Raw genomic sequence first — 71,712 nt, 5'->3', positions numbered from 1 at the left:
TGGAGCGTTGCTGAAACCTCAGAGCAGCTTATCTTCCCCCCACCCCTCCCTGCTCCCTCTGCGATCCCCACCTCCACACGGCTAATAAAGGCTGCAGGCTCGCATCTCGGCTGCTCCTCCTCCAGTAATCAGTGGCGCTGAGGGAGAAGGAAAAGAGGGCTTTAAATAAAGGATGCACTGTCACCACGTTTAGCCCCGGTCTTGGCCTCCACGCTGACCTCCACGCACAAGTTTGAAATGATGACAGGCCTGAGTGCTGAGGGGAAAAGAGGCACGTCCCATCAGGTCACTCACTGTAATGGAGGAGTGACAGTATGAGAGGTTTGAGTTTAGGGGGACATCAAGTGAGCAATCCGAGGTGTTCAATCAGCCACCTGTCTACTGTTTAGCCATTCTCTATTCAATTCTCACTGGACAGAAATGATCATTAATGCCAAAATCGTGTGACAGATTGCAGTGGTTTTCACATGAGATACAGTGGGTAAAGTGTTTGTTCCATTGCCAGCAGTGAAGTTATCATGGAGGATCAGTGTGAACCTAAGGGTTCAGAATTTGGGACAGTTCAGGAAAGCCCATCAGTGTTGTTATTGCTAGAATTCTATTTTTTAATATACAGGGAAATTATTTATTTATTTTTTTCTAACCTTTTCCTGAATATCTGCCTGTAAGGATTACCAGGGGTAAGAATCTAGTTGAATATGTATGTAAAATAATATGTAATGTTAACAGAACGTGGGGAAGTTGTAGGTCATTGATTAAGACATTGGACTGACCAGAAGGTCATGAATTTTGGTCCCAACACCTCCATACTACCCTTGAGCAAGGACCTTAGCTGTATTAATGAAACAATTGTGAGCATTCTTCTAGCAATAAAAAATTGGTAATATATCAAAAATAAAAGTGCCTACTTTGTACTTTCACTTTCACAAAAAAAATAAATAAAATACAGAAGTATTTTCCTTCAAATGTACTTAAGTATCCAAATTACTATGATTTATTAGGGCTATAATGTTCCTTTTATAATCTTTGTCACTAGACTCTTTGGTCTTTGTGAAAAGACTGTAATGTTACTATTAGCACACCAATCTCTTGATAGAATGATATTAATGAAACAAACACTGATTAATTTCTATTTAAATGATCATGAGTCCAAACCCTTCTTTTCAACCACTTCAAAAATATCGCACAAATGAAGTTATAGGTGCTGTGGCAAGCCGGGAGTTTCTTCAAATGTTAAATTCTTTTTAATGATTTTTATTTCACTGACCCACGCATCACACTGAAATCACGACTTTTTCTAACTCGTAGTGCTCCTGTTTTAATACCATCATTCAGGCACACCGATCAGTACTGCGCCATGACTGGTTCGGATTGATCACTAACAATTGTTTACATACCAGGTGTCCCATCTTAATCATTTGGATGGGTAAGCACAAAGGAGATGTTTTGCTCCCTTTATAAAATTCAGTGCATTCACATGACACTAACGAGTCGAGGTTTCGGCATTTCTCACTTCACCCCCAGCGCGCGTGTGGCGAGTCTTCCGAGTGGAAGAGTCTTTAATAGAAACATCACAACACTCTCTCCTTCTGATCACAGACAGTCATGTAGTTGCGCTGTGTTCATAATTTCTCTAATCAGGTGGACGAGGAAGCTCACAGGGTTAATTGGGAGCACAAGTTGATCTGCATGTGTGTGTGAAATAAGATTAATGGCTTTTAATGCTGAAGTATGTGTGACTAGGGTGCACTGATTCATGTTTTATGTGATATAAGCTGTAGATGTGGAGGATGTTTCAAAATGCAAGTTGAACAGATTTTAGCTCACGTTTTGTTTCTTTAGTTATTTGGTAATTTTACTACTTGGATTTGTTTTTGGTGGCCTTTTCACTACTTAGAGAGCAGCTCAGTTGTAAGCAAGTGACCAGCGCTGAGTGAGAGGGAGGGAATATTACACAAACTGCAGCTACTGAGTCCACTCGACGAAGGCCTCCCGCTGGGCAGGAAATGTAGGGGAACTGCCTAAGCATCGAGCCCCCATCAGCTCCCTGCTGTTCAACGGCTTTACACCAATTCCTTATGATGGTGTTTATTGTTTCACCCGCACGCCTCTCCCTCCTTCGCTCGGTTTCAAACACACTTCAAGCTCTGGGAGCAAAGAGAGCAAAAGAGAGTGAAACGCATACGAGAAGAAGCAGTGGGGAAAAACAAACACGGACGGGCCACTCCGATCACACAGAGGAGAGTCCCGAGAAATGACTGTGCTCGTAAGAGAGTAAACAATCGAGAGATGAAAGCTGTAATGAACTAACAGACAGAGTGCATTTAAGGGGCCCTTGCGTTCATGTCGTCCCCGAGCTCTCAGACGTGCCATATATCAACATTTGTCACCTTTTAAAAAAAAAATTTATGTATTGGATTAATCTAATAAATGTTTTTTCATCAAGCGCTAGGCAGGAAAGCGCTTTTTCACGTGGTCTAAAAAAAAAAAAAAAGCAGCACTCCCATAAGGAGAAAGGAGAAATAATAAAATAAAGAAGAAGCGAGGGAACGGGAAGCGATGATTTAACAGCCTGAGACAAGTCAGAGTCTGAAAGTTTAGAGTGTTTGAAGGTAGTGACCTGTGAGGGCGTAGCTGGTGGAGGATGCATAGCGAGGGCCCGAGGGCTGGCCTTTAAGCCTGGGTGAACAAGGCCTTACTTCAACATCTAACGCCTCTCTACACTCAGCCCTCCTCTCTACACTCAATGACTATTGACAAGTGCCGAGCTCAGCCCCTCCAGCCAGTCACGTAAAGTGCTCACCTAACATTTATCAACGCACAAACAACATATACGCACCGTCACAGCACGTCCCCCAAGTTAACCAAAGCACCTCAACCAGCCACTCCATCCCACACACACGCATATGAACACACTCACACATACTCACACGCTTCTTTTTTTTCTTTTCATTTGTTGTCATGCGCTCAGCGATTTGTTGTTGATTTGCTGCCGATGCACAATTAGGCCTTTGCTAAAGTTTAATCTCGAGATAAGTGCTGCATTCATGCAGACGGTGGATCGGATCATATTGGGGGGCATCCGAAATGGTCGCAAAACGCTGCTCTTGCTCTTGTCAAAGACTTTTCACTCAGGTTTTTGAGTGAATTTCAAAGTAAAGTGTATGTAACCCGTCATTATTCTGCACTCACGGAGTGGGGTGTAAGTGGATGAAAATTGATCCGGCAAATTGAAAGGGGGTTAAGTGTTTTTGCCCTATCAACTCCAGACGAAATGACTGTTTTATAAAACGCTCATTTCTCCCCCATTAGCAGATGAGGCCTCCGCAGTGTTATTTGAGGGGTACATTGTAGCACGCTCAGGCAGAAGACGCTCCGGCGGCGATAATGGTCTGCGACCAGACGAGAGAAAGGAGATTTTAACTCTACAGATTACAACATTTAAAGCCATCACGGCAGGTTTCTAATCAAGGTGTAGGGTGAGGTGGTGTGAAAGGGCCCATGCATGTCTCAAATGTTTTGTTAGAAAACGGCCCCTTTGGGGCGAAGGCTTTTTGTGTTCATACTCAATGTTAAGTGTTAATGTGATGGTAAACTAATGTGATGGTAAACCCCCCCCCCCAGACATTCACACATTTTTCAGTTAATCCCTGTATGCTATGTTACAGGAGGTATACTATGGAGTAGAGGAGATTCAATGCCCGCCTCTGGTTATTGCAGTGATGCCCTTTTTGCCCAGAGGAGCAGCAGTGGAACTTCATGTCATTGCTGTGCAGGACAAGCCTACAGAAAGGACTTCCTGCCAGATGACCTCTGAGATCCCAGGAGGTACGATCCATAGGCAGGTGCTGATATCCAGTACCTGCCATTACGCCACTCTGTCCATGAGTGTGTCCCTGCGTGAGTCAACACCACAGTGCATGGGCACGGAGGGCATCCTGGGGGCAGTGAGCAACTCCTTCCAGCAAGCTCTAGAGCAGATGGAAGAGACTCTGTTTCCTTTATGCACTAGGATCTTCTACAAGGACAGCAGTAAATTAGCCACTGAACTCTCTGCAGGTAAGCATACCCCCTCTATAGACCATATATCTGTAATGACAAATATGCAGCCAAGTTTGGATAGCACATGCTTTTTAAACAAGAGCACCTCGTTTTTACATTGTGTTGCACATAAATCAATCAGTCTTCCATAGTCATAAGCGAGAGGCATCTTTATAGTCCTGAAACTCCAGACACATCCATTCAGGTCATAGATGTAACTTTAAGACCTAATTTAAGTATCGAAGTTGCATTTATTTGTGTATGAACATTATATGTTTTATATTTATTTATTTATTTATTTATTTATTTGATTCAATATAAATGCTGGATCAAGTGCTATTAGGTAAGCTGCTGAATAACACTGAGCATATTCATAACATAAACCAAGCGCGCAGTGAAAGCAATTCACATACAGTTAAATGTACATTGTACGGGTTGTACAAAAGTTATGTCTAAGGTCTTATGTTAAAACAACCCACATTTTGTTTTGTGCCTTTGTTCATCCTCTTCCGTTTAAGAGAAACACAGGATGTTTCTTTAGAATAAATGCTTTCTCACGTCCCGAAAGAGCTCTTGTGTTCCCTAGAAAAGAACAACGACGACATTCATCAACTTGGCACACTTGCAGTATTCTCTCTTTGAAACAATCAATTAGTGTTTTGAACGCAAGCCAAGGCTGAGATTTTACTGTCACTTTTAGGCCTTACTGTGACTTATTATTATGGGAAATAAAATTATGGCCAAAGATGATGAATAGAAAAGGGAACAGACTGAGTGTGTTCACTCTGGGAAATCTTTTATCCCCCAGATGCATGTGATTGTGGTGGTGTTATATAACAAGCTAGAAGACACACATTCACTGGCAACCCTAATAGAAACAACATGTGCAATAATGCAAATAATCAATCAGCCATTATGTACTAATGCAAGCCAGGAGCTTTAGGTTGTTCATTCACGTTTGTTAGGAATCTTATCCTAGGCATTTATGTGTTGCTGCCTCGTGATTGGCTGATTGGAAACTTGCTTTAAAGGGCAAGTGTGCAGGTGTTCCTAATAAAGTAGCTGGTAATTGTACATCGACCAGACATAACTTTATTGCCACCTGTCTAATATTTTGTTGATCACGCTTTCAATGCCAAAACAGTCCTGACCTGTCGAGCATTAACAATTTGAGCTACAGGAGCTCGTCTGTTGTATCGGACCACACAGGCCAGCCTTCGCTTCCCACGTGCTTTAAAGAGCCTCAGCGGACCATGACCCTGTCACCCGTTCACGACTGTTCCTCCCGCGGAGTACTTTTGATAGATACTGACCACTGCAGATCAGCAACATCCCACAAGAGCTACAGTTTTGAAGATGTTTTGACCCAGTTGTCTAGCCATCACAATTATAGTCCTTGCATTATGGAAACTCGCACAAATCCTTACACGTGCCCATTTTTCCCACCCACCAACAGGTGCCATGATGAACAGATAATTAGCATAATTCACTTCACTTTTCTTAATGTTATAATTTCACAATAGGACACAGATTTTACTAAACACCTTTTGTTCATTCAGATGGACATGTAAAGATGGTCGACAATGATGTCATCAGAGAACAGTTGTGCCATGGTCACACCACATCACATGGCACTGTTTTATTTATTTGTTTGTTTTTAGCTTGATTTTCATCACTCATTTTGTACAGTCAGGTCACCTTGACTTATCAGCATTGGACAGGTATATGACCTGGATGACTGGAAAGATTCCTATACATTTTTATTGGCAGTGACCTTCATCATCATGTTTATACATGATATTGCACTCCAGGAAATGTTTAAATGCATCTATTAAACCTGTCATTGAAGTGGAATCACTTCCTTTGCCATGGTAGACACTCATGCCCTAAAAGAGTGCCACAGGCCCGCTTCACGGGTCAGAGCTCCCGCGTGGGAAATAAATGTGTCTTTTAGCCTGTGATGCAGGATGGAAGGCTTTGTGTGATATATCAAAAGTATGCTAGTAACCAAAGTGGAAGCCTGAACATCGGTATCAGGACACACTGGTAACAGGATACTAATTTCCTGATTACAGATCATAAAGCATGCTGTCATTATGCCTGTAATGCTTTTCATTACTTTTGTAAGGTTTTATAGTCCAGACGCAGAGACCCAGTTAAGTACTTTAGCAGGTTGAGTACTGGGTTGAGCCTGTAAGCATATAAAAAAAACTTGGCTGTGAACCAGCTTGGCGTCTGCTTATCCAATTGCGTGCATTTGTATGAATTATTTAGGTGAAGGTAAATCCTCAGACTAGAGTTGAGCTACAGAGACATTATTTACCATATTTGGTCTGACTAGTAAGAAAAAAGTATTTTTTTTTAAAAAGCTGACCATAAAACCAGACTGGACAAAGAAGCACATGTCCATGTTAAAATGAAAGCAGATGTGTCTCATCTGTTCAGAGTCAAGTGTGCTAGTGGCGACAGGAAGCAAAAGTACAACACAAAACTTCACCCCTACTTAAAATGTTATTAATTCATAGCCATTAACAATACATTAATGGTTGGGAATTAAAAGGTAACCGTTGTCATCATTTATTGATGTTAGTTGCTTGTGCACCTTTGTTAGCTTAAAATTTGATGGAACTGCACTTTAACAGATCTGACTGGCCGTAAAGAGAGAAGGATTTGGAGGACATCAGAAACTGTTAGAATAGATGTGATCTATACATGTGTCTTTCTTACATTAAATACGTTTTTAAATTAGTTTGGCTATTTTGATCAAAGACACAGTAAAATATATATGCCCTTTTACATATCTTGATTTTCTGCATCCACGTTCGATGGACGTCTTCCTGAAGCAGTTTTGATAAAGTAGAGCAGTTGAGTTAAGCCCATGCTTTAAATTTGCTCCAGCTCTCACAGCTTGGCCTTGCAGCTACAATGATCACCCGATTCAGCCTAAACTATTTTCATGAGCTGATGCTTGCTAATTGCACAACCATTTACCACTTAATTTGAAAGCGTTTGAAGTGCACTGTAGCACATCTAAACCCCACTAGAAGCCCTTTAGGTCCACTGGAGCTGGCATTTTTTTGCACAAAGAAGACTCTCTATGTCTCCTATTTCTGTGTTTTTTTATTTTATTTTAATAAACACATTTTTACTGAAGATCAATGTTGCATTTTTTACAATATGATTTTCATTTATTGTTGTTATTGAGGTTGCATTTATTGGTGTAAAACGAAAAAAAGATGCTGTGATTTAAGAGAGTTCTTGTCAGGTTGTTTTGTGTCCCACAGAAGGAGCCTGAGGCTGCTATTCCTCCGCTAATGTGGTGGCTGTGCTGATGCGTGTAATGGCTCTGGAGAGGGTAATTAAGGGCTAAAGGAGACGACTGGGATCCCAGTGCACTGAACGGAATGAACTCTTGCATTTGTGCCAACTGATACAAGTTAAAGTGATGGTTTTTTTTTTTTTTTTTTGCCGCACATCACATTGTTCCACTAAACGGCTAATTTTAGTCGAAGGGGGTAAAAGGGGGCTCTTTTGTGGACATCAGTTTTGTGTGTGATGTCCCTGGTTTATGGTGCAATCTACAGTCGATCTCGCAAGGAATCAACTTCCCGGGGTGTACCGCATGCTTAGATAAGAAAGTACTTTTTTTCTGCTCCAACGTGGACAAAAAAGAAAATTCCCCCAGTCGCCTGTATTGTTTTTAATCACAGCGCATATGAGTTAATTACCCAGTGTGGGCTCTTTGAGTCTTTGCTTGACACACCGCTTTTGTTCTTAATGAAAGAGCAGAATGCTTATCAAGTGGTGTTGAAAAGAGCTTTCACCTTTCTGTTCCCATTTCCCTTTCAATATTCTCCATTTGTCACAGGACCTCTGATTGTCTGGGTCGTTATTCACATCATTGTGTCATTCAGCTATTTAACTTAAGTATACTTCATAAATATGTATTGCCGTCCTGTCGTTTCGTGCAAAGAGGTCACTCAGAACTCCAGTTTGTAATCAGACTGAAGGTGTAAATACCTAGTGGATGATGGTGAGGTGGGAGACGGATGTACTTTCAGTCAGCCAGGCCATACATTTTTCTAGGACATAAAACAACAAACAAAAAGAAGTCAAGAATTTTATCTAATGAACTTTGACAGCCTGATAGCTTACAGCCATCCAGCATACACTCCATGTATGTAAATTTTTTCAACTGTGTTTGATACAGCAGATGTGTTCCCATCGTCGTTGCCACGTCATTAACCAGAGTTGCCAGGTTTCAGCAAAATTTCCGTCCCATTTACATCTCAGAAACCACACAAAGCACCTGAAACGATCAGAAAATCCGGAATTGGAAAACAGAGACCTTCTTCCAAGAGCTTTATATCAGAAACCGTTTAATTGTGCTGCACAAATGTACATTCAGTCCATAACTGCCCTTAATTTTGAATCTTTGCTATAACCCAAGATCTGTGCAGATTTGTAACTGAGTCCAGTTTGTATCTTAGCTGTCCTGTCCTCTCCTGTCCTGTCCTGTCCTGTCAACCCAGCAGTATTTCTGCCACACTGAGCTTCTATTAGCACTTTTATTCTAGCCGTTTGCACTTTTAGACCTCTTGGTGCTATAATAACTGTGGAGCTAAATGAAGCAGTGTCCACACCGTCCTACAAATATGCAGAAAAGCGAGCAAATCAATGGAGCATCGACTTTTATCGTTCTGGTAACAGCGTTTTTATTTTTATTTTTTTTAAATCAGTCAAAAGCGGTATTTAGTACTTCGGCAGAATTTACGATGTATGGAGTTGTGAATGAGGACTTTGACATTAACAGCTGATATATATGGTATATATTGTGGCTCAGTCCCACCTTTCCCTATAGATGTTCCACACTACTTAAAAAAAAACGGAAGGTGCAGTGAATACAGATTATGCTATAAACCTGAAGAAGATCTACACTTATCTGAGGTGTTTGTGGAAAGAGAAATAGATGGAGGGGACGTTGTGTGTGGAGTCACTAGGAATCGGATCATTCTTGGACTGTTGTGGGCTCCTCGGTTGAAGGGTTGCCGGTGGAGGACAGCCTTAATGGGAGAACTATTGTTTGACCATGCCTGCCCCAGAGGTGAGTGTAATTTGTATGAGCATTTTGGATTGACATGCTGAATTTTTGTGGTGTTGCAGGGCTGCAGGGTTGCTTCAAGAGCAGACTGGGTGTGAAAAGCCCAGCTTTGGTACTGGTTCCTGTGCTGGAGCTGCCGGACTGCACTCTCCTTCACCTCTCCTGTTGGCTCAGCAAGTAGTGGAGGATGAGGACCATACACAAAGACCTCAGACTGAAAGGGTGGTATTTGGCCAGCATTCAGCAGTAAACAGCCGGACTTATCATCTTTAAGTCATTTAACAGTCCATCTGGCAAGTTGATCTGCTAGATCCAGAATTTGTCTCGTCACCCAGACTTATTGCTGATAGGCCATTTCACATGAATTACAAACTGACTAAACAACAATCTATGCACCAACACACACATTGCTTGAACAGTAGAGTACTGTATTGTATGTATCCTAGATCTCACAGTGAAACTGGTAAGTAGGTCATGTGACTGCACAGCAAAACTTACCTTCTGCCCTAGTCATATCTCTCCAACGGAGTATCGTAGACTCTGCTCTGCTGACACCATTGGTGGGAATAGATAGTTTGTTTTTATAGAGAATTCTATTTATAATTATAAATACAGAAACTAAACCCAGTTTGTTGTCATGAATCAATAATTGAATTTTAATAAAGTTTTCAATTTTTATGAACCGTTTACACACACACACACACAAAATCTGGAAAAAAGAAAACTGGAATCTGGTGTTGGTGTTAATATCATTCTTGTGAGAGTAAGAAATCAACAGAAAAACTATATTTGTGTGACATGGAACTGGGAAATTCCCTCATATTTCCTAATTTATATATTAATGAACAGTTTCTAAACTAAACTTTATATCGGTTTTAAATGACCACTATATGGACACCTGACATAAGTGGGTTGGGGTGGAAGATGATTTGTGGTCTGCGATAGTATCCTATTAAGCACAGATGATTGTGAATGCTGACAGCCCTCCAGGCCTCCTCACCTCACCTACATCAGTACCTGACTTTCCTAACACCCTTATGTTTGAATCTCCACAAACACACTCCAAAATCTAGTGGAAGATCTTAAAAGAGTGGAGGTTATAAGAGCCCATGGAGACTACATGTGGAATGGGATGGTAAAAAGCACGTGTATCTTACAGTCAGGTGTCCCCAAATCTGTGTCCAAGTAGTGTCTGAGTATCTCAATATAAAACACAAAGCAAATTAAAGTCTGATTTCCCCCAAAAGTAAAAAGAAAAAACAAGAATATCGAATGTAAAGATTTGGTTTATTCTGTGGTGCAGAAGCATCGCAGACGTTTGGACAGATGGTATATGATTGCTGGGTTGGTTAGGCTAATCCTATGGCAAGCAGCTATCCAACATCTTGTACAAAGTGTGACACTCACCGTGTAAGGAAACCACACTTCGATTTAGGTTTTAGAAATCTTTTGGCAGATAGACAGTTCTTACCACTAATTAAATTAGTTCATTTAAAACCTTAGACAACATGATGTTTGGAGGAAAACTGATTAGACAAGATTAAGGCATTCAAATAAAGTAAAAAAAAAAAAAGCAAAACTATGGTGTTGTATTAGCGGAATATATTTATGGGTTTGTGAAGTTACTCCAAACCTTTAACTAATGACTGAGAATTCTGTGTTCAGTAGCATCTATGTACGTGTATGTGTGTTGAGTTGTAATGGGTTGTTCCTGTAATCTAGTGTGTATTGTGCTAAAGCCCAGCAGCAGCTGTCACTGCCATGAGGGGGGTCATTGTTAGGACTTTGTTGCCAATTGTATCTCTCTCTCTCTCTCTCTCTCTCTCTCTCTCTCTCTCTCTCTCTCGTTCTGCCTGGCACTATTTGTGAACGAGGGAATTGTTTGTTTTATCTACCTCACGTAAGAAATGTGTTATTATTCTGCAACACGTAATCAGAGGCAAGCAACCAAAGATGTTAAAATCTCTTTATGGCCTTATTGATTCTGAAGGTGCGATTAATAGCAGAGGGTTGCAGCCCGAGCTCTTCTCCGCTCACTTCTGTTTGTGTGTTGAACCAGAGCTATTATCAATTTCTCCTGAAGTGCATTTCTTTCTCACAAAAATCCGAAAAATGCATTGATGTGCTCAATTGGTCAGCTATTCTTCTTGCCTAAGATGACCGCGTGCGAGCGTCTATTGATCTTTCTTATATGTTTTCCGTTTAAGTTGACAATAGAGTCGTTGTTAACAGCCGAGCAGGTGAAATAATCGGGCAGGAGAACCACCGATGGTTCATTGCGCTACATAAAATCATGCTAACATGCTGTTATTTAGAGCCAGATGGGATTTTTGCGGGCTCTCGAGCGACTTATTTGTTTTGTATTTTCTTTTTATTTATTTATTTATTTATTTATTTATTTATTTATTTATTTATTTATTTATTACTTTTCATTGGAGAAATTTTTGGTCTAAATAGGAAGTCATGTCTAATTTGTATGATGGGATCTATATGGCGTATATATACCATCAAGACCGTTTCCTACGTCTGCATGGTACACTATATTGCCAAACGTTTGCTGACAACTGGTACGGCATGTGCTTAATGAGCATAGCGTTCCACATTTGGTCCTAATTTGCTATTAAAATTCCCTCCATTCTTCTGGGAAGATTTTCCACAAAATTTTCGAGTGTGCGTCTGAAGATTTGTGCTCATTCAGACTTAAGTATTTTAGTAAAATCAGGTACTTCTGTAGGTGAGGTGAGGGAGCCTAGGGTGCAGTTAGCGTTCCAAAATATCCCGAAGGTGTTCAATAGGGTTGAGGTTAAAACCAATAACAAGATATCTTCTACTCGAAACCTATGAAAAGCTTATTATTATGGAGCTGGCCTTGTGCACAGGGGTATTGTCATGCTGGAACAGGTTTGGGTCTGCGATTTCAAGTTAATTGGAAAATCTTATGCGACCCAATCCAAAGACATACTTTACAAATGTCTGCCTTCAACTTTGTGTTAACAGTTTGGGAAAGAACCACATATGGCTGGAAAAGTCAGGTGTTCTAATACTTTTGTCCAGATAGTGTATATAGACAGGTGCACAGGTTGTACATTTGGCATAGATGCTGTAATGTGCAGCTCTAAAAGTGTTCATGATGTGGCACATTTAGTGTCAACAGTACCGTATTCATAGTCCAGTGCCACCCAAAACTACAATAACCGGTTGTCACTCAATGAGAAAAAAAGTGAAGATGGCACATCTGCTGGCTCATTCCCAACATTCTGTCAGCACATCATCTGCCTGCACATGAGATTAGTGCTGTTCTGTGCCACTGATTTTTTTTTTCTTTTTTTGTCAATTGTAAATGTATTTGTTTTACAATTTTTTTTTATTACTTTACTCACTGTAAATAAAATGTTACTATATTATACAGTAGAAATAAATATGTAGGACGATTAAACACAATCAAATATTCAGTAGTCCTTATTTGTTAATGGAAACGATTCAGCAATTATGCATGAGGCATACACACACTTACCTTCAAATGATTTTGGAATGAAGTAATTCCCTAACATTTGATAGATGGGCGTTATAATAGAGGTTGTCTCTTGAGATCGGTGCATTAAGTGGAGTGTGGTGCCCTCGTGTGGCTGTGATAGAAATTAGTACTCCGAAAAATGACGGTATTTGTTATTGTAGAAACACAGTACATTGAGAGCTTCTGCCTGGTGTTGAGTCTTGCACGTTTACTGTAAGTGTTTGTTCCAAATAATTTAGATATTTGAGAATAAGATATTGTTTCTCTACTGTCCAGGGCAGGGTTTATTTGGACAAACTTTAAGTCTCCGACATTCAGAATAAGGGACGATGTGCATAATGACTGAAGGTCGACCGATAATGGATTTTACCGATTCCGATAGTTAGTTTCGATCATACTTACCGATAACCGATTAATCAAATGATAGTTTTTAAAATGGATACTGAATAAAAAAAACCAAATTCTTATTTTTTCGGCTTCTCCCATTAGGGGTCGCCACAGCGGATCATCCGTCTCCATACCCCCCTGTCCTGTACATCTGCCTTTTTCACCAACTACCTGCATATCTCCTTCACCACATCCATAAACGTTCTCTTTGGCCTTCCTTTTTTCCTCCCTCCTGGTGGCTCCATCCTCAGCATTCTCCTACCGATATATGAATATATTCATTAATTAATATAATTAGGAAATTATAAATATAATATCACGCTCTCCATACAGCACGCACGCAGTCTCGTGTAAAAACGAGCAGCACGTGGTGTCAGTTATTCGCCTCTAGATTCGCCTCTAGCTCTCGTAATGACAGCGGACCAGAAACTGGAAAAACTATCGGTATGGATTTTTGCCAATAGCCGATAGTTCCTGCGATCAACTAACGGTGCTGATAAATCGGCAAACCGGATTAATCGGTTGATCTCTAATTTATATATATATATATATCTGCTCTCTACTGCAAATATTTGTATACCATTTACTTAAGCCATGATAAAAGGACTTGTTATTTGGCCTTTGGTGAGATGCATGTGGATCTGTTCTTATGGCCAAGATAACATTGCTGGTTGTGGTTCTACTTGACAGAACTGGACAGCCTTCTCGTTCAGGATCCTTTGGTCCATGACCGGTGTCACCACCTGTTTATATCCTCTGCAGAATATTCCTGCTTTTACTGGATTCAGAAACTAGGCCACAAAGCTGTACTTTGACCTCAAGATGGTCAGCTCGATATCCAGTTTTGTGTTCTCTGGTTGTCTGAGCACCCTGGCAGCTTCCTCCCCACGTAGATCTGCTGTCCCATATGGACACATGGATTTGGTATCTGCAAATAGGCCTTTTGTGTCTAGGGTGTTTTGTTTGCTAGAGCAAATCTCTGATCTGAGGACCGTCATCATAATTTTCTCATGTATGTATAGTTTATGTGCACTCAATGTGCATTTTATTAGGAACATTATAGTAATACTGGATGGGTCTCAAAACAACTTTAATTCATTATGGCTTGGATACCACAAGATGTTGGAAATATTTTGAGATTCTGGTTTATCTTTACACGATTGCATATGAGATTTCAAAAGTGATCCCAAAGGTGTTTAATTGGATTCAAACCCAATGGCAAGAAAGTCTAATAAATAATATATCACTAAACCCATTGTCATGTCCATGAAACCAGTTTGAATTGACTTTTGCTTTGTGGCACATTGTATCATCATTCTGGAAATAGACATTAGAACGTAATATATTGTTGCTATGATCAGCAACTAGAGCTTTTACTGTACCTGGAAATCATACTGGAGTACAAGTATCGATACTTTTACTGCAAAACTTACTCCAAGTTAAAATACATAGAGTATCTGATTTAACTAAAAATAGGCTCAAAGATGTACTAATCCTGTACACCAGGGCACATATTAGTGAAAATCCAAAAACAGTTGATTTGTGAGGTTTTGTTGCTTAAATTAGAAATCTAATTTTACACCTCAACCCTGCATTAACCAAAGATCAACACAACAGCAACCTTTTCAACAGCAATGTCACCTCTTCTGCAGAATAAATAAGCCACGTCAAATAAAGCTGCTGTGCAAAAATGTAATTGGTAATGGTCATTGTCGATTAAAATGTAGTGGAGTAAAAAAAAATCTAAATATTAAATGATAAATGTATTTGAGTAGAAAGTAAACATTGTTTATATCTTTTGATAATCAGTAAAACTAGAAAGTAGGCAAATTTAACATACTGTAAAGACAGTGACTAAGTACATTTACGCAAATTCGAGGCGGTATCAAAACTTTCCAGTCTACTTTTTGTAACACTCCAGCAGATGGCAGCACAAGGCTGTATGCACAGTCACAGGGAACACCAACTTTTTTAAGTCACTGTGCCAAAAAACATCATCCTGTGTACATCGGGAGCTGTGCAACTGATGCTATTCTGACTACGTGTGCACTTTAGCTTCTCGCCGGAAACAACGTGATCTCACTTCCTTACCCACCCTACTCACCCGATTTGACTCCTGTGGACTTTGCCCCCTTTCCGAAGATGAAGATCCAGCTCAAAGTTCAAACATGAATTGCAGAAGGTGCTTGATGTGCTTTGAAAAGAGTACTTCCAGGACAAATGCCAGAAGTGGCAGGAATGCTGGGAGCACTGTATTGCTGGGACTATTTTGAAGGTAATAGTGTGTAAATGTAGATAAATAAAGTATCCTCTTATAAACAGAGCCAGTCTCGAACTTTTTGATTCCACCGCATACTTTACACCACTGCCAGCAACAGAACATTATAGGGTGATACATTCAAGCAGTGACTTGTATAAACATCCCCAATATGTGCTGAGAAAACATACCCACACAATTACACCTCCTCCACCAGGATTGATTGTAGATACAAGCCAAGTCGGAGCCATGAATTAATTCTGCTAGCACTAAATTCCAACCATAGCATCTGTGTGCCCCAGCAGAAATCAATATTTATCAGACTAGGCTACTTTTTTCCAGATTTCAACTGTCTTGTTTTGGTAAACCTGTGCCCTCTGCAGCCTCGGCTTTCTGTTTTCAGCCGACAGACTTGGAACCTTGGGTTTTTCTGTTGTTCTAGCCTTGAGGTTTGATGTGTCGTGCATTGAGCTTCTCAGCACAGTTGTACAGAGTGATTATATGAGTTACCGTAGCCTTTCTGTCAACTCAAACCAGTCTTTTCCATGCACCTCTCTTATCAACAAGCCGCTTCTGTCCACAGATCTGCTGCTCACCGGATGTTTTGTTTATTTATTCATATTTTTGTGTGTGTGTGTTTGTTTACTGCATCATTCTGAATTAGCTATAGACTGCTGTGTGTCAAAATCCCAGGAGATCCGGAGTTATAAAAATACTCAAACCAGGCTGTCTGGCACCGGTATCCAGAATATTTTGAAGTCTCTATCAATAAGTATATTGTGATGCTTGTTTATTAGGGCACAGACTAAGAATGCCATCGGCCTCTGTCGGAAGCAAAAAATAGTTAGAATACCAGTTTTTTTTTATAGTGGAGAAGTGCTAATTTAAGTACTGTTGGAAGAGCTAGGCCAGTGTTTGAAGACAACAGAGTTGAGAATTTTTCAGCATGTCTTCCTTGTATGCTGAGAAATAATGGGACCAGTCGCTCTGTGGTAGAGGATTGAAGGGAGTGTGGTGCCGTTCGGGGTGAGATAAGTGCTGAGAGGTAAAGGCTACAGGAAGCCAATGGAAAGAACATAGCGTGGGGTGTTGGGATGGTCTGATAGCTAATTGGCTTATTAGATCATTCCATGATAATTATCTATGGTCAGGCTCAATATATGTATAGGCCTTTAGGTTGGAGTTCTGTAAATAGTGTTCACATTATTGACTTGACCCAGTTTATTCTTATTTTCTAGTAAAGACTACTTTATAGCAGTGGTTCTCAAACTGTTTTCTGCCATTCACCAGTTAAGAGCTTTGGAGGGGTGTATTTTCAAGCCCCACCTAACCTCCATCACCCTATGAAATGTAAAAAAAAATACTTCGTTTAAAAATGTCAATTTCAATTTGTTGAAATATCAAGTTCTAAATCAAAAACATCAAATGGCATCAAATTCAAAAATAGAGAATATAAAAGTGTAGTTGTGTTAGCTACCCTAACTGGTGTTGTTTTAATTGACTTGCATTGCTGACCTAATTGTTTGTTTGTGATTGCTTTGAGTGTATGAAGGTTACTTTTTTAATAGTGAAAATCATAAATGAAGATTAATGAAGAACACTGAAAAAGAATTATATACAAGAATAAAGAATTATATAAATTCTGCAGTTCATTGAGCTCCACCTGTCATCTCTTTATCCCCCGCTAGTGGGCGATATAGTATTTCAGGGGAACAAAATGTACACTGCCTGTCCAAAAAAAGGTGACCATCTGGATTTAACTAAACAAATGGGTAAGAGCCTCCCATCTGATAATTACTGCATGAATGATTATGTTTCAGCTGGCAACAAGTTATTTAACCCAAACTGATGCAGAGAGCAGCTTCTCATTTCTTAAACAACCATGTCGGAAGCCACATTCTCGTCATGGAAAAGTTGTTAATCAGAAGGGTCAAATTATTGCCATGCATCAAGCAAATAAAACATCTAAGATGATTGCTGAAACTACTAAAACTGAGTTAAGAACTGTCTAATGCATTAAAAACTGGAAGGATAGTGGGGAACCATCAGCTTCGAGGAAGAAATGTGGTCAGAAACAAATCTTGAATCATCGTGATCATCGATCACTTAAAGGATTGGTGAAATCAAATCGTACAAAAAAAAAAACAACAGCAGAATTTACGGCTGTTTTATAGTGAAAGTAAGAGCATTGTCTGATGAGATGTGGTCTGATGAGTCCAGATTTACCCTGTTCCAGAGTGATGGTACTGTACAAGCCTGTGGGGGCAGTGCTATGATCTGGGGTTGCTGCAGTTGGTCAGGTCTCAGTTCAGCATCATTATGTGACAAAAGAATGAATGAAGAATGAAGTCAGCTAATTACCTGAATATACTGAATGACCTGATTATTACATCAGTGAATTTTTTTTCTTCCCTGATGGCACAGGCATATTCCAAGATGACAATGCCAGGATTCATCTAGCTCAAATTGTGAAGGAGTGGTTCAGGGAGCATGCTACTCCAGTCCAGACCATAACCCCATTGAAAATCTTTGGGATGTGCAGGAGACGACTTTGCGCAGCATTCCGACTCTGAGAAATTACTGCAACTCTGGACAGGAACAAAAGGTTGTGACATTGCAGAAGATTATTGAAAATGTGCCACGGAGAACGCATGCCATATTCAAAGCTAAAGGCGGTCCAACAAAATATTAGTGTGTGACTTTTTTATGGATGGGCAGTGTATGTTCGTTAGGAAAGGTTGTACAACTAAGTAATGTTCTAATTGATTAGATGGATGGATGGATGGATGGATGGATGGATGGATGGATGGATGGATGGATGGATGGATGGATAGATAGATAGATAGATAGATAGATAGATAGATAGATAGATAGATAGATAGATAGATAGATAGATAGATAGATAGATAGATAGATAGATAGATAGATCATTTCTTTTGATTTATACCATAGAAATGTATTCCTATATTGAATATTAAAAAGCCTTGCCTGTCAGGTCTGTACATTTCCGGTCAGTGCAAACTGCTCTGGCATAAAACCAGGTGGCGCATAAACAGTAGCCCACGTGCCGATATTATTCCGGTAGTAAATGCGGTATTTGACCAGCAGATGTCGCCAGTGTGCTGTACAGGGCTAGGAACAACATCAATCTAAACGGAAAGAAGAAGTACAGCGGAAACTGTTTTTCATTTTGAAAAAATAGTAATTAAGAGTTAATGTTTCCTTACACGCACAATTAAAACGACATATGAGGATTATTATTATTATTATTGTTGTTGTTTTTATCTATATGTTGCAGTATAAAAGTGTTATGAAGAATGAATCATTTTAGTGATTCGGTTCTTTAAATCTTTTTTTAGTAATTTAGTTCAATTTCGTTTCGCCTTCATTGCACGTATGGGAGTCATGTGACAAAAGAGCGAAAGATTTGGACTGGAAGAGTTAAGAGGTAAATTACTCAGTTCTATTTTTCTAGATGGACGAATTATTGTTTGAGATTACTTGTTCTTCTGAGTCACATTAAAGACTCGTTCAAAATGAACCGATCGTTCATGAACGAAACATCACTACGATATAGTGTGACTTTTATTTTGATGACACGCTCGAACGTGCCGCGCGAAGCCATAGTTGTATGCTTACGCATGTTAGCACTCGAGCTAAAAACGTATGAATGACGTCTCGGTGAAGCGGGTTTCAGGAGACCAACAGTGCAATCGAACTCAATTTTACGTTAAGGGAAAAAAAGTTCGCATTTAAAGGTAATTGTATTTGATACTTGTTGTACTTATTCGATTTGAGTGAGTCAGTTTCCGCTTTACAGAGTTCGCGGAGCGCGTTAGCGGGTGTCTGTTGTTCCGGTGTGCGCGCGGACTGAGTGATCTTTTGGCTGTGTATGAACTGAGTGAATGTGTTCAGGTTGGTAGATTGACGGAGGGAGAGAAGGAGAGGGTGATGATGGAGAAGGACGCGCGGGTGAAGAAGATTGCGGCGCCTTCAGTGGAGCAGATCAACGCCGAATACGTTACACAGGTGAGCAGAGCAGCTACATTTCATCTGACAGAGACCATCAACAAGTGTGTGTGTGTGTGTGTGTGTGTGTGTGTGTGTGTGTATACACAAACCTTCAAAATAGTGTGGAGGTGGTACAGTGCATTAGTGGTAATTGGCATTGGAGTTCAATTCATATTTATTTTTCTATAGAAATGATCTCAGAGGAGCTTTACACAGATCGAGATTATGAAGTTGGTAGGGTGCCTAAACATTTGTTCCTTGTAATTGTAAGTTGATCCATAATAAGTGAGCCAGTGGCGTCTGCTGCAAAGAAAAACTCCCAAAGACAGTATAAGGAAGAAAACTTCGGAGGAACTCAAAAGGGAACCCGTCCTCATCTGGTTGGCACCAAATGTCCATTCATCACAGTTCCATCATTGTTGAGGTGCACTGTTCTGTGCTTAAAGGCAGAACTGTTCATGCACATGTGGTCCTGAGCCACTGTATTAGACTGCTGATCTAATACAATTAATTGCAGTCCAAAACCATCCTCAAAGTTCTTCAGTTGGAACTTCATGGCTCTTTAGACTGTTCATATGGAACCATCCTCAGCTGCACAGAGTCGTCTCCAATTAAAGAGAACTCCAGTCAGAGGTAGGGCCTCAGGATGAATCGGGTGGATCAGAAGAGAAGACAGTGACAGTAACACTGGTCCCTGGTATATCCACAGAGAGAGAGAGAGAGAGAGAGAGAGAGAGGGAGGAACGACAGCGAGAAAGAAAGAAGCAGATAAGATTAAAAGTGAATTCAAATTCAAGCCACACCAAGCTTCCACTCCTAGGCCCCTGAGCAAGGCCCCTAACCCCATAGCTGCATGAATAAGTTAAACGTAAGTCGCTTTGGATCAGGTAAATGTTGTAAACGTAAATTTAAAAGAGCCCAAATACAGCAAGTTTATTAACCATCAGAGAGATGCCACCTGATCACTTTATGACTTTCATCTGCATTTCACACCAAAACTTTTGGAATATACTGTAGGCTGCTGTTCATTCGTTGTATGTGTCTTAAACAAATCCATCTGAAGACTGAATAAATCTGTAGATAGCAGAGGTTAGAAATGATCTAGTAAGCAGTAGTACAGCAATGCATCTGTTCCCTTTCCCGATTCCCTTTCACTTACATTTACATTTGCTGCATTTAGCAGACGCCCTTATTCAGAGCGAGGTACAGAAGTGATTTTGAGTCTCTAGCAATGAATAAATCTACACTGGTACGCAAGATTACAAACTTGCGTGTAAACATTTTAAATCACACGCTTACAGCGCCAGGATTGTGTCAGCATCTGCTGCTGAACCGAGGAAAGGTTGTATAGCTGTCACTTTTACTGGTAAACCAGTGTGGTTCAGAATTGATATTTGTTCTTCGAGCAGTTACATGCTGATACCCAACAGTAAAGATTGCAGCAAACATGATGAACTGCCAAACCCAGGTTGAAAATATTGCTTTTCCTAAGCGAGACTCTTATTTATTAAATTAAATGCACACAATATGGACAAAAGTATTAGAACGCCATATGTGTTTCTTTTCCAAACAGTAACCACAGATTCGTAAAGGACGTCTTTAGCATTAAAGTAGCATTACATTTTTCCCTTCACTTAAACTTGGAAACCCAAACATGTTCCAGCATGACAATGCCCCTGTGCACAAAGCGAGCTCCATGAACATATGGTTTACATGGTTTGGAGTGAAAGATCTTGAGTTACCTGCTGTAGAGCTCAGACCTCTACAACACTGAACATCTTTAGTATGAATTGGAACTCTGACTGTACCCCAGGCTTTCTTCACCCTACATCAGTGCCTTACTTTATTAACGGACTTGTGTCTAAATGAGCACAAATCTCCAGAACACCACTCCAAAATCTACTGGAACATCTCCCCAGACAAGTGGAGATTATTATAACGTTATAAACGGGGACTAAATGCAGAGGGAAATGTAAAAAACCAAAAGCAAAAGCACTCAGTGTCGACAAACTTTAGTCCATATAGAGTTCGGCACAGAATCTTTTAAATATTTTGCTATATATAGAAGGATCCTCTCTTAATATGCACTACACCTGGAACTGTGACCACACAGCACTGAAGCTCATGGATTTCAACAGAGCACCTGTAGAGCTTCATGGATAAAGTTCCAGTGTTAGCAGCAGTCTATGAGCTGATCTAAACGAGTCCAAGGATTTTATTTCGTTTTAAATGACAACAAAAAGAACTCGTGTGGGCATAGTTCAATTTCTAAGATGTGTGAAGAATTTGATTAAAAACCCATAGACATGGCTGGTGAAATGTATTAACTTTGCGATGCCATTGCTGAGAATAACCTGCCACTCGAGTAATATCTTTAATAAATGATGGTCATATAGTATCTGTGGATGGGTAGTAAATACACTTACACAAGCTGCCTTATGATTTGGATTTGATTCTGAGATTATAATGATGGAATAATTATATAATGATGTTTTGTCCATTTTGCATTTATTAATGTCTTTTATTTGTTGTTTTCCATCTGTTTATTAACATATTTGGTTTGTTTTTTTGTTTCTGTTCTACTCCTATTAGCTCTCAAATAAATATTGGGCTCCACATGCAAAGAATAAACTGCCATTTGATTCTAAGGTAAGCAACAATGATTTGTGTGAAAGAGAGCAAATATCTGTGTTACAATGATGTGATTCATTGGCGCATTGCTGATTGTCACTTACTGATAAACAGTGTAAATTAGAGGTCAACTGATTTTACCGATAGCCAGGACCGATTGTACTCGCCGATAACCGCGTAATCAACCGAGGGTTTTTTTAAATAGATACTGGATTAAAAAAAAAAAAAAAAAAACACTCCATTTATTACAAAAATAATAACAGTTGTGAATTATAAAAATATACTTCCATAAACATGAATATATTAATTAATAAATATAAATAATAAATTATACATAATAAATATTAGAGGTCGACCGATATGGGTTTTTCTCTGGACAATACCGATATATGATGTTGATTTATTTTTTTGGCCGCTTTTCTTTCTTCCCTCGTTCATCTCATAAAATCTAACCATTAATTCATATGATGTGATTCAGAAAATTGTGTAAACATTTTTAAACACAAGCCCAGTTTGGTCCCCATGCCTACCTGTAGCCTCGCCATCAATACAGTTCCATAAATTTACACTCGTTCTCTCTCCAAACGTTGCTCGCGTTCTCTCCAAACATTGCTTGCATGCTCGCTTCATATCTTACTCACGTTCTCTCGCCAAACGTTGCTCGACTGCTCTCTTCATATCTTACTCACGTTCTCTCTCCAAACGTTGCTTGTGTTTTCTCTCTCCAAATTGGTATTCACATAAATATTTCATTGGTTAAATATGGTTTTAAAGCTGCTTGCTTTATATATCACAGTTCTAGCTCTTTCTGTTTTTCTGTTTGGATGCTGAATAGAGACTTCTGCCACCTGCTGGTATGGGATAGTTATGTTTTCTCACCTAAACTCAAAACTTACCTGCGTGGTTTGTTGTGTCAAATGTGCCTGCCTAATAATCTGCCTTATTTGCAGCACAGTCAGCCGATGCCGATTAATTGACAAATGTTGAAAATCGTCCTGATTGGCCGGCTGGCCGATCAATTGGTCGACCTCTAATAATTAAATATAGTTCTCTGCATGCAGCGTGCAGTCTCGTGTGTAAAAAAAAAAAAAAAAAAAAAAAAAAAAACCACTGGTGTCAGTGATTCGCCTCTAGAGGCCGCTCTCGTAAAGACAGCCACCCGGAAGTTGGAAAAACTATAGGTCTGGATTTTTACCGATAGTTACAGCAATCAATTGCCGGTGCCGATTAATCAGTCGACCTCTAGTATGAACAGCAGCCACATGTACAACCTGTTACATTCAAATGCTGAATCACTATCACAGTGTCTATGTATAGGTATGGGTACGGTTTCTGAATGATGCAAGATGATGTTTGACTGTGATCTTGACACGTGTGATTGTGACTACCTACTGTTAATGCTTGCACATAATACAGTTCATCCTAAACCTTCATAGAAGTTATTGATTAGTTTTTAAATTTGGCCTTACCAATTTCAATCATAATTTCAGGGCAAATTAGCAAAAATGACATTGTCAAATTACCTGAATACATTATCACATGTATTTTCTGCAGGTTGTTGAAGACATTTATCAAAATGAGATTCTCAAATCAAAGTAAGTCTGCTGAATTTGCATTGGAAATTCATCAGTTTTTTGATCATGAGTATCTGTATTTAAACATGAAATATCTTGGTTTTTTTCCTTCAGATTTGCAATCAGAAAGATCATGCTGCTGGAATTTAGGTGGGATTTAGATTAGTCTTTTCTTCATTACTTCGAATTCCAGACCTAAGTTTGTTTGTTTAGGTCATATTTTATTCATTTCTTTATTTGTTTTTCTTTTAGCCAGTATTTGGAGAATTACTTGTGGGTTAACTACTGCCCAGAGGTCTCCAGTAATGGCTATCTGATGTCCATCTGCTGCATAGTTAATGAGAAGTTCAGAGAAAATGTTCCTGCTTGGGAGGTGAGTTTCAAAAGGTTGGATTTAGGATGCAGGAAAAGTCATGCTGTTATGTTTTATCTGTGTTTTGGACTGTAGATCAAGCTAATAGTACAAGTGCATTTTTAAAAACACTGTGTAAATCAGTTAAGACTGAATATATATGTTGTAGAAAGTGCTGTCAGGCCAAATGCACCAGTTTAAAAGATTATCATGTCATTTGCATTAGTTATTTTATGGGATTAGTAATACATAAAATATCGATTATGTAGAGCTTGATAGTATTTTTTAATTTTTTAAATCATCATATGGTTATGGTTAAAATAATAGATGTTAGTAAGGTTCAGTTCTTTAGACTCTTTATTTAAGAATTCTGTTAATAGTCTATGAAAAGAACAGGTGGTACGCTTATTTTTAGAATCATTACTTATTCCTTATGCTTATGCCTATTTTTTTTTTTTTGTCAGGTTTTTAAAAAGGAGCCCACCCACTTCCCATACTTCTTTAAGTGTGTAATGGAGGCCTGTCTGACTGGAGAGGAGTTTGGCATGACTCTACGGGAACAGACTGTTCTGCTGCTCTTCCTTGATCACTGCTTCAACAGTCTGGTTTGTTACAAATTACTTTTTGACTTGTTGATTTTGAGAATCCCACTAGATGGCAGTGTTGTGCTACAACGTAATAGTGGCTATCAATCCATTGTAACCTGTAATGTAACATTAGAGCTTTTAACACTGGGAGTCTTTCCAGTTTCGTGTGTGTGTGTGCGTGCGAGAGAGTGCTTTTTTTTAAATTTATCCTAATGGTGTAATTCTTGTCTCAGGAGGTAGATATTATTCGAGAGCAGGTGCAGCAGCTCATTTCTCTGCCCATGTGGATGTGCCTCCTGCCGGTGAGCACTGCAGCACCACACCCTGATTCTTATAGAAATAGCAAAACATTCAATGACCTAGTCTTTTTGAACAGCTTGTACTGAAAATGCTTAAACATCTCTACTATTTAATTATTTACCAGTATAAAAGAAGTTATATGATAATTACATAGTACAAAATCCATATCCATATAGTTATTTGCATATTGTCAGATATTGACGATTGTTTTAACTCATTTGTAATGCTAAATCAATTAGGGGATGATTCAGTGGGATGTGTTTTGATATTTTTTAACTTTAAATATTTTATAGTCACGACTCCAACATGAACTGAAAAAAGTCCCCAAGCTGCAAAAGTTCTGGAATCTTATAAAGAAGAATTATGATAAAATGGACCCGAAGAGCACCGAACAGTACGTTGTTTCTTTTCGTTTCAAATCGTCTTCTTTTAACATGCACACATCTAAAAGTCTTGTGAAATGCAGAGCTTATCACACGACTTTACTTCGGCAGGGCCAAAAAGGAACGGACCTTTCTTTCTGCACTTATAAAGAAGTTCCTGAGTGTGCTGATGGTCATCCCAACATCAGGTATATTTCTGACACTGCTGGTTTTTATTCAGCAAATGTGTAAACAAAGCGAATATTTAATATCAACATATCGGTTTAGTAAAATGTCCATAGAAAACTAAATCCATACAAACTAAGGGATATAAACCAGTATATGTGTATATAGGTATATAAATAACAATTTATTTGTTCTGGCATCCGTTTTCCCTAATTAAACCACATAGTTATTTATTCTGCTGATAAGCTAATTTCACTTCAGTTGATGAAGATTTTGAAAGAGCAGCAGGTGCCATAGTTACAGCAGAGTCGTGATGCATCGCTATGCTTAAACATGGCTCTAGAGCTGATTGCTTCGTTTATTTACTTGATTATCTTATTGTAACTACAAACAAAACACTAATATTCCATATGCAAAATCTGCCTGTTGTGTGTGTTTATACTTTGTCGACTCCTAAAGGTTTTTTTTTTTTTTTTTTTAATAATTACTGATATTGGATTTGGAATTAACAGGTTGTGAAGAAAAAAAAACAGGAATCTGCTCTGTCTGATTTTCCACAATTCAAGTTATTAATCGTGCATCTGTTTGTTAGGTTTATACATTGTGGCTGCTTCAGTTTCTTCTATTTTGTTTTGGTGACTCATTTTCATCCACTCATATCTTTTTCCATCGACTAACCATTTTGTGGTGCAGATGGTGCAGCTGGTTCTGGCATCCTAATTTAAGTCGACACTACAGCCCAGACAGTAGCTTTGCTCTGCCCAGTGCATGCTTACACACTCTTAATCCTTCTTGTCAGTCGCTATCTCTCTGCTCTGTATGGAGTTGCTGGCTGTGCAATACACTCATCTGTGCCTTCAGGGCTCCCCCACCATCCATATTGTGCTATTTGTGATCCCTGACTCAGTTTAGTCCCTTCTCTTGTTTCAGGCCCAATCTCCATGGAGAAGGTGCACTACTGTGAGAGATTCATCGAGCTCATGATTGACTTGGAGGTAAGACGGTTGTTATGGTGACAGGCTGGTGGAGCTGCTATTGCTGTACCCATATTTGCCCAATACATGCATAAAAGATTTTAGATATTTTTTACATTTTGAGCTATTGGGAAATGATTATTTAAAACATTTTTTTAGTGTAAGTATGGCACACTTTTTTTTTTTTTTTTTATAAATAAAATAAAAATAAAATACAAATGTATTTTGCATTGTTTGCTTACAGCAAAATTGCAAAAAAAAAAAAAAAAAATTATACACTGATCAGACATAACATTGGCATTATTACATTATGACCGGTGAAGTGAATAACGTGGCACCTTGTTAGTGGGTGGGGATATATTATTCAGCAAGTGAACGTTTTGTCCTCAAAGCAGAAAAATGGGCAATCGTAAGGTTTTGAGTGACATTGTGAAGGCTAGACGACTGGGTCAGAGCACCTCCAAAACTGCAGCTCTTATGGGTTTCAAAAAAGGTTTCGAAAGTGGTCCAAGGTAGGAACAGTGGTGAACCCGCAACAGGGTCACGTGGAGAGAGCGAAAGATGGCCTACTGTAGTTTAAATTGCTGAAGAAGTTAATGCTGTTAGTGCTCAACAGGTCAGGACTGTTTTGGCAGGGGCAGCAACACAATATTAGGCAGGCTGTCAAAATGTTATGCCTGATTGGTGTAATTACAGTTTCTGTGTGTGCAGCTGGTCAAAAATCTATATTACTGTCCACAAAACAATAATGAACAATGCAACTTCTGCCGCAGCTTCCGTTTTTGCGTTCATGTTATACAAATGCGGTCATTTAAAAAAATTACTGTATGTTTTATTGCCATAGTACCCACAGCGGAAAAGCAAATTAGGAGTGTTGGAACTAAGACGTTCTTAAGAAACGTTCCAAACACTTAGAAGTTTGCTAAAAAAAAAAAAAAAAAAAAAGGTTTTGTAAACATTTTTATTCCATATAATGTTTTGAAAATTATTTAAAATAAGATATGTAGGTTAGCTGTTCCTCAGACCAGTGCCTTTGGATTGCTTATTTGTTTTGTTCAGTTATTGATTGTTATGGATTTGGAATGACCTCTAGCTGTTCTGTTCTTATGTTGTGCCTAAATGCAATTTGCTGTTTATTTTACAATAGTTTGTTTCAGTGCTGTAGTGTATAACTTATAAGATATAAGTCAGGATGATCTCGAATGTTACCATTAGAGTCCTTGTGAATGGGCAATTTTGAAGAAAATTGCCCAGTTGCTAAGCTCTTATTTGCTCTGCCTTCACTTTGCTCTGTTTCAATCTCTGCTCGAAAATCAAGTCTCTGAAAGTTAAATCCTAGGGGATTAGAGTTCTGCACATTGCACTCTAGCACATCTGATTCAAGGTGATGCCTGATGAGGCGCAAGCAGTGTTTAGCTTTTTATTGCTATAGTTTGAGAAGTGGGACTAAATTTACACTTCGGCTGTATTTAGATGGATGTAAACCAATTTGAATGAAATCCTACGAGCCATTATTGTAAAAAAATTTATGGAGTTGTATGAAAGTGCCTATTTGCTTTGAGAAATGGTTTTCACAAGCCCCTAAACCTCCATTCTTTATTTTATTATATTTTTGGCAGGCTCTTCTCCCAACACGCCGTTGGTTCAACACTGTGCTGGATGACTCTCACCTGGTGGTCAATTGCCACCTGTCCAGTCTCACAAAGCGAGAGAAAGAAGGTCACCTTTTCTGCCAGGTTGAAACTTACTGCCTTTGTAGAGTTTGTTTATACTTTGATACAAGTTCCTTATTAAATATTAAATCGGATTTGTGATGACTGAGGTATCAATTAGATTTCCTGCTAGAACTTTAGGAAGAACTGGTCAGCTGTGCTATAATGGTGTTTGCTTTCATGTAGCTGCTGGACATGTTGAAGTTCTACACAGGCTTCGAGATCAATGATCAAACTGGCAACGCTCTCACAGAGAAGGAGATGACCACTCTTCACTATGACCGGATAACTTCACTGCAGGTAAATGATGTAATTATTATTACAAATGAAAATGAGAGAACACGGTAAATCATCCTAAATACGATTAAAAATCCTGGAGCGCAACCTTAATCAAATGTGACTCTGCAATACATAAAAGCCTGTTCAATTTTGCTTATTTTAATCAGCATTATTAAAAAGGTGGCTTGCATATCTTTGCCTTTGATTGTTTATTCACCCTGTACCTGCTCCAGACAAACATCTATCAGGGATTTTCAGCACTAGATTGGGAGATGTCCTGTATTACTACTAGATCATGCTGTTTGAGATGCGTACCATAAATGTTATATCACATCAAGGTGCATGTTTCTTTTGCAGAGAGCTGCTTTTGCACACTTTCCCGAGCTGCAGGATTTTTCTCTCTCTAACGTAGCAGCTGTGGACACTCGGGAGTCGCTCACCAAACATTTCGGTCATCTCAGGTACGAAATAATCATTTGCAGTGTAGCAACAATTTACAGCACACTCTCAGAATGGTGCTCTATCAAAAAATGTTGTCTGTGTAGAAAGTATTTAAAACCGTTACCTGCCAACATTCAAAAATGAAACTTGTCTGTGAAGCTGACGGTTTGTTTTATGCATGTGATCTTTTTCTTGGTGTAGTGACAGCTTTCCTTTACCAAAGGAAAACTTTCCTCCAGAAAAACTGCTCACATACGAGGCTCTATCAAAAAGGTTCGAGACTAGTTACACGATAACAGATGGCAGCACAAGGCTGCACACACAGTCACATTGAGCACTGATCTTCATAAGACAGTGTGCCAAAAAACATGGTCCTGTGTACATCGGAAGCTAAGCAACTGGTGCTATTCTGACCACGTACGCACCCTGTCACCGCGCTCTCCTCATTGAGAGCTTCTCACTGGAAACATCATCTCACCTGCACACCCTCCCTATTCGCCAGATTTGGCTCCTGCAGACTTTGCCCTCTTGATACAGATGAAGATTCACACTTTTAACAATTCTGCTGCTTTGACACCGTTGTGGAGATTCAGTGCGAATAACAGAAGGTGCTTGACATGCTTCGAAAAGAAAACTTTAAGGACATGTTCCTGTTCTGTGGCAGGAGTGCTGTATTGCTGTGCAAGGGGACTATTTTAAAGGAGATAGTGTGCAAACGTAGATAAATGAACTACTTTCTTGTGAACAGAGCTAGTCTCCAAAGGTCATACAGTCCATTTTAGAATATTCTAGCACATAACGTGTATTTCAGAAAATACCAATTCTGTTCTAGCATGCAGACATTTTTCTTTTACAACAAGCACATGACACAAATAACCCCTTAAATCTTTATTGAGTTCTTAGGTGCCATTCTTGTTGTGATGTGCACATCAAGTTGTTCACTGGCACTTAGAAGTTAGAGCCGGAGGTTATTGAGCATCTTTTTGGGTTCCTGCTCAGTTTTGTACAGTTTACAGGACAAACGTTAAATTCAGTATCAATGTCATTTATCATATTTTCATCAGACTATGTTATCAAACAAATGGCTGAGGCGTGTCCTCAGAATATGGAAGATGGAAAGAAACCTGTTTAAGTATAGGAAATATGTTATATGCAACATTGTTTGCAGCCTTGCACCTATTGCTTTCGATCAGAGAGTTAAATGCCACGTTGCATTGAGAATTACGACTGTTTACTGGCTTGCTAAGTGACAGGACCCGGGTCGTTGAACACCGGCTCATTGCAACTAGATGGGAAGCTGTGCCTCATTAATTTAATCGATTTGTGAGAGCCTGACAATAAACTCCTTTTAAACAGCTGCATTTGTCAGAGCATAACAACACTGCCACACTGTACAGCCTACTGTTTCTTAACAGTGTGTATGCATGCAGATGAAGCGTAGAAAAAGAGTGATCAGTGTTGGCGAAGTGGTGTTTTTTTGAGGTGTTTGTTTCTCTTTTGCTGACGGGGAGCCGGCAAAGCTCAAAGCACAGCATTATCTCTCGCCTTCTTTTTTGTCTAATTGTTTTCAGAATAATTTACATATTTATTGAGTGATCACGTGATGGCATAAATGATAATCTAGCTATAAGGTTCATACTTCAAAGCCTGTTTATTGGCAAACTGTTTACTGTGATGTGTACGGGGATTTGATTGTGTCTGCCTTCTCTCTAATTTCCTGCAGTTCCAATACCCTTCACCAGGTGGCATCATACCTGTGCCTTTTACCTGAGCTTCCAGAAGGAAATGACACCTCTTATGATAAAGAGATTCTTTTAGAGCTACTGGTAGGTTTGACTTATTTTTTTTTAATTTAATTAGTTTTCATTTATTTAAGATAAACTGTCATTTGCTGACTCAGACAGTCAGCGTTATAGTCAAACAAGAGTGCATGCTGAAATTAATCAATGACCTTCTTGGATGAATTGGCCACTGAGTGTTCTGTGTAAAGTATCGCTGGAAATGGTCAGATGTTTCTCCCAGGCCTTTTCTGATTGCCCTCCAAATTTCATCTCCAGCTCACACAAGAAGCCCTTTTCACAGCGGTCACCAGAACAGCACCTCTGTCCTGCTTTGCCCATTATTATGCTCTCCAGCTGTCCTCCTGAGGTTCAGGAGACACTTCGCAATAATTAACCTGCTGTATTGTTGGAGCCGTTGTAAATCCACTAATTTAAGTGGGCTGTGTTGCCCTCGGCAATTCAAATTTCAAAGAAGAGGACTTTGTGTGTATTCCAGGTCCAGAACCACTAAGCTTCAAAAGGATTAGCAAAATTTTGCTTAATTGCAAAAACTTGAAAATGTGTGTTTTTTTATTTATTTATTTATCTATTTTTGGTCAGACATATTTATTAATGAGCTATTCCACACATACGTAAATTGTACCCTATACCCTGTATGTGCTCATGCATATCAGTATTTGGTTGCCATTTAGAGCAGCATCACTGCTGGTTTTTTTGTAAACTTTTCTCACACAGTGCACACTTGAGAAATTGAGAAGCCTGATGCTTGGGTTTCTTTACCCGATGCTCAGCAGGCAGCTTCGCACTTCCATATTTCTCACTTCTCTTCACACACTTTTTCATTTCCCAAGTTAGGTGGGGGAAGACACACACAACTGCGCCTTTCTGTCTGAGACAGAATGTACCATTCCTGAATTACCATAGAAATTACTTTTACCCAAGTGGATGTTTATTTCCGTACATCATTTAGCTGCAAAACAGGACGTTCATTGTGATGCCATGCATCTGCCTTGGGTTTATCTTGATGGTTTTTAGTTGTAGGTCAGACATCATTCTGTATAAGCCATGCTTAAACCTTAAACTTGGTATTAATTCTGTATTGGATGATTGGATCAAATGCGTTTTGTGATCTTAGCACTCATAACTTTTAGCATTTTGAATGAAATCATTACGAACTAAATGCATTTTGATCTGTCAGTATCATCAAAGGAACACAAAGTCATCAGTGTTGTCAAGTTCACAATTTTCCCCTCATAGAACTGAACTACTTTTCAGCCGTCCCACCACTTTGTTGTGTATATTAGAGCATGCATATATTTTTTCTTGTGTATGTGTGTTTTTGGATTTCAGAGCATCCGGTAATTAAACTGTATACATATCGGTGAATTATTTCTGCGCTCACTGCGGGAATATTAGTAATAATAATAATTCAAGACCATGTTGAAGCCTAAATAAATGTGTTAATACAGATTCAGGGTAGCTGTTTTGTTTGGTAGTGTATATTCAGCCATTGAATGGTGTTGTAAAAGGAAACATTATTGTAGAGATGGGTAGTGTTGCTGTTATAGCTATTAACCCAAATTTCTACAATAAATATTTTTCTAGACATAACAAAACTCCTGTCCATGGTAACATAATACAATTGCTATAAAACAAAGAATTCTGATCCTGGCTAACTACTGGTTAACAGTAGTTAACATTATCATAGTTGACTTTCTTTCTCTTTGTTTGTTGAAGGTGCTTTAAGTGTCACTTTAATTTAGCATTGTTTTAAGTTGAAGGTCTAAATATACATGCCATCTCTAGCGTTCTCTTGTGATTAGTTTACCTGTGACTGATCTTAATACAAAGCCGTGACAGAGTCTGATGTTATTGGATTCATTATTCCGAAACAGCTAACGTGTTTGCAGAAATGCCAGGCTGTGAGTGGAGACTGATAATTAACGTGTAGTGTTGTGCTCTGACCTGATTCTCAAAAAAAGTTTCATAATGCTGTATGTATAGAGGATCAACACAGGACAGGATTTCTGAACTCGGGTCTTTAATTAACCCAATATCTTTCTCTTCCTTGCATGTACAGGTGTCGCGTCATGAGCGACGAATCTCACAGATTGAACAACTTAACCAGATGCCTCTTTATCCAACCGAGAAGATAATCTGGGATGAGAACATCGTCCCCACCGAGTACTACTCTGGAGAAGGTTTACATTTTTTCTTTAATACAAAACATTGATGTTGAAATGTGACCCAAGAAATTAAAAATCTCATGTGATTGTTGTACAGGTTGCTTGGCTCTGCCGAAGCTCAACCTGCAGTTTCTGACTCTTCATGATTACCTGTTGAGAAACTTCAACCTCTTCCGTCTGGAGTCTACCTATGAGATCAGACAGGACATAGAAGACGTTGTGCTGCGAATGAAGCCATGGTAATTAGTTAAAAACGTTTCCACGATGATTAAGTTGTACTTTGTGGAATGCTTGCTAAGACTTCTTAATGTGTGCTGTAGGCAGTCAGAATACGGTGGCGTGGTGTTTGGTGGATGGGCCAGAATGGCACAGACTATTATGTCCTTCTCCATTGTTGAAGTAGCGAAACCTCACATTGGAGAGACCTGGCCTGCTCGAGTCCGTGCTGATGTCACTCTGAACCTCAATGTGCAACACCACATCAAAACTGAGTGGGAAGGTTGGTCTGAGGAAAAAGTCTTTAGGAAGCATATGTATCTAAATATGTATTATAGGATCATATTGCATTTATATACAGCATGTTCCCAGCTCTTTTACATTTCCCTTTACAATAGTGCTCTCCATTTTTCTTTGTGTTTCAAGTGGAAATTGCATCCAACTGTGAGGTTGGATAATTACCAGAGATCTGAGTGCTGACCGAGCTGTTTCTTGTCCTTGTTCTCTTCTTTTCTTCCTCTTCAGGTTTGCGTAAGCATGATGTTTGTTTTCTGATCACGGTGCGACCCACCCTGCCGTACGGCACACGCTTTGACCGGCGCCAGCCCTTTGGGGAGCAGACAGGCGTGGTGTACGTGAGGGGCTGTGAGGTGCAAGGCATGCTGGACGACAAAGGCCGGGTCATTGAGGAAGGTAAGTTTAATCTCGCCTTTCTTTTATTTATTTTTTTGTCCCCCAGTCTCACTCTTATAACACAATGTTAGCAGCAAAACCGAAGTGAAAATGCATTAGATGGTACTGGTACTTAGATGGTATAAATTTATGCAATAAAATTTCACAGATACAATATGTATAAAATAACCTGCTGCTTTAAGTGATGTCTCTCTCTCTCTCTCTCTCTCTCTCTCTCTCTCTCTCTCTCTCTCTCTCTCTCTTTTTCTCTCTCTTTTTCTCTCTCTTTTTGTAAAATTAACTCATGCACTGTATTTACATTTTATTTTTTATGGGTATATCCTCTGATAAATGACTTTATTGAAACAGATTTATGCTAAATAGCCAAAAGTATGAGGACACCTGCCCTTCACCCATGTGAGGACCTTCTGTAAATTCTTGCCCCAAAGTTTAAAACATGCAATTTTCTAGACTGTCTTTGTGTGCTGCTTCTTTAAGATTTCCCTTAACTAAGGCCCAAAACCTAACCCAAACCTGTTAAAGCATGGCAGTTCCCCTGTGCACAAAACAAGGTTGATGTAAACATGATCTGTGAAGATGAGTGTGGAAGAGAGTTCTGGATTTAGAACTCTGACTGCGCTATGTGCATTTTAACTTTGCGTCATTGCTTGACCTCACATTTACGCTTGAATTTTTGTGGAAATTTTTCAAAAGCCTATGATAGCCACAAAATGGGAGGGGTTTTAGAATGGGATTGCAGCAAGCATGGCGGTATAAAGTGCATGTTCAACGAATGTTCTCGGTGTGCGATTGACTCAAGGTCCTGATCCGAAGCCCAAACTGAGAGGTGACACACGAACTTTCCGTGTGTGGCTGGACCCGAATCAGTACCAACAGGACATGACTAACAGCATCCAGACCGGTGCTGAGGACCCCTACGAGACGTTTAACATCATCATGAGACGCAAGCCCAAGGAGAACAACTTCAAGGTTTGAGACGTTTTAGTCTAGCCATGTTTTCACTTTTAAATAAGTGATGATTCACTGTTAAATAAGTAAAGGAAAATAAGTTGTAGGATGTTCTATGGAATTAAAATAATAAAATAACATGGGATTTCTAAATAAACAAACAAATAAGCAGATAAATAGCATTTCTATTGTCAATATTTACATTTCTGCGAATTTCTCTTTTGTCCTTTGTCTTATTGTCTGTAAAAACCTCTTTTCAAAACCAAGGTACTGTTTCTGTGCTTAATTATTTTAATGTTTGCAGGCTGTGTTAGAGACTATACGCCACCTAATGAACACTGAGTGTGTTGTCCCCGATTGGCTGCATGATATCATCCTGGGATATGGTGACCCTGGGAGTGCCCATTACTCCAAAATGGCAAATCAGATCTCATCCCTGGATTTTAACGATACCTTCCTGTCTATTGACCATCTTAAGTCCTGTTTCCCTGGTTACACAGTGGAGGTCACAGAAGATGACGCAGCCAAACAGGTCCCTCCATTCAGGTTAGAAACGCATTCTTCCTTCTCAGACCTGACTGTTGCTTAGCTTTTCAAGAAGTCTGAATGTAAATTCTATTTGTTTAAGAGCCTCTCAAAAAGGAAACCTAAAGTTTTTTCCTCCAGTTTCGATTTCCAAATTTAAAACTTAATCTCTACTCTTTGCTTTTATTCAGAATAAACTTCCCTGTACAGGACGTCAAGGGAAAGAAGCGGAAAGCAAATGAAGAAGAAGAGAAAACAGAGGAAAATAACACACTGATAGTGGAACCGCATGTGACTCCAAACCGGGGACCATATCCTTACAACCAACCCAAACGGTAAAAGATCAACTGTGAGAGATGTGTGTGTGTGTGTGTGTGTGTATATGTGTATATATATATATATATGTCAACAGCTATTTTTTGCTCCTGAAGTTCAATCATTACAAATATGTAAATCATCCACTTATTCGTGCAGTTAAATTATTTTAATTGAAAGTAAAAGTAGACCTACGGATGTATTAGCTTAAGACTATTTACAATTTTTTTGTGTTGTGTATTTCATAGGAACAACATCCAGTTTACCCCAACTCAGATTGAAGCTATTCGTGCAGGAATGCAGCCGGGCCTCACCATGGTATGAGCAATCCTTTACTGTTAGGTTACTCTTTTCAGTCAAGTTCAGTCAAGAACGGTTGTTCATGCAGATTTAATGTTGATTATAGCATTTTATTATTCTGGCATGTTTTTCCAATGTCAAAAATCTGTTTAGTTTGTATCACTCTGTCAATTAGATGTTGCTGTAACTGGATATTGGGGCTGTTTGTCATCGATATTCAAAGCCTTCATGTAAATGTGGTCGGGAATGAGGTAGAAGTGAGTAATGGCTGAGAGTTAACTTCAGTAAATGAGCCATGGTGTCCTTGCTGGCCATGGAGCATCTGAACAGGATGCTTATTGAGAGGCATCCTCAAATTGCTGATTGGTTGTTGGCAGGAGCTGTTGGCTGTTATTTATCGTGCAGTTGGCTGGAATTGAATATGGCAGGAAGGCTATCGACAGAATTATAAACCAAGTCATCAGGCATGCCGTCTCTCTCCACCTCAAATAACTGCTGGCGTGCATGGACTCATTTCACAGCCAAGCAACAGGCCTTGGGTTCCCCTATCCTATATTACACTGTGTTAACAGCTGAGCTCACAGTATTTTATGGAAGCTACAGTTTCTTAGATTAGATCCTTTGTGAAGGCCTTGTAAAAGCAATTACTAATTTATAATTTTTTAGTTTTTTTTTTTCATGGTGTGGTGCTGGGTTACCGTCAGGACAATCCAAAGAGCAGGGTATAAACTTTAATTGAATAGCAAATGTGTTGATGAATTAGCCAGAATGCCACCAACAAGATAATGGAGGCTACAAAAGCAATCACTAACCTATTCTGTATTGCTAATAGCTTCAATGTATTGTGCATCACTTCTACTGTTACAAAGGCTTATCCCGAATTCAAAGCTATACTACAAATATATACCCGATTTATAGTCCAATTCACAGCATTATGCTTTTGCGCCACGCATTAATCAGGCTGCATGACCTCACATATGTATTAATACCTCATGGCAGAAGGCCATCCATCTAAGTAAATAGTGGATAAATAACCTTTAGGTCAATTTTTAATTTTTTTTATTGAACTAATTTTGTAATAATGGAGAATATCTGGCTTTGTTTTTTTTATTTTGTGTTTTTTAATTAAACACTACATTTTTTTTTTCCCATTTTAATCATCCCCATAGGTTGTAGGTCCCCCAGGTACAGGCAAAACAGACGTCGCTGTGCAGATCATCTCCAATCTGTACCACAACTTCCCCGAGCAGAGAACTCTCATTGTGACTCACTCCAATCAGGTAAAGCTCTGCCTCTGTCGGCTTAGCATCTCTTAGTTATGATTGGATTTGAGATGGCAGCTGTAGGAAAATGATAATTGCGTGACCTGAAATGCCTGTCTAAGACTCGAATATTTATATACAATCTCCGAGTATACTCCGAGTCTAAGTTTATGTAGCTATCAGTCATACTGAAAAACTTCAAGCAAACGCCAAAGTTATATATACTTCAGGTTGTTTAATCACTGCTTATATCCATTTTTTTAATACTCAGTCTTGGAAAATATATAGTATTTGCCCTTGGGGAAGTTCACTGAATTATAACAAATAATGTTCACTGTTAATTATACCATACTAAACCAGCTTCTGTATGTATTCGTGTTTTTCTCTCATCCAGGCACTGAATCAACTTTTTGAGAAGATCATGGCCCTGGACATCGACGAGCGGCACCTCCTGCGTCTGGGCCACGGAGAGGAGGAGCTGGAGACCGAAAAGGATTTCAGCAGGTGAGATTGCGAGACAGGAAATTGAACCCCAGCTGGCTAAACAACAGATCAAAGCTTATAAACTTGAGACCCCTCAGTGCCACCTTGTCCTCCAAGCGCCATGTTTGTCTTCATTCTTGCTCTCTTGATGAAGGCAGCAGCCCTTTATGGAGTGTTTGATGTTACAATTAGAGCTCCTAATTAGTGCCCTGAGTGTGGTCTCTGCTGTTTTACACAACCCAGACTCCTGCTGTCACTCATTTAAATAACGACTCAGTACTTGTTCCATGTGACAGCCTGGCATATCTAATTCTGTGTGGTTGAAGGTGAGCCTATTATAAATATTATTATTATTATTTACAACAATAAATGTTTTAAACCGCTACAAATAGAGATAAAAAGGGAAATGCTTGATTCTTTTTTTTTTTTTTTTTTTACAGAAAGCGAATACTGGTTTGGTGATTTACCCTAAGAAGTGTAAATCCTAGTTTAGATATTTGAGAAATGATAAAGAATAATGGCATTACATCTCTCTTGTAACATTTATGTAGAATATTATGTTTGTATTCTACTTTAATTCGAAGATTTTGCAGCGCCATAGACCGATTAAACAGATACTGATCTAATAATGTGTATTAGAGGAAATGATCTCTGCTGATTCAATCCAATTTTATAGTACGTTTAGTTAACTTTCTGACAAAGGATTTTTAACAGACACTCAGGTTAGGGCTGTGCGATATTGACCCAAAAAAAATTATATTTAGATATATTATTGTATTTATCAATAACAATAATTAGACTATATTTTGCTAAGTGTTTGTGTGCTGGTACCCTAAGGACTATTGTGGACAGCTGGCTCCTAATTTTTTTCTGAAAGTATAAGTGGATGTGTAAATCTTCTACAGTTGTATACCAATAATTCAGACAGTACTTGTGGTGGTGAGAGTGAGTGTATTGTGAATAAGACTCATGGGATGAACACAGAATAGGCTTTATAATTATGGAAGCAGCACCAAGGCACAAGTCTGCAGTATCAAGGTGAGATTTTTCCACTGACAAGGGGGTGAACTTGTATATTGGTTGTGTGATGTAAAGCAGAGGGACCATTTGGTCGAAGATGAGTGATGATAAATGGGACTGCATCTGCTATGGATGGGCACGATTGCATTATGCAGATTGCACGAGAGGCAGACAGACGCAGACGATGAGTGATAACATTTAAATTCCACTGAGTTTCCGACCCAATGGCAAGAGCAAGGCAAAAACAAGAAATTTAATCAACCATGCAGATAATGATAAATGACAGGAATTTGTAAATGTACAGTGGTATAAAGTTATGGCACGATCCAAACGTTCCAAAAAAAGAGACACGCTCTATAAATTAACATTAAATACAATGTGATTTTTTTATTTTTGTTTCCTTTCAAAGTGTTTTAAATAACAGGGAGTGACTGGTTTTTTTTGTTTAGTTTGTTTGGGGGTTTTTTTGGTGGTGGTTTATCTGAAATTAACCCAGTGTGAAGCAAATCCACTATTTAATCATGGATGCATGAAAGATCAAATAAAACATCCATTTAGAAGCTTAGTGGTCCCTATTTATAGGTGCATTACATTTACATGCTCTTTGATTGTGACTTTAGATTTAGCTTTGCAAATAATTTTTATCCTTGCTTAGACTATCTATTTGAAAGTAAAATAGGTTCCGGACGTTGTAATTCAATATTCAAGCTAAATCACTACTTCCTTGAACAAAGTGTTTTTCTGGAAAGTTTATCATAACATTTGCTGTCCTGAGGAGGCTGAATTAATAATGAAGGATTTAGCTTGTCTGCAGACTGTGGATCCATGTTTGACTTCAGTGAGATGTTGCAAGCAATTGTGTTTTCTCATAGCTGTTTCACAGCAGTACTTCCTTAAAGAAAACACCAGCAGTGTGGTCTGTGCTGCAGTGAGTAGACAGAAAACCTACCAAGATTATTCCTAGCTATTGTTTGATTTCATTGTGTTTCCCATCTTCTCCATGTCTATAATTGGTGGGTTGGTAAGTTGCTTCAACTCACTGTTTCTCAGTGGTCTTGTCTGATTAGCAGAGCTCTAACAACAGGTTTTTTTTACTTCAGATACGGACGAGTGAACTATGTACTGGCTCGACGTCTGGAGCTGCTCAGAGAGGTGGCTCGCTTGCAGGAGAGTCTCGGTGTCCCAGGTGATGTGTCGTACACCTGTGAAACAGCTGGCCATTTTTACCTTTATCAGGTACGGTCATTTCTAATCATCTAAATGTTCTGTTATATTTCACATCCCAAAAGAAATCTGCCATACTGGCGGTTTAATTGGGCTACATGTATAAGCATGAAGAAAAAAAAACATTTGAATCAGCAGCACAGCCCAAAATAGTCACTCCTTGCTGGGCAGAAATAAAGTCATCAAGCAGTCATGGTGAGGCTGCTGAAAATCAGACCCAACATGGATGAGTACAGGAAATGAAGCAGATAAAGAAATGGAAGACATGGTGAGAAGCACAAACATGGATGCAGCAAATCTATCGTCTGCCATTTTTTTATAGAACCTGATCGAGTTTCCGACATCTAAACCCAAGAAGTCAGTGTCAGCATGCCTGTGTCCTTTAAACAGAGCTTTTATTTACTTATTTATTTTTTTCATTCTTTCCTCCTCAGTTTTCACTGAATCTGTTTTCTCCTATCTTTCACTTCTCAGTGCTTAGTTTAGCTGATATGAGATATGCATCCTCATATCAATGACATTGATGCCATAAGCTAAACTGTGCTAAAGCCTGCAGTCATACATACACCCCACTAATTAAGCCGAGTATCATGTGACTGTGATTTCTGCTTGTCTTGCATTAATACAGTGTACGTGAAAGCCACTGGCAGTGATCTAGCACACAAACACTCACTCTCTCTCTCTCCTGCAGATAATGTCACGTTGGGAGGAATACACAAGCAAGGTCAAGCCCAAACCGGGCTTGGAGGTCAACGTGCAGGATGTGGCTGCGCACTTTCCTTTTCATAAGTACTTCTCAAATGCACCCCAACCTGTATTTAAGGGCCAAAGCTACCAGGAGGACATTGACATTGCAGAAGGGTGCTACCGTCACATCCGGAAGATCTTCACCCAGCTGGAAGTAAGTCTGTAGAGGAGTTGTGCACGTAGCGCACGGTGACAGCAAATGATGACAAAGTCTGCTGGATACAACATATAAATTTTTTTCTTTTGAAGGATTTATTCTATAAATAAAGGAAAATAATAATTTTATGTTGATTAAGCACACACAGTAAAAAATTTTGTGAATCGTGAAATATTTCATAAACCGACCAGTACAGCAAGTGTGTCTAAAAATAAAAATATACCCATGTTAGTGTGAATAAAGCTTCAGATAAGCAGATGATTCTTCTATCTAGTGTATTTTTTTTTATAAAGAATACAGACAATAAATGAGAACATAAGGCGTATATCAGGATATTTCACCTTATCAAACTGTCCATCACTCTTTCATGCCATTATTGTGACCACCACTGATATTTTTCACAGCTTCCTCGTCTCCCGACGAGTGATATTTAGCCCTACACCCTCGTATACCTTTTCACGTATGGTTGTTCAGCAGTCCCAGCTGACTTTACTCAGAGATTACAATAGCGGTACCCTGTTATGGGAGCACCGACCTCAAAAAGCAATAACCAATTTCTTGGTTTCAAATAATATCTCTGCCGCTGCATGTGTTCATTTCCCAGAGCTCATACGTGAACACTGCACCCGCATGCTTTCTTTGTGAGCAGCTTATTTCTTTGTGCTATGTGCTCTTTTTTATCAAAGCAGAATCGCCAGTTACGATCTCGCTCTTTGATAAGGTGGCTGCTGACAACGAGACATGGCTGTAATAGCTGTCTGGCTCTTCATTTCAAAAAGGACTACAGCAAGGCTGCTCTGGAGCCTGTCTCTTTTTGTTGCCCTTGTTCCAGCAAAAGTACAAGATGCAGTTTGGAAGCTGTTTGTATTTTAGTGATTGGACAAGATAAAAAAAAATATATATATATATATATCCCAGTTAATATTGCGTGATTCTTATAGGTTTAATATTAACATTCATAAAAATGCAACATTTATGATTCACATATCTCGGTCGAAAATGCTTGTGTAGTTGCCAGGCTATTGGATCTGTAATATTGACTGAATTTTGTTTTGTTTTTTTGTACAGGAATTTAGGGCCTTTGAGCTGCTGCGCAGTGGACTGGACAGATCAAAATATCTGCTGGTGAAGGAGGCAAAAATCATTGCAATGACCTGCACTCACGCTGCTCTCAAACGCCATGATCTCGTGGAGCTCGGCTTCAAGGTAAATCTTCACACAGGATGAAATTACTGGTATCCAGTTACACGTCGATGATTATCAGATTCCACATGGATGAAAATTCTCCCTCAGAATGTTGCCTTCAGACATGCAATGAATATAAAACTTTTAATAGAAGGGTTTTTGTGATGTTAAAGTTAATCACGTCTGAAATTTTTCTTCCCTCAATGTGAAAAGTCCGTGGCTGTGTTCACATTTTAATTTGTATTCAGAAGTAATTGTAATTTTTTTATATAAATTATTCTGATTATGCCCAAATAAAAGACCAGCTGTTTCTCTAGGTCTCTTTAAATCTGACCTATAAAGCCATGGTCTCCAAAAGCCATGTATGGTATCTCTAACAGATGTACCCTGGAAAACCATAAATAACATCATCATATAAGCAAACATAAATTAAGCACCACATTGACTCCACCAAGTACAGGAAACTTGACAGCAACATTAAACAGGAGAGACAGCAACGTACAGGAGCTACAGAATTAGCTGATTAGAGTGTGACACCACGAGTCTCCAATATTTAACTTTTTCACAATATTCATATTACATACATATCCAATACTGAATTTTGGATTTTCATTAGCTGTAAGCCATAATCATCAAAATTGACAATACTTGAAATATCAGTCTTTGTGTGTTGAATCTATACAATATACGAGTTTTACTTTTTGTATTGGGTTATAAATTTAAAAATAAATTTAATGATATTTTAATTTATTGAGATGCGCACGTGTGTGTATATTATTGTAATTAGTGGTGTAACAGATCACAAAATTTACGGTTCGGATCATGTTACAGTTTCTCAATTCACAGATCGGATAATTTTTCAAGTCAGCAAAAAAGGGAGAAGACAAATCTAATTTGCTTTCCATTTATTACAAAAAAAGTTACATCAAGCACATCCATACATGCTATTTGAATGATGCGGGAAGTATAAGTTCTTCTGCTTCTCTGCTAGCCGTTGTTTTTGACTGCTTAACATGTACTGTTCACGTAAACACATGACACAAATTACTCAAGATCTCAGATACCACTGATGAAGTGTCGGTGGAAATTTCTTTACATATCGTGGCATTTAGACTTTAGCCATTTGATGACATGTTCTTTTGTTCCAGTATGACAACATTTTAATGGAAGAAGCAGCTCAGATCCTGGAGATTGAAACTTTCATTCCACTGCTACTTCAGGTATACTTTTCTCTCATGTTCAGCCCTCAGCTTCTCTCACTTTATCAGAACCTGTCATGGAGGCAGAATTCAGTTAAACATAATTTGACCTAGATGTAAATTAGATTTTATTTCTTACATGATCATGCTAAGTTCCCTCTTGATGAATGTGCTTGCTGCAAATTTTTCATGTCTCCCAATGATTGATTGGACAATGCCTTGACCCCTAGGTTTAACTTCCAATTAAGAGCTTCTACACTACCACGTCTTTTATTACTGCTGTAATCCCTATCCTTGTCTGTAAGAACAGACCTCTGTCCTCCACTCTTGTATGTGCCATTAAGGGCTCAGCCAGTTTATTTTAAGGTTACTGAATCAGCCCACAGTAACAGATCTGTGAGTAAACACAGATGTGCCATTGACGGGGGTTTGAAACGTGAGTCAGCCTGTAACATCGTTGCTGCTCAGTGAGCGTGTGGATTTTGGGTGTGTTGTTGGAGCATGTGGCTATCCTTGGGGGGGTTTTGTTTGTTAGAAAGCAGCATGTATGAAGGCATTAACACTCACCCGCACTGCTCTGTGTTGCCACGATGAGACTTCACTCTCCACCCTGCCACCTGTCCCCTGCAGTAACTGAGTGCTCTGGCGACAGCAACATTGGGTGTAATTTTACACAGTGAAGTAAAACGTCTCCTGTATAGGGGGTGGTATAGTAAAGGATGATTGTTCTCGACTCCATTGAGTGTTTTCTTGATTTGTCAATTTCCATTATGTCATAACTGAGGTGTGTTCCAGAAATCACTACACATCACTGTACCAAATGTCTTCAAGATCAAGTGTGATAAGAAAACAACTCTGCTTTTTGTAACAGAACCCCGAGGATGGCTACAGTCGTCTGAAGCGCTGGATCATGATTGGTGATCATCACCAGCTCCCTCCTGTCATTAAGAATATGGCTTTTCAGAAATATTCCAACATGGAGCAATCGCTGTTCACACGCTTTGTACGATTAGGCGTGCCCACAGTGGACCTGGATGCACAGGGCCGAGCTCGTGCCAGGTCTGGTCTTTTTTTTTTTTTTGCAATCCCATGCTCCTGGCTTATCATAAGAGTTGCTCATAATGTGTTTATTAATGTTCACGAAACTGTTTTTGTACTGCAGTCTGTGTAATTTGTATAACTGGCGATATAAGAAGCTTGGAAACCTGCCTCATGTTCAGAGTCAGCCAGAGTTTCAGGCCCCCAACCCTGGTTTTACCTACGACTTCCAGCTTGTCAACGTGCAGGATTTCAATGGAATCGGGGAGTCTGAACCCAACCCTTACTTCTACCAGGTCAGTGCTGGCCTCTGTCAATCACACACTGATTCCTATTCATATGTACAGGGTTTCCACAGGGTCTTAAAAAGTCTCCAATTTAAAATCTAGCCCTAAAAATTTTTTTCGCTAGTCCAAATATAATTAGCTGTATTGCGACTTAGTGGTCTTAAACAGTCTTCTATTTGACTTTGTGAATTCTGCAGAAACCCTGTATGTAACATCTATGGAAAAAATGCTACATTTATTATTATAAATTATGATTATTCCAGTACCCATTTAACAGAACTCTTTTTAAGATGACATTGCTGTGAGTTGTTCCACTAAGAAAATGTCTTGCTGCTGCTCGCTCTCTCTCTCTCTTTTTTTTTTTTTTCTTTTTTTTTTTGGTATGTTCTGAATGAAAGTTGGTTATGTTTGAGACATCACAAGTTTCATTACTTTTCAAGCATTTATATATATATATATATATATATATATATATATATATATATATATATATATATATATATATAAATTTTTTTTATTTTTTTTTATTGCACATTAAAATTTAAATACAATTTTATTGTGCATTAAAACAGCTGTAAAATTGGTGCGGCATCACTTCAGGAGCATTAAAGACTCTATTGTTTACACAGTCAGTCCCGACAGCAGCTGAACAAACGTCCAACAGACTTCCACGGTGCTCCAGCCACAGCAGCACTCTGCCAACGGGCCATTCGCTAGTCTAATGTACATCAGTTACACCTCATTAGTCAAAGTACTTTTACACTAATGCTCCATTTTACTCACCCTCAATGGCTCTAGATTCAGCACGTCGGGTGCAGTATGAGTGTCATATGCTTGTAAATGTCACGTTTTAAACAAGGCTTATGACTCCACTTAACCAACACTAATGTAAAATATTGATTTATTTATTTTTTGTCCTGTGGCCAGCTAATTGGTGAGACTGCTTAGTTACAGGGTTGTGAAAGGTTAACGTTATTAAGGCCGGGGCTAATATTCAGGTTGAGTCTTTGGCCAGTGTGAATGTGGTTCATGTCTGTGGTTTAGAGCACATTGTTGGTGCACAGATGATGCCACAATTTGAACTTATAAGATTTTCTGTCCTCAGGCTGAGTCCTTTGGTTTGAAGCTATGCTGTTGCCATGGTTACTGGGGCCTCTTCAGTTGCAGCACATTAGATCACATTTGTATAAAAATACAAGTTTTTTTTTTTTTGTGTGTGTGTCTTTGAGTATGCAGTGTGCTGTGTGGTTCTTTGTGCATATGGGTTTGCAAATGCAAATGTTATTGCTGGCATAGAGCGATTTGATCTTGACTCCAGCAGTCACTTCAGATTTTTGAAAAGTAGAAAATTGGTCATGTAATTTAGTGGCCGAAAAAAAATTGACCTTTGTGTAAACCAACATAGATGAAGCAATTACTGAAACCTGGTATTTCTGTACATCTTTATTAATCACCATCTGTCACTTTAGGGTGATGAAAGTATTTGTTATTTATGGTTATGTTTACAGTGTCTTTGTAACTGGAACCTAATTTTAATGGATGCACTCTATTTGGCATTTTGATAGAAGAGAGGCTCTGGTAAGATTCTATAACCTATTTAGTTCTAATTGTCTGAAGTTTTAATAGCTACCCTGTGCTTCTTTATTAAATCTATTTTTAATAAAGTGTCTGAATCTTCCAAAAATAGTCTCATTCAAACATTCAGCATTATAAGGACTGTTGCATTGTTAGCAGCTGTTCCCTATTGAAAGGCCAGATGATTATTCTGGGAGTGAATTTCTCCAACACTGAGACTTATCCTTGTTTGTCGCTCTTTGCTTTGTCACTGTATGCTTATCTTTAATTATTCAGCAGCAAGTCGAACTCCATCCTTTATTTTCTTACAGCCCACAAATACACACATTGCATGTTGTTCTTTTTATTTATTTATTTATTTATTTTATTTAACCTGAAAAACATCTTTTTTCCTGACCTGTGAATGTCATGTTTTACATGAGTAGTTAGAGGTTCCATAAAATCATGTTTTATAAATATATTGATATAGTGGCCATGTATTTAAACATGCAGTTTTAGCACTCAGCACAGCTTACAGGTGGTGTAGTTTCTTGTGCAGTGGTGAAAAGTTGCAAGTGATTTGTATATAAGCTTTCTGCAAAATGTGCTCATGCTGCTGTGGATTCCAGATATAGTATCAACCAGAATTTACATTAAACAACAAATAAGAATATGATCATTTGTGATTATTTTGCAGGCCAGGATTCTATATCACATATGCGACTCATTCACAATGCCTGAAATTAATTCGGCCAGAGCTTCATTTAGGCGATCCTTTCATGGCTCCATTTGCCAAGCTTCAATGTTGCTGGCAAATCCAAACTTGGAATGAATATTTGTTATTTAAGTTGCACCTTTATCTCGTTTAATTATTATTTTAAGCAACCTTGTCCATGATTAAAGTAGATTTTTGTACTTTACAGCGCAGGCAGCAAGTGTTTCAGAAAGCTATTGCATAATGGCTCTGATTATTACATAAAAACAGTTTACTCTGACTTTCCCCTAATTTAGATCTAAAGCTAGTTTCTTATCCAGTTTGTCCTTGTGTGTTTTGTTACTTGTGTGTAGAACCTTGCTGAGGCGGAGTACTCTGTGGCTCTGTTTATGTACATGCGGCTGTTGGGTTACCCAGCAGAGCGTATCAGCATCCTCACTACTTATAATGGCCAGAAGCATTTAATCCGAGACGTCATCAACCAGCGGTGTGCCAACAACCTCTTCTTTGGCCAGCCCAACAAGGTAATTACAAACTCTCACACAGGTTTGTCTCTGAATGTGTGTATACCTTGCATGCATACATCAGATAACATGACTTTTTATTTAAGGAAACTGAAGAACAAAATATCTGTAACTGTTATAACAGTATAGGCCTAAACCCGTTTCCTCCTGACTGAGTTGTACAGAAACCAGAGTTCTAAATTAGATTAGACAGATGTGTGTATGACCAACAAAGGGGCAGGGCATGTGACTCTACCCTAAATCTCATTGCCATGAGCATTTCATTATATTGTTACTCAGGTGGAAATCATTACAGCGGATATTCACATAGAATTAGCATTTACTTTAATAATCAGGGATTAAGGACTTTAAAGGTTATTAGTAAAAGAAGTATCTATGCACTATTTAAAAAAATAAATAAACCAAATCAGTACCAGTACAATACTAAGAAGTGAGTGAATATAGAGCAGTGCCCAGATTGAGGATTGTCGCTCTTTCTAGTGCAGAGAGATACAGGTTTTAATCCTTTAGGTGATTGGGAGAGCAGCGACAAGGATTTGATGAGCGACAGAAAAGTCTTGCGTCTGGTCAGAATGCTGCTGACAGATTGTCAGAATTGCTGAAACAAAACAAATGTCGTTTCAGAAGTCTGCTGCAAGCAGTCTAATTAGAGACCCGAGAAAGCGAGTAACGAACAAACAATTTTGCAAAGCAGAGTGCTATTAGACTCCAGACACACTCCAGAGAAGAGCACTGAGCACACAGCTTCAGAGGAAAACAACACCACATTTACATATGTATGTATGCAAGCGCTGAGTGTAGAGAGATATGTATAAGGCTTTCAGCTACTTGCTGCTGGGATGATATTTTAAATTCTTCTGTGTTCCTCATGACCACTTAAACTATTACTTTATATATAAAATTGTATTATTGTAAGTGCAGGCTGAATTAGATATAGGACTAGCAACACACCCTAGATACACATACAGGAAGTTATAAAGCTTATTGTATATAGTCAAGAATACTATAAGTAAAGATACACCTACACAACAGATACTGTTCAATAAAATGTGGACATTTAATGATTTTCACTTTAGTTTGTACATCATACATTTGACAGGCCAAAACAGACTTTGTCGCTGCTGGAGACCCACCAATAAATGTTTCACTTCATTGGCCATCTGCTGAAAGGCATCACCCACTCTAGTGCCATCCTGAGGGTGCTTATGAGAGAACGCAGCCTGTATTATCAGTGTGCACTGCTGTTATGGGCTTCTTCAGGAGCACCGTTGCTCATCAGCAGGTTCGAATTGAGCTGTGGCTCAGTGGTACTGCACTTTGACCCATCATGTGCTGGCTTAAGTTTGAGGCTAGGCATGGATTCCCCGAGCCCTTGTGCAGAACACCGTCCACAGTGCAAAACTACTGAAGGAGAAATCTTGATATGCTCGGCTTTGCTGCACCAGCTGGGGAAAAGCAGGTCAAAGCATTTTGGACATAAGCACATGGCATATCTAGTCCATCATGTTTCTGAAGGCACATCCTCAGGGGTAGGGCATGGCTGCCTGAGCCAAGCTCTGTAGCTGACGGTTCAGAAAAGCAGGGCATCTGAGGAAATGTTTGGAGAAGGAACCACAGAGTGCTAAAATGGCCTGTCTAAACCTGCAGATCTCTCTGCTTCATACTATTGTAAAGTGGCATTTTGTTGCTTGCGGTGCTGCACCTGTTCTATATAGCAACAGAGAGCTGTAAATAGATCCCCCCCCTTTTTTTATATTTGTTTTTTTCTTCGTCCACCAAAAGGGCCCAGCAGTAGATTGTCTCAGTGGACAAGGTGTCTAGAAATAGTTCAAGGCTGAGTTTTATTTAAAGGTGCTGCCCATTTGTCAGGGAGCACTTTAGCTGGGTCCCATTTTTCTGTTTATCCTGCCCTGATCAGACAAGCAGCCAGCACTACCGCACTCTGATAACCTACAATGATTTTATCAGCCTGCAGCGGCTTCTCTCTATTTTGCTCACCGGAGTGTGTGTGTGTGTGTGTGTGTTTGAGTGAGTGTGAGAGTAATAGTGTGTGCATTATTTTAACTTGCAGCATTGCTGTACAGAGTTGAGAAATGTGCCTTGCTTTTTTTATTAGAAGAGACTTTTTACTTGCCTGCTTTCTTCTTTCTGTTTTCCTTCATTTCCCAAGAAGGTTTTCATGATCACTTGAAAATTCAGGTGCACATGTAGATAAATAAAGAATCTTGGCTGCCACATCCTGTCTCATTGTGTCTTAGTAAGCCTAAAGTTTGCAAGCCCCAGCCATTTAAAAAAAAAACATCTAAATCGTATTTAGGGGGAAAAAAAATATGGAACAGCACAGCCGGCATTTAAAATAAACTTTTTTTATTTTTTGTAGGTAACAACAGTGGACAGGTTTCAGGGTCAGCAGAATGACTACATCATCCTCTCACTGGTACGCACCAAAGCAGTAGGCCATTTGAGGTAAGCATTTTGAGATCGCACCAACAGCTGAGTTTTTATTCTGTCATGTGACCCTTCTCCCATCTCCATCCCCCAATCCAGCAGGATGAGAATGATGTTGATTTTTTTTTTTTAAGCAGAGTCTGAAGTGTTATGGGAAAATGTGATAATAAGAAGGACTGCGGGAAACGTATGCTGAATGATCGTGGCAATATATCGTACAATACACAGCTTTACGATCAAATCCCTGGCTCTTATTATGTATGTGTGCGTGAAAGAAAAAACCTTGCTGATTTACATTCAGCGATGTAATACCCATGACACTAATTTTAATGTGTTCCATATTTAATAAAGGTCTGCCACTGTATATTTTTTCCTCCAATGGAAGACTTAGTGATGTCTTTTGGTGTGTTTACTGTGAGCATTGAGACTCATGCTGAACCTGCAGCCTAGAAATGGAGTTTTAGTCTAATGAATAATTTATGGCTTTGTATCTGTACTGCTAGCTTAATGTCCTTAAAAGCTCGAAGACTGTAATCGTCTTCAGAAACATGCCGAGCTGAAGTAAAACCGTTTACTGTCAGTACTCTCAGCACTGCTTTTTCCTCTGATACTTTTTGGCCTAATTCGGTCCATCTTTTGCACTTAAAGTCTGAGGTAGTGCATTCTTTTTAGTTTGGACTGATGGACCTGCAGTGGTGCTCAAGAGTGAAGGCTTTTTTTTTTTCCATAAATCTGTAGAATGTTCTCCATTTGATTCCTTCTTGAAACTCCTATAGTCATTAATTAATAATTGGAATAGCACAGATTCTTTCCACATTGCATTGGTGGACCTCTGTATTAACATTGGTATGTATGAAGTATGATGCCCACCTCTCTCTCTCTCTCTCTCTCTCTCTCTCTCTCTCTCTCTCTCTCACACTCACACACACGCACACACACGCATATACACACACACACACACACACACACACACACACACACACACAAACGCACATTATTTATATATATATATATATATATATATATATATATATATATATATATAATTACATACACACACTGTCCTATATATATATATATATATATATATATATATATATATATATATAGAGAGAGAGGACAAACAAAACCTTTATTATATATATATATATATATATATTAGTATGAGGACAGAGAGCGAGAGATGATGGACACATTCAATATCTGATCTTGGTGAAAAACATCTTTTACATCTATATCAAATTTTTTCTTTAATAATAAAGGTTTTGTTTGCAGCTGTGATGCTGATTAGTGGACAGCATGAGATTTTATTAAAGTCTTATAGATTTCATTAGAAAATATATATTTTTTTTATGGACAGTTTTCATAGTTGGTCTCTGTTAACAATCTCCTCCCATTGTCTAATACACAGACATATTATATTGCATTTACTCCTAGTTGCTACACTCTTGTTTGTGTGTTATATGCTCTGTGCATGTGAGGAGAAGAAGAACAGAAGCCAGAACTGAAGAAAGGAGCAGTGTGATTCTCTTAGTCAGAACTCACTGCATCGCCAAGTGCTTTATCAGCTTTTTATTTTCAATTGAACCACATTGATTTTTGTTAATTAGGATTCACACTCTAGCATGTACAATCTCTTTTATTATGCATGCACTTATTATAAGCGAACGTTAACAAATGTGAAAGAAATAAAATGCATCTAATCATGTTCTCTTTTCTCTCTTTCCTTCTCACCCATTCTTGTGTGTTGCCTTTTTTCTTGTTTCTTTCACCTTTACCTTGTGCAGAGATGTTAGGCGTTTAGTGGTCGCTATGTCCAGAGCCAGGCTGGGCCTCTACATCTTTGCTCGGGTCTCTCTTTTCCAGAACTGCTTTGAGCTGACACCTGCTTTCAATCAGCTGACTGCGCAGCCACTGCAGCTGCACATTCGACCACAAGAGTACTACAACTCAGTGAGTACACCCGCCTGCATATGTAGAAGATCAACAGCAAGAATTCTACTGTCTAGGCCAATTGTCCAGTGTTAGACATGAAATAAAAAAAAGAGATATAACTAAATTTTATATTTCAGCATATTTAGTCTTAATTTCCCCACCACATTATTTACAATATTTTATGAGAGGTAAGGCCTAAAAATATAGTCTCATACAAAGTTAAAGGTAAAGTGAATGCCACTGCCTGACCAGAGTGAGCACCTGCACTCAAACCCATTTACTGATGTAATTCAATGTACATTTTACACACTTTTTCCATTTTTTGTGCTCCTGAAACAACAGAAGCTCAGGAGAAAATATATAAATTACCAATACAGGAAATCTATTGAAATGAAAAACCGATTGAAATCTGTTTGCATGTAATAGACATCATGTCTGCCCTGATTTACAGCACACAACAAACTTTCATTCCAGTTAGATTTTTCATATTCACTGTGCTGTGTGGGTGTGGAATTCACACACTTTCTTTAAAGTTTATTTGGCAGTTCAAACAGTCCTATAGACCTGTAATGCAAAAATGCCAGAAACACTAATTATTCATGCATCCTAATATCCCATTTATAAAGATGTACCTGCTGTTTTCCTTAGTGAATGTATAGAAATGTCTTATAAAGAATTATTGAATTATTCATAAATGTACTTTGGTGACCTCCAAAAAATGGGGGGGAAGTCAAATGAATGCATCAGACATCTGTCCCTGTCCTGTATTGTGTACATAGAAAGTATTTCACATACAGCACAAAGAACACTAAGAATAATAGAGAGGAAGCATTTACTTTGTTTTCCATCCTGCTTTTCTTTGCAGACAGAGGTGCGCTCGAACGAGCCTGACCAGGTAGTGAAGAACATGCCCGAAATGGCCAACCTGGTCTACAATATGTACATGCATATGATTCAGAGAACCCAACAGTACAGACAGGTGAGCACTTCACTTTCTCCTTTCCTTTTCCCCTCACACTATATATTATTCATCACAAAACTATTTTTAGCTCAATATTTGTTAGATCAGATGTAAATGTCAGTTTAGTTTAGCATGCTGAAATATTAGCAGTAAGCATGAATCCAGTGTATGAGAGTGAAACTGCTGCTAATGAAGACCTGCTGCGATAAAGTATAGAGTGAGTTTAAGCTCCTGTCACCCTTCGACACTCAAAAACCCACACTTGAGCAAAAAGAGCTGCCGTGAGTGAACGTGGCTGGGTAAAGCTATTTTACAGCAAGACGCTTGCATCAGCGTAGGCAGAGTATAAAGAAATGATATATATATAACATACAAATGATTATAAATTGAATTTTTTGCCAACCTCAGTCAATAGCTTCTTAACAGCAGAATCTTAAACATTAAGATTTTTTTGTGGGGTTTTTTGCCATCAGTTATATACATTTTATCAGAAAATAAAATATATAGACACATGCACAGTTCATGCTACTGCTTATTTTTCCCAGGAACACAGCTGAAACTGAAATCATTTTACAGAATATGGATTTAATGTCAGCAGAGCATGCACGGCTATAGACTGAAATGCTTACAGATTGAAATGTTTTTGTGTTGGTTATTGGCATATGATAAAAATGTAGCATTCATATTATATTTCAGCATGTCTAGATAGAAACCATGAAAAAATTAAAAGAAAAAAAAAAAAAAAGCTTTCTGCATTACAAGTGTCTGGTGTAAAAGCCACTTTGATTAACACGCTAGAAGGACTGGTCTAAATGGGCTTAAAATTTAAATTAAATGTTTATTCTAGCAAGACAAGATTATATGCATAGTGATGTACATCATGTTTGGTAAAATCAGTTTCTTAGCTGAGGCCAAGTGAATTTACACCCCAATATTTCTCTAATAATTCACTTAATGTAATAACTAACTAGCTACATATACTGTATATAATGTTGAGTATAAATTTTATGTCCACCCCTAAAATAGTATGTAAACAATGACTTTTTTGCCAGATTATATATGGTGGGACTTGCTGGAAAAGTGGGTGTTAGTATTTATTTTATTGTAGACAAAAAAAAATCTTTCATTTAGTGAACGTGTGTATGCCAACAGTTTGCACACAATGTAGAATGTAATCCAATATTCTTTGGCACAGAATCTGATATCCGTGTAAAAGCTGCAGAATTACAATAGTGTGCCACATGCACTCCAAATAGACTGTTAATTTACAAATGATCTTAATACCTACACATAGTAATACATGCCAGTGTAATATAAGTAACCATTAGAGTAAAAACGACAACCGAGAACAGAACTGAGCACTAGATTTATTTATGGCAACCCGGAGTATCTTCATTCATATTCATAGAACTTTAAAAAGTGATGCATGTCTTTCACTTTGTGTGTATACAGCAGCAGCAGCAGCAGATTCTCCCACCCCCACGGCAGGTGACGACAGAGGAAGAGTCTGACGTGGATATGAAGGAAGAAGAAGAAGAGCAGAAAGACACTGGGCCTGAAGAAGAGAGCAAAGAAGGTGTGAATAAAGATAAGACTGTGCAGGAGGAGCCCGAGGTGAAGATGGAGGTGAAGTCGGTTGTGGAAGAGCAGCACACAGAGGAACGTGCTAAAATGCCTGAACACCCAGGTAGAGACAGTGACAGTGGGGACAGTGAGGAGGACCAACCCTAAAGTCAATCCATCGACACACCATGCCTCACTCATCCAGGGTCCACTGCAACCTATAGCGGGGTGTGATTAGTTCTTATTTTTCCTTTTTATCTCACTTTGATTTGGTTTCTTGAAAAGAATGGCTTTGTAAGAAAACATTTGTAACAAATGAACATCATTTTGTAATAAAATTTAACAATTTAAATCGAAATGCATTTGGGGGTTTTTGTGCGTGTTGTGTGAAAGGGAAGAAATAGCTTTGTTTTTTTTCTGTTGTTACATTTTACACTTCTATAGATAAAGCCTAGTTCTCCGTTATAAACTTCCTGCTTGGGTGCATATTTCTTTTTTTTTGTTGTGAATAAATGCATGCCTTGTACAACTTCCCTAAAAGTCTTCCTCTTCCATAATTTAGTACATTTTTTCTCTTTACTCCTCCCAACTGCTTCCTAGAAATTAGTGTTAAGCAGAAGGAATTTGTTGGGTCACATACCCAGAGCCTGGTAGCCATTCGAAGCAGACACTGAGACTGAGATTGCACTTTAACCTGCACAAATTACTTTTCCTCCAAACACTCAAGAAATCCTTTTGGAGAAGAACTGTTAGACCAAGCAAGAACTTCAAAGAGGTTGGTATAAATTATTTTTTTCTTAATTTTTGTCTCCTGATAGTGTTTAATTTACATAAATAGTTTGTGTTCTTATCCTGTCATATGAAATGTTACTGATTGTTTAACATGTTCATTCATTTCTGCAGTGCTATAGTGTTTTAATAATTCACTAGTTTTATCATTTATGTTCTGGTGATTTGGGTGGCAGCTTTGTAACATGTGCACATGACCGAAACACATGAGGACCTCAAGACGACGGGTTCTTGCATCACCTTCTGCTGACAAAACGCAATTGTCACAACACGTCAGCTGATACCCACATGGCGTTTATTATTTAGAAAGAGCCACTCACCACAACTTTTGCCATTTTGTGCCATTTTGTTTTTAAATCCACAAGTAATGTGGGGGGAAAAAACAAAACAAAAAAAACAGTGCAAGCTTGGATCCAGAGCAGCAGTATTACAGTTGTGTAAGTTTGGTAGTAGAGCAGGAAGGTTAAGTAGTTTGTGAAGTCTAAGGCTCTCTGTTACATGGGGTGATGACTGGGTTCCTCCACAAGGTTACTAATCGAGTTAAACATGCTCCTGATGAACTGGTGACCACTTTCCCTGCCCCCTTTCCTCGGATCTGCCTGCTTCATCCAGGCCTGCTTCTGGATGGGGTTGTCTTCGATTGGAGGTGTCACTGCAGCTGGGGATGGTTTCACATCAAAGGCTGGGGATCCATGAAATTATGGAGTAACAGGAGTTTTAAGGATGGATTTTGGACTGTACTTAATGTCAACAGTCTGCTACGCTGACACAGGACTACAGTTTGCATTTGATTATCATGGCACACCTCAACAAAGTTTAACTCCAATGAATAAACATTTGGTGCCACCCAGTTAAGGATGAATTAAATACTGAAATGCACATTGGATGGTCTAGTCACTAGTGTAACAGTCTCAAGCATGTCCCATTAAATGCATACCCAGAGCCTGCTGGATAATTTCACACAAATGACTTGGGAATATCCTGGGTGGAGATAGAAAAGGTGGTTTCAACCTTTTGCTACTGCATCCTCACCAGGAAACATGGCAGGAAAATGAATGAATGGAAGGAAAACCAAACCTCACCACCTCAAAGCAATGCTGATGCACATTCTGATTTTGAACACTGCATGCATTTTCTTCTCACATGCAGGTGACCGTAATATTAATAACCCAGTCAAGTTGTGGAGCTGTTATTGTTGTGCTGCTTATAGAAAATACCACTGAACGCTCCAAAAATCTATATTTAATGCATTCTTCTGTTTGAAGGCTATTGTGCAGGGGTGTGTCGTTAAAACAGTACAACATTATTATCCAGGGTATTGAGAGAACAATTAGAACAGCAGCTTTTATAAGCATAATAACACATTTCCTGGTACAAAGTAACATATCTTTTGTAATCTAAGCATTTTTTTAATAGCATAGTTCTGTTGGAAAAGTGGGATTAGTCCCCACAGAGAAGTTCTTACAGTGTCTGTCTATTGTTTTATTTTTAAGCTAATTTTAATTCAGGAACTACATCCTATTTCACTTAAGTGTCCTGGTAATCCAGAATTAATATCTGATTTGATAGAAATTTAGATTTTTTACAGACTCATTCTTCTCTCCTTATCCATTTGAAATCGCATTTCATATGTGCAAAGGTTTAGATGAACTACAATTGGGACTAATTGATAGAAAAGAAACAATACAAATAATTTTCTGCTCTCTTTGTCTAGGATGGCAAGCTCTTGTTTCTGGTCAGTAGTGTGGCTGATCGTGCTTCTTATGATTGGTTGGCCTCTCAGTATATTCCTTGGAGGATTGTATGGACTCTTCGCCCCCCTGACCGCCTGCCTCGGCTTCGACCGGCTAACTGATCTCCTATTGGCAGGAGCCAACCTGGGCAGGACATGTGCTCAGAACATGAGACACGGCACATCTATGTGCTGAGGAATATCTCAAAATTGTTCAAAATCTCAGCAAGTTTATTTTATGCAATGAATAATTATTACAGGAATAATTATGGAATTGTAATTACTGCACTTAATTAAAGCACTAGATTATATGGAGCTACTTTGGTTTAGCAAAATTAATCAAACTTCAGTTAGATTTTTCTTTGTCATGAACTAATGTGAAAATCTGAAATAAAATGAACACAACTAATATAAATAATTTTAAGTCTTTTTTTTTTAATCAACTTGAACTGTTTAGAGTTCAAGTAGTTCAAATAAAACATTTAAATAAAAGAGCTTTTAACAATAACCCTAGAACCCATTTATTTTCTATAAAAGCTTCTGTTAGCTTACAGTTCAAAGTGTATCCCAACATTTCCTTTTGTGTGTGTGTGTGTGTGTGTGTGTGTGTGTGTGTGTGTGTGTGTGTGTGTGTGTGTGTGTGTGTGTGTGTAAGTGTGTCTGTATGTATATATATATATATATATATATAGAGAGAGAGAGAGAGAGAGAGAGAGAGAGAGAGAGAGAGAGAGAGAGAGAGAGAGAGAGAGAGAGAGAGAGAGAGAGAGAGAGAGAGAGAGAGAGAGAGAGAGTGAGTGAGTGAGACTGTATCTCAGGAGTACACCCCTCACATTTCAGCAATGAATTTAGTAGATCTTCTCAAGGAACAATACTATAGTATTGAAAATTGGATATCTTATAGAACAGTCAGTATACAGCTTGTATAGCAGTAAAGATTTACTATCCTTTGAAAATAACTCAACATACAACCTTTATTGTCTAAACAGCTGGCAACAAAAGTGAGTACACCCTACATGAACATGTCAGAATGTATCCAAAGTGTCAATATTTTGTGTGAGCACCATTGTTATCTAGCACTGCTTTAATCCTCCTGTGCATGAAATTTACCAGAGCTGCACAGGTTGATCCCAGATCCACCTTCCGCTTGATGCCCCACAGGTGGTCAATAGGGTTTTAGGTCTGGAGACATACTTGGCTACTCCTTCACCTTCAGTTTCCTCGGCAAGGCAGCTGTCATCTTGGCAGTGTGTTTGGGGTCAATATTAAGTTGGAAACCTGCCCTTCTGCCCAGTTTCTGAAGGGAGGGCATCATGTTCTGCTTTAAAATGTCACACTACATATTGGAATCTATGTTTCCTTCAATGAGCAACACTCATGCAGCCCCAGACCATGAAGCTATACAAGCTGCACATTGACTACTCTAAAATATATCCAAGGGTCATTTCTATAGTATTGTCCCATGAGAAGGTCTACAAAAATAGTTGTGTAGTTTTATATATATATATGAATCATTATTCCACTGTTTATATGCTATTTATCATTCTATTGCAACTACTCATGTCAGAAATATACTTATTTTAATAGCCCAAACTGAAGTGGTATCTAATTTGTAATGTGATTAAAAAAAAGGAAAAGGGGTCTGAAATTGTCATCGTAGGTGCATGTCCACTGTGAGGGACATAATCTAAAAAAAAAAAAATCCAGAAATCACAATATATGTATTTTTAAACTATTTATTTGTATGATACAGCTGCAAATAAGTATTTGAACACCTGAGAAAGTCAATGTTAATATTTGGTACAGCAGCCTTTGTTTGCAATTACAAAAGTCAAACGTTTCCTGTAGTTTTTCACCAGGTTTGCACACACTGCAGGAGGGATTTTGGCCCACTCCTCCACACAGATCTTCTCTAGATCAGTCAGGTTTCTGGCCTGTCGCTGAGAAACACGGAGTTTAAGCTCCCTCCAAAGATTCTCTATTGGGTTTAGGTCTGGAGACTGGCTAGGCCATACCAGAACCTTGATATGCTTCTTACAGAGCCACTCCTTGGTTATCCTGGCTGTGTGCTTCGGGTCATTGTCATGTTGGAAGACCGAGCCTTCATGAGATTGACAGTCATGTTTAGCTTCTTCCATTTTCTAATGATTGCTCCAACAGTGGACCTTTTTCCACCAAGCTGCTTGGCAATTTCCCCGTAGCCCTTTCCAGCCTTGTGGAGGTGTACAATTTTGTCTCTAGTGTCTTTGGACAGCTCTTTGGTCTTGGCCATGTTAGTAGTTGGATTCTTACTGATTGTATGGGGTGTAAGGGGGAGTGGTGGCTCCAGCGGTTAAGGCGCTGGGTTTGCCGATCGGAAGGTCTGGGGTTCAAGCCCCGGTATCGCCAAGCTGCCACTCTTGGGCCCTTGAGCAAGGCCCTTAACCCTCTATGCTCCGGGGGTCCCTTACAAGGGAAATATCAAGGTTCGTGACGTCGGGCCGCCTTCCCGTGGGCTCACCACCTGCAGGAGGGACCGTAAGGGACGGTGCTGTGAGGATTGGGCAGCAGTCGAAGGCGGGGGCCTGCTTAGACTGCTGCCCCCGTGACCCGAATTACGGATAAGCGGGAGAAAATGAATGAATGAATGAATGAATGTATGGGGTGGACAGGTGTCTTTATGCAGCTAATGACCTCAAACTGGTGCATCTAATTTAGGATAATAAATGTAGTGGAGGTGGACATTTTAAAGGCAGACTAACAGGTCTTTGAGGGTTAGAATTCTAGCTGATAGACAGGTGTTCAAATACTTATTTGCAGCTGTATCATACAAATAAATAGTTTAAAAATCATATATTGTGATTTCTGGATTTTTTTTTTTTTAGATTATGTCTCTCACAGTGGACATGCACCTACGATGACAATTTCAGACCCCTCCATGATTTCTAAATGGGTGTTCAAATACTTATTTTCCTCACTGTATGTGTACAAACTGTACTGTAGTTAAAGCAAATCTAACCACACTTTTGAACTAAAGCTATTAAAGTTCATGTATTATGACAGACATATTACTTCCATCTATTTTAAGAACATTTATAGCTTCCTGGCTTCCAAATCCCTATTTTGACTTAACCAGAATATGAATACGAAGCAACAAATATGAGCACCACTTGACATTTGTAGATTAAACCATTCATTTTGATTCATGCATATTTCATGATCATTTCCAAAGTGTTGTTTAACCTCATTTTCTAACTATTGACTGATGTACTCACTGACAATAATTCTTTTAATTGGAACATTAAGCCCTAATCTTTAAGGAAAATATATAGCTGTTTCACAAAACTTCAAATGCCATATTTATGGGACTGTAAAGCAAGAATTTATCAGACTGCGCGTCTTCAAGCACAAATCTGTTTAAAAATAGATTATGCAAAAAAGGCAATAATGGCCTGAATCTACTTAAGAGTCAGGCTTGTATTTGTTTTCTTTCCATTTCCCTGACCGTAAAGTAAAGCTGGATATACTCAGGCATGGCAGAGAGGACACAGTGGGATGGAGGATGCATGTGTGGCATGGGCTGAAATTGGGCCCAGGCTGGAAACATTCTATTTCAGTCTGAGATAGAGAGAGGAAACAGGTCCACCTGTCTTGCTGAGCTGATATGTGGGAGATTTGCAGAGGGGATATGGAATGCCGAGCATCCAATTAACCCCATACCGCTTTTCTAATTTGGCTCTCACACACCAGACAGGGAGTGGACTCTACTGTACTGCTGGCTCAGGAAATCTCAGTCCAGTCCAGACTGTAGACAATTATGTGAAAGTGCATACAGTATATGAGTCAACACAATGACCTCAGCTGAGAATTTTTTTGAGATTTTATGTGTGCATGAGTTTTATACCAAATAATAATGGCATGTACTTATAAATTCTGACCCCAGTTTCCTTTATAGCATTAGGTGTCAAGTATTTACATGTATTATTCTAATTTTTATGGTTGAGTGAATATGGCCTGTGGGCTGTGTGCTTAAGCAATAGCTCCTATTAGTGGTACTACATGCACTGTATATTTATAGAAAATAAATATTCACTGTATTAAAAAAGGTGTGTTATATAAATGAAAGACAAGGATGAGAAACAAAAAAAAACAATCAATAACACACTTTAAACTTTCATTCTTTAGTGGTTATTAGATTATAAGTTCTGTCTTCGTTGAAGGGTTCCCTAGAGGGTCAAACAAAAACACCCTTTAGAGTTCTATAGAGCATTTCTTTGTCATTCTTATGCTATTACAGATCATCAGAAAATGTACTTAAAAATAACTTAAGTTAACTTTCTTTAATATCTCATTAAACTTGTCTTGTTTAAACATAAACAAAACAAAAACGCAGAAAAAGTATGTAAAAAACATGCATAGCCAAGAACTAAGTGTATAGAACACTGTGTACTGTATCTAATTATACAACATACAAAAAACCAACAACAATTAAATCCGTTGAATTTGTTTTGGGTAAGTTTATACAGAAATCAAATTATACACATTATTGTTTCAAGCTGTAAAAAATTCCACTTAACAATTACAATAATGAAGACTCCCTAAATATTGTCATAGTTATGCTAACCTTCAATCTAAACAAACCTATTTAAATCTATAGAATATGTGATAAATAATGATAAATAGTCCAGAATCAATGATTTAGTACAATAGAAAACACAAGCTACAACCAATTCTTTGGCAAGATAATCTCTGAGCACCTTTTGTTGTTTTGGACCACACATGCCGATAGAGTTTACACAGCTTGCTGTAAAGGGGACACAAGTGTCCCCCTATCCATTTTCCCAAAGTGTCACACTTCTTCTGATGGCACACGTGTCAACCAAATAAGGACAACTGGTCAGGAAGCATGGCCCACTTACCGGTATAAAGAGGAGCCACCACTCTCCAGCACACAGCCCCTCTGTCTGAGCTGATCTGGTGAGTGCACATGCACAGTACATACTAACATGCTTAATGAGACTTTTTAATTGCCTGAGCATTTTTTTTTTACTACTTCTGTCAAAACTAACTAACAAACCAACATTATGTTCAAACCCTAAAATAATGTAAAACCAAAGTAGTTAATGAACCTTAATGACAATTATTTGTAACAAAACAACAGAACACATGCAAAAAAAAAAAAAGGCAACTCTTTGTACTGTATTTCCCTGTGTAACTGTATACACAGTCTGTGTAATTGTCAATGTCTGAAAAAGCTTTAATCCATTTAGTTTTAACAAATATTTCAGATTCTTTTAGACTGTCCAACATGTGTGATGATGATGAGACTACAGCTCTGGTGTGTGATAACGGCTCTGGCCTGGTGAAAGGCGGCTTCGCTGGAGATGATGCACCGAGGGCGGTTTTTCCGTCTATTGTTGGTCGCCCACGCCATCAGGTAATGTTTAACATTATGCTTTGGCTGAGTTTAGCTTGTGTAAAATTTATAACATGCAGTTATACTGTGCCGTAAGGACCTGAAAGGGAACAGGCTCCTTGCGTCTAGATTCATTTTGTGGAACTTTTCACTGAACCAATACAGAGCATCAACTAGCAAAGAGAACTTCTGAAATAAAAGAAATCTGCAGTTTTGTTGACATTTAACTCAATTTATAATTTATTTGAACCTTTCAAGCTAATACTAAAACAGCAATAACTTTTCATGGTGAAGTGGTATAGTTTAAAGGTTAAGGTTCTGTGTTAAAAGCCCCAGCACCTCCAAGCTGCCACCCTTAGGCCCCCTGAGCAAAGCCTTTATTATCCCTCCCTGTTCCAGGGTGCTGTATCACATCTGAGCCAAGCTAACATGCTGAGATGCATTTTTTTTTTATTGTACAGTTTGGCTAGCAAATATTATCCAGCTTACAAAAATGCACAAAAAGAAGAAAATATGACTGGAGTTACTGTACTTACTGTAATAAAGTATACAATTTAGCATTTTTTTAAAAGGAAATTTTGAAGATTAGTTTTAACATTATATTGACTATTAATAACTATTACTAAAGAAAATTGCATCCTGTTTTCAGTGTAAAATTATTGCAGATAGTGCCGGAATTGCATTTATTTTAATTATGGCTTTATTTGTCACACAATATAATTACAAATCATTGCGATCCTAACCTAACTTTGGCACATTTAAGGAACCCAGGTCATCCAAAAAGTGGCACCAGTGTGAGTTGACCCAAAGTTCCTTGAGTGCCGAGATTATTAGATATGCAAGAGTCGTTGTTATAAAATCATATTAAATTAAACTTATAAAGTCTTAAGTTTAATAAATTGCTGTCACTGTTGTATTTATAGTAATACCATAGCAGCTACCTTTCTGTGTAGTGCTTATTGTTATACTATCTGGCCGCTCAGGGTTACATGAATAAGCATGATCTGATTCACTTCTACACTTTCCAGGGCGTCATGGTTGGTATGGGACAAAAAGATTCCTATGTGGGTGATGAAGCTCAGAGTAAGAGAGGCATCCTGACACTTAAGTACCCTATTGAGCATGGCATTATCACTAACTGGGATGATATGGAAAAGATCTGGCACCACACATTTTACAACGAGCTGCGTGTGGCACCTGAGGAGCACCCGACCCTGCTAACTGAGGCTCCTCTCAACCCCAAGGCCAATCGAGAGAAGATGACACAGATCATGTTTGAGACCTTTAATGTGCCTGCTATGTATGTGGCTATCCAAGCCGTGCTCTCTCTTTATGCTTCTGGCCGCACAACAGGTAAGACTGAGGACAGAGTCCTATCATAGCCATTGCTGTGCCAAGTGTAAGCATAAGCTTATAAAAGATATGCTTTTAGGTATCGTGCTTGACTCAGGTGATGGTGTGACCCACAATGTGCCCATTTATGAGGGTTACGCTCTTCCTCATGCTATCATGAGACTGGACCTGGCTGGTCGGGACCTCACAGACTACCTCATGAAAATCCTCACTGAGCGTGGCTACTCCTTTGTAACGACAGGTATGCATTATGTCCAGAATACTTGCATCAGGTCATACTTTTTTATGTATCCAGATTCAGCATAAAGAAACCCAACTATGACAATGTGTTTTGCAGCTGAGCGTGAGATTGTGCGAGACATTAAGGAGAAATTATGCTATGTGGCATTGGACTTTGAGAATGAAATGGCTACAGCTGCCTCCTCTTCATCTTTGGAAAAAAGTTATGAGCTGCCTGATGGACAGATGATCACAATCGGAAATGAACGATTCCGCTGCCCTGAGACTCTCTTCCAGCCTTCTTTTATAGGTACATCCTACATCACTCTAGCACTGCAACAATGTAAAAACAATAAATAAACAATATACAAACAATATACAAATATATAATACCATATAGACAACACAATGAATAGGCCACATGAAAGCCATGTCACCAAGTATTTCAAACCTTATGTCATTGGTCTCATTAAACTAATTGCAAGAGTTGATAAAATCTGTTGCATTGCTCTGATAGTTAAACATTCTCATGGACTGTGATATGCTGCTTAGATTTGTTGCACATTATGTAATTAGTTTTTAGTAAACACTGGGTAGTAAATTAATATACGTCAGGGCAAAATAGCTTAGATGAAAGGGAAAATCATAGTATATTGTGTTGAATATGGAATTCACAACCATAACATTTTTTAATTGTGAAATGCTTAGTGTTGTGTTAGAAAATAAACAATAAGCTTTTTGCTGTGTGCCTGAACAAACTGAACATGAGGCACTGATGCATATTTATCTTTATAAGCACTAAACTTATTTTCTGTTATGTAGCTTAATGTTGTTAAATGTAGCACCAGGGAAGTATGACCACTTAACTTGACTAAACTGTTCATTTTGCCACAGGCATGGAGTCTGCTGGAATTCATGAAACCACGTATAACAGCATTATGAAATGTGATATTGACATCCGTAAGGATCTGTATGCCAACAATGTACTCTCTGGTGGCACCACTATGTATCCTGGTATTGCTGACCGCATGCAGAAGGAAATCACATCCCTCGCACCTAGCACAATGAAAATTAAGGTAATTTTCTTCTAATTGTATCTTATCATATTGTATTGTGTTGTATGGATTGTATATATTTGACTTTTATAATTGTTCTAGATCATTGCTCCTCCTGAGCGCAAGTACTCTGTTTGGATTGGAGGCTCCATCCTGGCCTCCCTCTCCACCTTCCAGCAGATGTGGATCAGTAAAGAAGAGTATGATGAGGCTGGACCCTCCATTGTCCACCGAAAGTGCTTTTAAGCATGACCATCTTGGCTGCTACGCACAGTCACTCTCACAATATTTGTAAAATATATTATTTATACTTACAAGTGACATTTTATGTTGAATTTATAGAGACAGGTTCACTAATAAACAATGATATGGGTTTTATAATGTGTTTGAAATGAAATCTGCACTTTATAGGCTTTTCCAAGAAGAAGGATATGAATATATGTATCGTATACATTTCTTCAAGTATTAAAAGAATGAAACAAAAAATGTTTATTCGTAGAATAGTCACTGGAATGTTATAACAAAATATTCAAGACAAAATCTTTATAAACGGCTGTCTTCATTCACAGTTTTCCTGATATCAAATTTACACAGAAATAAGTTTCTATTTCTGTGTATTCAGTGTCATATTTTGTGCATTCAGTGGTGTGTGCATATACTGTACAGTGTTCTGTAATTAATATAACTACAAAACAATCACAGAGCAATACCCTAGAAGGTTTCTGAAATGAACTTGAGATTAACGTTAGACTGATAACATATCACAAGACTTTTCATAAAAAAGATGTGCTAAATGTACATGTACTGTACCTTCTGTCATTGGGGTGCTTATGAGCATTTTTATACCTTGAAAAGAAGTGCTTTGTTTAAAAAAATATTTATAGCACAAAAAGAGTTGGATAAAGAATACCACACATACTGTATAGATGAAGGAAACAAAAAAATGAATGTGTAAATGAATGTGTTCCAACATAAATGTGTTGTAAGACATTGTTCTTAGGGTGCAAAGTGCACGTGCACATTTTGGGCGACAGGCCAAGCAACCGTCCAAACAATCTATATAATGAATTTTTCGATGAGATTATCTGCATCTTAAAATAGTCCAGTGTAAATACATTTGTGTCTGATCGCGCAGGATTTGAGGGTGAAACAAAGGGCGGGGCCGGAGATGACGTTCCTATTTTTATCCACAGCATGGCGATAAAGCGATTAGAGCCTCCGAGCGAGTCGCGTTGAGCCGCTGGCTGTAGCTGCTTAAAAACGCATTAGAAATGGTCGAGGTGAAAACAAAAATAACAGCTTAGAGAATGCAATCCAAGAGGACGGGGAATTCCTCAAGGAAGGCGCTCGTGGCCGTGATAGCAACAAGTATGACTTCGAGAAAAAAAATAGAACGCATCCTGTGTTTAAGCCAATAACAGTTGACTGGCCACCCCCTCTCCATCCTTGCCTCTATTTAGTTTCAGCATCATTGTGCAAAACTCTGTTCTTCTACTCGGTGCTTCAGCAGAGCTCAGCGCGCATCACCATTCCTGCGCTTCATCGTTTATTGCCAATAAGAATTGTTTTGTATTTGTAGAGCTTTCCGCACACCTATGTGCCCCGTGACGCAGGAAGAACTACTTAAGGGAGATTAGTAGCGTTGAGGCATTAAATCCAACCTCCCACCAGTCACACACTGCGCGACCTATCAACTTGATCTGAGGATCGAAAATAGGAGGGCTTATATATTAATCAGCACTTCGGACTGGAAGACAAGTAAAAGTAGGATCGCCCGGTGATCCCCTGGCATAGCAGCTGGCCACGGCGCAGGGAAGGACCGTGATCAATGTTTTCGGCAGATAAAATCGGGCCCACTGGACAATAAAAGGAAATAGTCGTGTTTTATATATATATATATATATATATATATATATATATATATATATATATATATTTTTTTTTTTTTTTTTTTTTTTTTTTTTTTCCCGAGGATTGAGTGAGAAGTGCTGTGCGCTCTTGTCTCCGAATGAACAGAAATGGGGGAATGGACCATACTCGAGAGGCTCCTAGAGGCTGCTGTCCAGCAGCACTCTACTATGATAGGAAGGTAAGGCAAAAAGTCATCTGTATTTGTTGGTAAAAGTGAATATGATTTCAGTTAAATTTAGGTTTATGGAGCTGGTATAATAGGTGTACCTCATTACAGGTAAAGTGTGCAAATCTGTGCGCAAAGAAGGGCGCTACAGCCCATTTCACTTCTTTTCAAAAAAAAAAAAAATGGAATTCGTTCTAAATAACAATTTCATTTAGTTTATAACTGAACTACACGGCATTTTATTGAATAAATAAATATCTATCCTATCCACCTGAGCAAACGAATTTAGGCGCACAGCAGGCAGAGCGCTTCGGTTTCAGCACTGGACAGCTCCCAGCACCCTGTCTGCGTTATCAAAACACTTTTATTTCGTCAACAATGACACTCATTTTAAATAAATACCAAAAGTCAGACGGTTAAACATTTTCTATTTCTTTATTTGCTTGTATGCTCATAGGATCCTACTAACAGTGGTGGTGATCTTCCGGATTCTAATCGTAGCCATAGTTGGAGAGACAGTTTACGACGACGAGCAAACAATGTTTGTATGTAACGCTTTACAGCCGGGCTGTAACCAAGCGTGCTACGACAAGGCCTTTCCAATCTCACACATAAGATACTGGGTGTTTCAAATCATCATGGTCTGCACCCCGAGCCTTTGCTTCATCACCTATTCGGTTCATCAGTCTGCAAAACAGAAAGAGCGCCGCTACTCCACTGTGTTTCTCACCGTGGATAAGGACCAGGATTCACTGAAGCGCGAAGACAGCAAAAAGATCAAGAACACAATCGGGAACGGAGTTCTGCAGAACGCTGAGAACACCACTAAAGAGGCCGAACCCGACTGCTTGGAGGTAAAAGAAATGGCCAACGCGAATATGCGGACTGCCAAGTCCAAAATGAGGCGCCAGGAGGGCATCTCTAGGTTTTACATCATCCAAGTCGTTTTCAGAAACGCCCTGGAAATCGGCTTCCTAGTGGGCCAGTATTTCCTCTACGGATTCAATGTGCCCGCTGTGTACGAGTGCGACCGGTACCCGTGCATCAAGGAGGTTGAGTGCTACGTGTCCAGGCCCACGGAGAAAACGGTCTTCCTCGTGTTTATGTTTGCTGTCAGCGGCTTCTGCGTGATACTCAATCTGGCCGAGCTCAATCATCTGGGCTGGAGGAAAATCAAAGCTGCCGTAAGGGGAGTCCGGGCCCGAAGAAAGTCGGTCTATGAGATCAGAAACAAGGACTTACCCCGTCTGACCGTGCCGAATTTCGGCCGCACTCAGTCTAGTGACTCTGCATACGTGTAGCTCTGTATCTCCAAGTATCCAACAAACACGGACGACTCTGCTCGCCACTGTAACGTGTCATCAGTTAAAGGAAAGTGGGTACATTTTCGTTTCTGTTTTTAGTCTTTTAAGGACGGCGTGGAGGATGGCTGACACGTTTTGCGACTTTTTCTCCGTGCCGTTTGGAGCACAAGGACTCGAGTACACCGCGCATTTACTCTCAGTGTGGGCCGCTTAGTTGTACTTAAAGAGAGTAAATGCGTTTTGCACTAAATAGAGATAAACACCCGGGCCACGCACATCTCTCATTGTGCCGTTAATGGTGTTTTTAAACGATTTTCTCACCGGCTTTTCTCCTCACATCATTCCATTTTAGCTATACAACGCACAGACTCAATCCTCATTCAGCCTATAACATGATGAGATCGAAAAATCTATGGGATGAATTCATTTATTTTTTATTTTTATTAAACAAATCATAGAATATATAATTCACTTTTTTGTTGCCTGTGTTGCACCACTGACCTTAATGTATGTACCCATTCCAGTGCTTTAGTGGATTTTGCTGCAGACGCTTACTTTGTGTTTAAACCCACCAAAAGCGCCCACGGCTTTCATTTGTCAAGTTTTTCATTTCTTTCGTGTAATTAAGTGCCATACTTGTACATAAGATGCATATGTATACATACATATATAGATAGATATTTATATATACACATATATATATATATATATATATATATATATATATATATATATATATATAAAGATATATATATATATATATATATATATATATATATATATATATATATATATATATATATATATATATATATATATATATATATATATATAAATCTCTAATCATAATAATTATTATAGACTTTATGAAAGCGAATTCCATGCTCGGATTGCTAAATGGCGCCCAGGTTTGCTTGAACTCTCTATTCGTTATTAATTAAATGAAAGAAAAAAAGAATATTCGGCATTTTCTCTTTTAACTTGAAACCGAAAAAAATGCGAAAATGAATTGAATGTGCTGGTCTTTTTTTTTTCTACACAGTAATCTCTTTATCCGTCATAATAAGTGATCACAAAAAAAAAATGATAGCACACATTTTATAACAAATTATATATTATATAACGGAAAAATCTAAATATAGACAATGAGAACTTCCTCTGGTGCTACATTTTTCCACCTATCATCTGTCTGTGTAAAACAGGAAAATAAAAGAATAAATATTTTCATCGAAGGAAAATACGTGGAATAAATACACATTACAGCCGTCTGGAGCCCTGAGGCTTTTCTCTGCATCTCTCTGTGACCTGGCATGCGTCTATCTCAGGCACTAAGAAAGCAATGTGGTGCATTAAGTGTCAGTATGAGGTATGAAAACTAATTTGATTGAAATCTCACCCTTGTCAGTAATGTTAGAGATTTCATATATTTAAATAATGTTTGTTTCCATCTATACCGAATGCACTTCATAACTGTGACCTGAGAAATATTTTGATTGAGTCTATACAAAATGTCACACTCAGTATTTTCCAGTTATCGAGACTTTTTTATACCGTTTAAATTCTAAGGTCAAGTAAAGAGCTGCATGTTTAAAGAAAGCATATTAGAGAGCATTAGGATGTTGTAGAGGAATTGCGGGGTCTCAGCTGCTTGTGCTTGGGAGTTGGTCTTTATCCCCTTTTTTCTGTTCCTTTCTTTATTTGTTGCGTAAGAAATACTGCAATGTAGTGTCTTTAAATATTCACTTCTCCTGAAGGTCAGGAGTAAAGAAAAACATTTAAGTAAAAGTTTGACCGCAGTGTGGGGACTAAGCATCAAGGATGATCTGGAGACTCGTTCACTGCAGCATCTGCCATAATGGCCCTGCATTGCAAGACGAAAGATGGAGGAGCGGGGAACTCTCACATCAATCTTCAACTCTGAGGAGGTTTCCAAAGCTCAGTAATAAACTCAAACAATGCTACAGGGATGAAAAGTGTAATGTGCCTGGTCAGCCGGACAGTGCAATGCAACACTCTGCCTTTTTCTCTCCTTCCCTTTCTGTCATATGACCAACATTCCAAGACTGCATTGATCTTGAATCAGTGAGATACACACAGACTTTCCTGATAAACTGTCATGAGAGCCCACACACCTCTTAAACCAAGATGTCACTGAACTGAGCACATTGTGATTGTGTATGCAATCCAAAAGAGAAAAAGCTTTAATAAAAAACCTTCCCTGCTGAATGTGAAAATATTGAAATATCTGAGCATGGCTCTTGCCCCTCCCTTCTCTCTCTCTAACCTCTCCTATCTTTCTCTTCTGACTCCCTCCCTCCCTTTGTGTGTCTCTGTGTGGTAAGATTGCGGCAATACTGATTCTGGCTACATATATAGTACATGTGCTATGCAGCATTTTTGTATCCATTCTGAGAGAAAATATTGTGTTAATATAATCTATCTATCTATCTATCTATCTATCTATCTATCTATCTATCTATCTATCTATCTATCTATCTATCTATCTATCTATCTATCTATCTATCTATCTATCTATCTATCTATCTATCTATCTATCTATCTATCTATCTATCTATCTATCTATCTATCTATCTATCTATTCAGGATCTGCAATGCTCTACAATTTATAGTTTCTTACAACCACACCCTAATAGAAATATATGGACTTATTAATCTTCTTATTGGCTCATTTATTATAAATTCTTAAAACAATATGAATATATTTAATTGCATAATTATAGTTAATGGCACAAAAATACAAATAATAATGATTTACATACAAAAACAGGAAAGCTAAATTATTTTTCTCATGTATCACACCTCATGCATGGAAAAGATCTAACACCACATCTGGACTGTCATTTTCTTACTTTTCCACTAAATTATAATATTGTAGTCCATGCAAAAAAAAATTAATATACTAGATTTTCTATGGCCATAACTCTAATATAGACACAGTTAAATTATAATACTTTTTTATTATAATATTATTAAATGTAACATGCTGAAATGAGATTGAAACTACTGTACATTTCAAAATCTGAAATATAATCGCAACATCAATGAAGGTCATTTCTCATTTGAAAACACTGCAGTACAAGTTATATAACATTTATTTATTTAATACATTACATTTCTTTTAATACTTTTATTATCTAATATAATTGTTTTATTTTTTCTAAAGTATGCAGTACTTTATTGAGCCTATGAATACAAACATGTCTTTCACAATTATGCACACTTATACTAATCCTTTTCTTTGGAAAAAAAATTTGAAATTGTGCTGTACTAGTAGACTTTTAACCAGAAAAAATCTGAAGGTGAAGATATTACATATATTGATAAATATCTACTAAATATCTACTATTCTTCTAAAACAGCATTAATATTAATATTCACTGTTAGTCATAAAAAAATAGGTATTTCTCTCTTGTACACAACTCTACCCCGTCTAGTATAATTTATTTTACAACATTAAAAGTATGTAGCTTTTGAATAGTTGAAAACCACCAATTCTTTAGTAATAAACAGAATAAACATTATAAAACATTGCAGCTAAAAACAATCTGTCCTACAATATACCTCTGCTTTTTAAAGCAGGTAAAGCTTAATTCAGCTTCTTCAGAGGACTGCATCAGTAAGGAAACATGCAGATAGAAAAAAATGCTGAATGTTCTTTTTTGAACCACAAAGCCAGATGTTATAAAATTAGTCTGCTTACAGTTTAGTCACTCACATGGCAAAATTCAGCTGCTGCTTAACACAGACACAGACTGTGGTGTGTTTATCCTCAGTACATGAAATCAAGACATG

The 71,712-nt window shown here is 38.5% G+C and overlaps 4 protein-coding genes and 1 long non-coding RNA gene across 9 annotated transcripts in view; all 5 read left to right on the top strand.

Moving 5' to 3' along the window:
* Window positions 1-9,824, top strand: part of dph6 (diphthamine biosynthesis 6) — a 71,158-nt gene extending 61,334 nt beyond the window's left edge. For 2 of the 3 annotated variants that reach the window (XM_083545639.1, XM_083545640.1), the window contains exons 14-15: window positions 3,669-4,059; window positions 9,205-9,824. In XM_083545639.1, the coding sequence (XP_083401765.1) occupies window positions 3,669-4,059; window positions 9,205-9,323 (510 nt within the window). In that variant the 3' untranslated portion in view covers window positions 9,324-9,824. Of the gene's footprint in view, window positions 1-3,668; window positions 4,060-7,325; window positions 7,462-9,204 lie in introns of those variants that run through there. The other variant, XM_083545641.1, reaches the window with a different exon arrangement.
* A 9,059-nt stretch (window positions 9,825-18,883) lies between these two features.
* aqr (aquarius intron-binding spliceosomal factor) lies at window positions 18,884-54,333 on the top strand. 2 transcript variants are annotated; one of them, XM_083544152.1, is made up of 36 exons: window positions 18,884-19,058; window positions 19,216-19,329; window positions 21,904-21,960; window positions 23,497-23,537; window positions 23,631-23,666; window positions 23,769-23,889; window positions 24,333-24,473; window positions 24,689-24,757; window positions 25,049-25,149; window positions 25,250-25,326; window positions 26,234-26,298; window positions 27,897-28,013; window positions 28,176-28,289; window positions 28,626-28,729; window positions 30,433-30,535; window positions 32,571-32,691; window positions 32,774-32,915; window positions 32,997-33,175; window positions 33,418-33,585; window positions 34,385-34,554; window positions 34,838-35,079; window positions 35,250-35,393; window positions 35,622-35,691; window positions 36,843-36,953; window positions 37,330-37,439; window positions 39,539-39,674; window positions 40,354-40,563; window positions 41,635-41,772; window positions 42,900-42,971; window positions 43,822-44,009; window positions 44,113-44,284; window positions 46,898-47,068; window positions 49,449-49,534; window positions 51,304-51,469; window positions 52,317-52,430; window positions 53,868-54,333. In XM_083544152.1, exons 2-36 carry the CDS (start codon window positions 19,252-19,254, stop codon window positions 54,141-54,143), a joined length of 4,410 nt encoding a protein of 1,469 aa, XP_083400278.1. In that variant the 5' UTR covers window positions 18,884-19,058; window positions 19,216-19,251; the 3' UTR covers window positions 54,144-54,333. The 2 variants fall into 2 exon arrangements, with proteins under 2 accessions (XP_083400278.1, XP_083400277.1); XM_083544151.1 differs by having other exon boundaries at window positions 53,865-54,333.
* Window positions 54,334-54,583: 250 nt separating this feature from the next.
* On the top strand, window positions 54,584-57,004 carry LOC310728158. Its single transcript, XR_014534202.1, has 2 exons — window positions 54,584-54,750; window positions 56,479-57,004. It is a non-coding gene; the product is annotated as an uncharacterized lncRNA (long non-coding RNA).
* Window positions 57,005-60,949: 3,945 nt separating this feature from the next.
* LOC310727597 (actin, alpha cardiac muscle 1-like) lies at window positions 60,950-64,941 on the top strand. 2 transcript variants are annotated; one of them, XM_083544205.1, is made up of 7 exons: window positions 60,950-61,452; window positions 61,764-61,912; window positions 62,920-63,244; window positions 63,324-63,485; window positions 63,582-63,773; window positions 64,358-64,539; window positions 64,621-64,941. In XM_083544205.1, exons 2-7 carry the CDS (start codon window positions 61,784-61,786, stop codon window positions 64,762-64,764), a joined length of 1,134 nt encoding a protein of 377 aa, XP_083400331.1. In that variant the 5' UTR covers window positions 60,950-61,452; window positions 61,764-61,783; the 3' UTR covers window positions 64,765-64,941. The 2 variants fall into 2 exon arrangements, with proteins under 2 accessions (XP_083400331.1, XP_083400330.1); XM_083544204.1 differs by having other exon boundaries at window positions 61,438-61,452; window positions 61,774-61,912.
* Window positions 64,942-66,474: 1,533 nt separating this feature from the next.
* On the top strand, window positions 66,475-68,610 carry LOC310727599 (gap junction delta-2 protein). Its single transcript, XM_083544207.1, has 2 exons — window positions 66,475-66,607; window positions 67,053-68,610. Exons 1-2 carry the CDS (start codon window positions 66,537-66,539, stop codon window positions 67,894-67,896), a joined length of 915 nt encoding a protein of 304 aa, XP_083400333.1. The 5' UTR covers window positions 66,475-66,536; the 3' UTR covers window positions 67,897-68,610.
* Window positions 68,611-71,712: the final 3,102 nt, after the last annotated feature.

The sequence above is a fragment of the Silurus aristotelis genome, assembly GCF_946808225.1.
Source record: "Silurus aristotelis genome assembly, chromosome: 6".
Taxonomy (NCBI): domain Eukaryota; kingdom Metazoa; phylum Chordata; class Actinopteri; order Siluriformes; family Siluridae; genus Silurus; species Silurus aristotelis.
The sequence above is the reverse complement of the archived record's forward strand: the minus strand, read 5'-3'. Positions and strand labels throughout refer to the sequence as shown.

Excerpts from the sequence above, each read along its gene's own strand:
- aqr (XM_083544151.1), top strand. The coding sequence starts at position 19,252 with ATGATGGAGAAGGACGCGCGGGTGAAGAAGATTGCGGCGCCTTCAGTG. Across the intron at positions 25,150-25,249 it reads GACCCGAAGAGCACCGAACA|GGCCAAAAAGGAACGGACCT; the intron begins GTACGTTGTTTC and ends TTACTTCGGCAG. Across the intron at positions 33,176-33,417 it reads CATCAAAACTGAGTGGGAAG|GTTTGCGTAAGCATGATGTT; the intron begins GTTGGTCTGAGG and ends CTTCCTCTTCAG.
- LOC310727597 (XM_083544205.1), top strand. The coding sequence starts at position 61,784 with ATGTGTGATGATGATGAGACTACAGCTCTGGTGTGTGATAACGGCTCT. Across the intron at positions 63,486-63,581 it reads CTACTCCTTTGTAACGACAG|CTGAGCGTGAGATTGTGCGA; the intron begins GTATGCATTATG and ends TGTGTTTTGCAG. Across the intron at positions 64,540-64,620 it reads CTAGCACAATGAAAATTAAG|ATCATTGCTCCTCCTGAGCG; the intron begins GTAATTTTCTTC and ends TAATTGTTCTAG.
- LOC310727599 (XM_083544207.1), top strand. The coding sequence starts at position 66,537 with ATGGGGGAATGGACCATACTCGAGAGGCTCCTAGAGGCTGCTGTCCAG. Across the intron at positions 66,608-67,052 it reads CACTCTACTATGATAGGAAG|GATCCTACTAACAGTGGTGG; the intron begins GTAAGGCAAAAA and ends GTATGCTCATAG.